This window comes from Triturus cristatus, chromosome 1_1, assembly GCF_964204655.1.
Source record: "Triturus cristatus chromosome 1_1, aTriCri1.1, whole genome shotgun sequence".
NCBI classification, from domain to species: Eukaryota; Metazoa; Chordata; class Amphibia; order Caudata; family Salamandridae; genus Triturus; species Triturus cristatus.
Genome location: NC_140579.1, coordinates 1011209912 through 1011282000, shown reverse-complemented (window position 1 = coordinate 1011282000; position 72089 = coordinate 1011209912).

Here is a 72089-nt window from a genome sequence, read left to right as displayed (position 1 = left end):
TCAGAGACACCAGAAAAGGATGTCTATCTACCACTGTCCACACATATTATTCAACGATGAGAAGGACAACAGGTCCCCACTCCTTACCAATGACAATCCACCTGGTACTTGTTGGGTTGCAGACAATACTGCCTTCCATCTGGCTAATCCAAAACAATCTGCCCCACTCCAATCTACATCACTCTAGTCTGCCCCACTCCAATCCAAACCAATCCACGTCACCCGAATCCAATCCACCTCATCCCAATCCAATCCAATCAATCCCACTCTAATCCAATCCACCCCACCCGAATCCAGCCAAATTCAATCTAGCCCACTCAAATCCACCCCACCCACTCAAATCCACCCAACCCTACCCCAATCCAATTCACTTCAATCCAATCCACCAAATCTCAATCCAGTTCACCTCACCCCAATCCAATCCACCCCACTGCAATCCAATCTACTCCACTCCAATCCACCTGCACCCCACTCTAGTTTACCCCACTCCACTCCAATCCACCACACTTCAATCCACCCCACTCCAATCGAATCCATCTTAACCAGTCCACCCCATTTCGATCCACCCCATCCTACCCCATTCGAATTCACCCTACCACAGTTCAGGCCACCCCACTCAATCCAATCCATCCAAATCACCCCACTCCAATCCACCCCACCCCACCCCACTTCAATCCAATTCACCCACTCATATCCAACCCACTCCCTCCAGTCCAGTCCGATCCAATCCACCACCCTCCACTCTATTTCACCCCACTACAAACCATCCTACTGTAATCCAATCCAATCCACCCCACCACAAACCAATCTAATCTAATCCACCCCACTTCAGTCCACCCTAATCCAACCCACCTCACCCTATTTCAGTCCACCCCATTCTATTCCAAACCAATCCACCCCACTACCTCAATCTACTTGAACTCACTCCAACCTATTTCACTCCACTCCACTCTACGCCTCTATGACACTGCACTCTATGACACTCTCTGTCTCTGAACAACTGAACTCTTCTCCCCTCTACTCAACTCTACTACACTCTCCTCCCCCACTCCACTCTACGACAACAAATCCAGTCTACAACACTCTACTCCCCCCAGTCCAATCTAAGAAGCTCCACACCACTAACTTTAAGCCATGCTGAAAAGCAGCCACATTGGTGTACAACATGGCAAAAACACATTGCCAAAGCCAATAGCTCTTCTATAGGCGAGACCTTTTGGCTTTGCCAATGCTTGTTTTAGTTCCAGATGAGAGGGAGGGCATGTGAGGGGCTAGCACTGACAACAGCAGGGATGGGGGAAAAAGCGCTATGACGGTGCCAGCACTGGAAGAAAATACAGCAGAGTGACCTGCAAGGTGTGGACTTGTCTGGAAACCCTTGATAATGACATGTTAACCCTTGTTGGTTTGCCTTCACAGTTCAAGGCAATTTATGTAGGTTTCCCTCATAAATCCAATCAAAAAACAAAAGGGCATGACAAATTATTCTCCCGTATAGGTATTTTCATCAAACAACTGTCTGTTTAGGTACTGCCATTAAACATCTATCTTTGTCTGAAAGATAACACCCAAGTACTCCAATCTCATGCCTATATTTCGTTGCATGCCATTTCCCTCTTTCTACTGGGTGTCTTCAGGGACCTCATGCTCCTACTTACTTGGCCGTCATGCCATTCTCTGGCAGCACTGACATCTCCAAAACCTTGGTGCTGCCAGCCACCGCCTCATAGCTGGCAGTGGCCACCATCTTGCCGGTGATGCGATGGACCTGGTAGAAGGCATGAGGCCGCAGGTTCCTATCTTCAGCCGTGCCGATAAACATCTGCAGCATCAGTGGCTTCTCATTGTAACCCAGCACCTGCAATAAACACAGCAGGACATTGTTAAAATGGTCACCATTAGGGATCCTGGTTGGTAAGAGCAGATGCCATCTGAAAGATGCCCGAGGTGTGCCCCACACCAGTAAAAATCCTGGAAGCATATCTACACTGTCCAAATGATCTCAAAGCTAAGGCACCACACACATACAATGAACCTGGAGAGCCAGCCCCACGTCATACTGATCACTGAAAAACGACCTAGACGATTACAATGGCAATGTCAGAGTGATCCCAGGACAAAGCCACACAAAATCATCGAGATACTTCCAAAGACAAGGCGCTACTTAATCAATACAATCTCAGAAAAAAGTCCACAGACCACCAGGATGACCCATACAACAGTCTTGCAACATAAGGATGACCCTGAAGACCAGGCCTCACACACTCATAACAATCAGAGTTACCACCACACAAATCAAGATATTGCCTGATGAAAGGGTCGACAACAATTTTTTCTGTGCTTCGCCCAATTTATGGACTTTTGGAATGCCACTCTTTCATTTCTTTTCTTGCGGGGACACTACAGGGGGTCCATTTTGAAACCCATTTTGGTGACTCTCGCCAGATCCCATCGCAGACAATACGGCGCGTAGAAAGAGTGAAAGGACTTCTCCCCTCAAGACCCTCCAAGGAAAGGGAAAAAGGACCAACCCAATTCAGTGTACATAGAGAGAGACATAGGACTGCACCCTCAAGTAAGAGTGATAGGACTACAAATACAGCGGCCATCTTGTACTGGCTTTAATGTCCATAGGATTGGTCTATTCACGAGCAGACACTGGATCAATCTTTGGAAAATTAATAAAATTCACTACAGCACCCTATCTAATTACCTCCGGTTCAACTAATAGGTGCGTCCGCTCACCTCACGCTTCCCCTCGTTCCCACTTCCTCTCACTCTTCTCCTTTTCCCATCTCCTCTCTCCCTAACAGGGTACTTATCCTCTCGCAACCCTAACCGCACAGGACCGGGTCCGTCACTAGACTCTTCATACGACCCCTCATTATCCCCATCTTACGCTGCACATCACCCCTCCACTATTAGTGCACTCCCCCTACCTGTCTACCCCTCCTTTAAGCGCCAATAGCACGATGGAGCGTGCAGGTCAACATACTTATAATATCAAATACCCCCTTAACCTCTCGAAAAAAGCAGCCAAACGTTTCAAACACTCGCTGCTAAAAACATACCCTGAAACCCCAATATCAGACCCCTACTACTCTACAAATAAAGGCACTTTATCCAACGACATTATTTTTTACACAAAGAGAAGAGCCCAATGGAGGAAAGCCTTTTACGCCCTGCTCTCTGTTTCCTCATCCAGGAAAACAGCACACGGTCTCAAGATCGCTATCAGCCCCTCCCCGCTTTACAATGCATCAGCCACAATCACCATTTATCATAATGGGACCATCCTTATGCAATCATCCGACCGAAACCTAACCCTACTCGACAACATCTTTCCTCTCATCAAAGATAAAGTACTTAATCCCTCTCCCCACCACAGACACCCCTATTTCCTTAACTCCCCCCATGCCCATGCCGATTACGCCCCCCATGTCCATGCCGATAACACCCCCAGGGCATTTTCCTATGAACCTATCCTTCCATACCCCCACCTCAACGCCAGGAGACAGCCCTCTGACACATACCTCTCCCCCTCCCCGGACAGCCTTACAGCTAGATCACACTATGAAAACTCAGATCAATGCAACCCTCCCATCTACAACCCAATCCCATCCACGCCACTATTCTCGACGCACACCCATCCGACACATACCTCTCCCCCTCCCCCTTCGGCTATTCCCCCCTCCCCTTCCCCAGAGAGCCTTACTTGTAGACCCCGCCACGCAGCCTCAGATCTCTGCCATCCTCCAATCTACACCACAAACCCATCCACCCCTACCCTCCCCCTAGACCAAACAATTAACACGCCTCCTACACCAGACCCTAGACTCTATGTAATCCTTCTCTCACTACAATTTATCAAGGATGACCTCCAAAAGCTACGGAACTTGATTGGGCAGCAACACATGATTAGACGACATGCCGATGATAAGACCTGGAACCATCACAGCAACAGCCCCACACTCCAACATCAGAGGCATCTACGATACCCTAAGCATCCACCCCTAAGATGGAGAACAGTACCTAACTGCAATTCCAATACCCGACCGTGCTGCAGGATAAATACTCTAACTGCTAATGATACACACTCCCTACTCCTTTCTTACGATCCCTCCAAACCCAGCCAATCCACAGCTGACCCGTGCAATCCAATTAAACCCTCCCAAATTTAAACCATCCATCACACGACACATAGAGGCCCTACTCACAACAACAGAGGGATAACCCTGGAGAATCTGCTGCAAGTTCCATTAACACTGGATCCTCCTTCCACCACAAAGCCACGTCTCGACTAAACTGCAGATCAGTAACTAAACAAAATGGTCGCACACTGCTCCACCCACTAGCGTGTTACCCCGAAACTGCAGATCAGCCTCAAAACACGCAGGTGACATAGCTGACCTAATACTCACTCATGATCCTGACCTCCTATTTCTAACTGAAACATGGCTAAATGAGTTTTCCACGCCGATCCTAGACATTCTGGTTCCCCCGATCATGACATCACCAGACTAGATAGACCCGATAGACCAGGAGGCGGTATTGCCTGCATTCACCGGAACACTCTTTCAGTGAACAGCTCACCCTCACCGGATCTATCCTCTTATGAATGCCTCTGCTTAGAGGTCACAAGTAATAACAAACGAATTTGCTCATTGCACATATTCTACCACCCGCCAGGCGATAACAATACCTTCATCGAGCAATTTATGGATATCGTGACCACTCACACTGGTCAACATAATACCCAAATATACCTTGGCGATTTCAATCTGCATTGGAACGGCCCTAACGACCCGGCAGTAAATAGCCTCAAAACATTCCTTTCCGCCCTTGACCTCACCCAAATCTGCAATAGCTCCACACATTTCAAGGGTTCAACCCTTGACTTGGTTATTGCCAAACCAGAAGCTATACAGCTTAGCACAATCCTCCCATGTGATTGGTCCGATCACCATGCCATCACCTTCTTCATCAAGGAATCAGTCAAACTACGCTCAGTACAACCTGCGAGACCTAAAATATGGAAGAGGATTCTGAAAAAACCACATACAGACATTTCCACATGCGCCAGCGTCAACATCCTGCTCCCCCCGGAAGGCCTAACGGATGTTCAAGCTTTGACACAACACTACCTGAACTCCATGTCCTCGATCTTAGACACAACCGCACCTCTACAACTGAAGAGGATCTCCAGAAAAGATTCCAAACCCTGGTATGACGGCAGACTCAATGAGGACAGACGAACCCTGAGATTAGCTGAAAGGCGCTGGAGGTCTTCGCCTTCCACGGCTCATCTCAATCTGCTCCGCACCACCAGAAACCAAAGATCAGACACTCAAAAGCAAACTTTTTCAAAAATCAGCTGTCATTCTCAAATAGATCATGTACGCCAATATGATCAATAGAGTGTAGTATGAATGTGTGATGAATGAATGCTAGAAAGAATGTTGTGTTATTGTTGGTCTCTGTAGCACTAGATCTTTTATATTTATTACAATGATCATCAAGTCCCAATAAATTATTTTTGTATTTTTCTAGCCTTCAGTGTCACTATTGTTTATTTCTGATAGGTTTTGAGATTTGTAGCATTTTTGAAGTTGCCCTAGATTAATTACATATTTCTTTGAGCCAGCCATGACCAGACCCAGGCTGAGGGCTGACCTCAGCTGGATGGATTGATAACCTTTCTTCCACAAGCTAAGGCCTCCTCTCCACGAAGAGAAGATGGGTGGGGCTACAGGCTCATCCATAAGCAGCTGTCAGTGGGTGCCAGGCACCAGGCTGCACCAAGGAGGGAAGGCAGCGTGGGGGAAGGGGCTTCAGAGACATGTGGCCAGAGACCCTGGGCAACGCCATTTTGAACAAGCCCAAAGGCTGGACAAGAAGGAGGGAGCAGGGGCAGGGAAGTGATGTGTCGCTGTTTGATAGGACCAACTGAGACTTCCTGCCAGCCCCCTACTCAACTTTTAAAAAGTGCTTGGACAGGAAGAGAAGCTCTCTCTGGGGTGTGGTCTGCTGAGGCGGAAGGTGCTGGAGCCTGGCAATTGGCAGTTGGAAGGAGGTACCCCCTGACTTCCCCCCAGGGCCCTAACAGTGCCAGAAGAAGAGCCCACGACCGGTGCGCAGAAGCAGGGGCCTCTGAGCAGGGAGAAGAGAGGCCCAGGAGGACAGCCAGGTGAAAGGCTGGCGCAGGGAGCCAGTGAAGACCGCTCCCTGCAGAAAGCACCCTCTTGGAGACCCGGAGGGCGAAGGAGAGTGCTCCCAGTGGCTGGGAGACGCCACCAGGAGCAAGAAGACGCGAAAATGGGACAGATCGGACCCCCAGAAGCTGAGATATGGCCCCCGGAAGGTAGGCGACCTTTGACCCCTAAGAAGACCGACGACGAAGCGCGTGTGGCTCCGCCGCTGGTCTCAGAGATGCCCCCGGGGTGGGTCAGGTCCCGGGGGCTGCCCCCAAGGAGAAGTCAAGCCAGGGGGGTGCCGTCGCGCTCTCCCCGTGAAGGTGACCAAAAGGGGGCCCGGGACCCCATCCCCGGTCCCCGAAGCAAAGTCGGGGAGCGCCATCATGCTCCCCATGAAGATATCTCCCCATGGGGGGGCCAGGAGCCCACCCTGGCCCCCGCCGACGAAGAGCTGCCGGGAAGCGCCGTCGCGCTCCCCGTTACGAGGAGGAGGGGCCCGGGACCCCATCCCCGGGCCCCGAAGAGGCGGAATGGAGGGGAGCACGTTGCGCCCCCCTCGAAGGAGTCCAGGGGCCCGGGACCCCATCCCCGGGCCCCGAAGTATCGGAGGAGGCTGGGGGAGTGCAGCCGCACTCCCCTGAAGGTCCGGTGAGGCCGGGGAGATCTCTGCGTCTGCCGAGTGGGCAGACTAGCCTGAAGGCGCCAGCTCCCGCGGCCGCACCCGGAGGTGCGGGCCGAGCGGGGAGCTGGCAGGAGCAGCCGGGGGTGGACTCCACAGGCTGCCCTGGAAGGGAAAAGCGGAGGATGCAGCAAGGGGCCCGGGTGGGACCAAGCCCCCGAAAATGCACGAGCGGCCGGGGGTGGGCTCCCTGAGCCATAGCACTCACCTGGGGGTCTGGGTGGGACCGGACCCTCCAACGATAGGAAGAAGCAGTCGGAGGCCCACATCGCGGCTCTCCCCGGAGCAGCGGGAGAGCTGCTCATCAATTATACGGCAAAACCCATAATGCCTTGCAGGCCAGGACCGGCCTGCAAGGGTAACACAGTGATTTCACGGCTTGTGGTGGCCCCAGGAGAGCGGGGTCACCACCATACATGTGCAAAGGTGCTGGGGGAGCTGCTGGAGAAGCACAGTCTCCCCCCCAGTAGAAGAGGAGTACCTCCCTAAGTCACATGGGGGCTTGAAAGGAACAACCCCTCAAAATCTAACACCTTCTGGGCTGGAACTTTTATTTTACAGCTATGGGTGTATTGAGGAGTACATCCAGGAGTTAAGGGCTGAGTAGGGGAGGTCTGGAGAACGGTATCCCCTGGAGATGAAGAGGAGTAATTGCACCAGAAATGCTTTTACTAATGTTATTTTTTATAGAGGGACTGAAGGTCACATGTGTAATGTGAAGTACTGGTGTAAGGTGATGTCATAAGCAAAGTGGGTTAGGTTGGCAGACATTCCTGCTAGGTTGTCTGGCTGTGTATGCATAATCCTGTGATTTCATCTGTGATGCCTTTAGGGGCTGTAATTGCAAAGCATTCTAATGATACCCAAATGTGCTGAGTACTGTCCTTCTAAAGTGTGCGTAAACATGTATTCTTGCTGCTGCGCTTAGGTGAAGACCCCAGACTGCTAGCCCTTAAGATATATAGGTGCATACTTTATGGTCAATAAGAGATGTTCAGTCAGGGTCATGTGTCACTAAGGCAGGTGTACAACTTTTTTAATGTTTGTTGAGGAAAAGTGGGGGGTCGCCACTGGGATTGAGCCAGTGCGCAGGTCCCTCGCTCCAGGTTATGTTCAACTAACTACATTGGGGGCAAGATGATGTGCATACATGGGAGTGGTGGTACTAGACCCCACCCCCTCTGCGGCAGGGGTGGAGATGTTACGCAATGTCACAAAGTAATTCCAACAGCTTATGTATATTTGTAATTTGGTGCATAGTATTGAGTAGTGTGTGTGTCTAATAAATGTACTCTTACTTTTATAAAGCAAAGTACAGACTGGACAATCAAATATTGAGTGTTATTTCTGCGCACCTGCAAATGGCGATTACTAGCCCACACCACCTCCCTTGAGTAAGCCTCAGACTGCTCTGCAACGCTACCCTCTGAGAGTCAAGCGGTATAATGGGGTGTTTGGTTCCCAGTGAAGGACAAATGTAGTCATGTTATTTGTGCAGGCCTCACAGATGCTGCCTCGTTTTCCAACAGTCTGGCTTGCCCTTCATACCTGCAGCAGCACACGGTGCATGTGTCCTAAACTACCAGCATAAGAGTAGCTGCTCACTGGTGTGTCAATGACATAACTAAGTCAATTAGACAATGCACACATCCACAACACGCTCTGGGTCTGCAGTATGTATCTCATTAGATGGCCAACAAACAACTGAGGCTGTTGGGAGCCACACACCAAAATGGAAGGGGCAGCAGGAGATCATTTGTGGGGCCTCTCCCTTCTTTTTTGTACTTTTTGCTTTATCTGCTTTGCTTCTCAAGTCTGCCTTTTATAGATCCTCACTCATTGTTGGTTCACTCCTTTTTTCTCACAATTGTTCGTTTCAGTATGATAAACTGTTGCAATTCGGAGGAGTGGCAGCCTGCATCTTTCAGCTGTCACTTCTGCTCCGGGTCCCCTACTGTGCTTTGGTGGAACTCTCATCCAAGGCCCCGAAAAAAACATTCTTGGGTCACTTACTCTGGCTCCCGACAGATTTATAATGTTCATTCTTCTAAAAACACCAGCTTTTGTTCGAATTTGAAATTTCAAAGCTGAGGGGAGGGGATGGGACAGGTGAGGTTGGAGTGGTGGACGGCAGAGCTACTGTGAGTAATGGTAAAACTCTGATGGTGGGGAAAATTAGTATTGATTTAGGAAATTCTCAAGAGTGGTCAAAGAGGTGGTTACTTAAAGCCAATGCAGCAAGGTGAGAAACATGCAGTGAAGGCAATGGGATAAACAGGGGACGTCAGGGGGGAGGTAAACCCTCCCCTGCATGGCATGCCATGTTTTAGGACCACGTGTGTCATGCTCTGTAGGCATCTGCTGGAATGTTGTGTTCAGTTTGGAGGCCACATGTACTGTAGCCTGTTATGATGGTCACATGGGGGACATTTGTTTTTGTTATTATTTGTTACATTCTTTCAACGTAGCCCTCACCCTGAAGACTGGTTGGCTGTTGTACTGCAATACAGAAATACAATATAATTTAATACTACACCAGAAAAGAATAATATAGCACTACAGTAAGTCCCAGAGGAAGAAAAAATATAACAATGGGAAGACCTTGATCTGCAGCAGAAAATAACAACAAAAAATGTATACAAATATGTATGTCCTTACTACAGTCAGCAAGGCAATAGGACACGCACCTGGCAAATTTAACTGGGCAAGGAACTTATGAACCTAGGGAAGGAACCAAAAAGGCTTGAGGAGAAAATGGTGTCTATCGAAATGAAAGCATAATAAGTCTGCACAAACCCTTGCTGCACTTATATCTGGAACTTGGAGGCAAGACAGGACAAGCGTCTTGAATGTGGAGCAGCAGAGCTTGTACTGAACTCTGTGTTGAAGTGGAAGCCAGAGCAAGTTATAAAGCCGAGAATTTATGCGACGACGGGTCTGTGAATCAGCCACCCAACGTGTTGAGGTAGTAATAAGCGGAGCCACATTAGATAGACGCAGACCTCAAAGATGTTTAGTTCCACCGTGAGTTTTGGAAAAAAAGAAAAGCATGCATGGCAAGAAGTTTGGAACCAACCTAGAAATATGTACTTTGAAGTCAATAAATAGTAAGCAATGAGCGGTCTCTAAGCCGACTGATAAAAAACGAAGAGACAAGACATGCGCTGTCTAGGCGAGACATAAAAAATAACACTACGCAGCCTCTCTGTAGCCCTTTGGACAACAGAATGGACAGGCTTGGTTGGGCCTTTAGTCTTTTCACCTAATGTCATATTCTATCTTATGTGCCTGAATGGAAGCACCAAGAGTCTGCACTTTATAAATACTGGAGCAGCGCGCTGGACCAGTGAAGATATGGGACAACAATGCACCGAACAAGTGTAACAAATGGGGAAACAAAAAAACGGGCAATAAGAAACTGAGAGCCTAAGAATGATACAACAAAACATAAAAGAGAGATCAGAAAATGAAAGTAAATGGAAAGATGAAGGTAAAAAAAAGGCAGAAGGAAAGGAAGGGAAGGGGAAAAGAATGATTGTGTGTCCAGAAATAAACAGCAAAATGTACAGGAAAAAACGAAAGCAAGGAGTTGAAAAGAGCAATTAATAAGGCGAAATATAGAAAGGAAGCAGGACTATCAGAAAAGGGGATGAGGCAGTAGAGGTGAAGAGAAAACGATGACGCTTATTTATAGACTTGGAGGAATATACATAATGAAAAAAATAATCGACTAAACTAATTAAAGAAGAGAAGGGGTTGAAAAATAGAAAATCATTTTATGAGTGTTGAGCAGTAAACAAGGAAAAATGGAATTGAGAACAGATGAAACGGAAAAGGCGATTTCCATGGCATGGTTGGTCCTGTAAGATGTAAAGAACTGAATTTAAGACAGAACAACGAAAAGCGAGGCAGAAAGGCAAAAAAAACATTCAGGAGCGGGAGGTGGATGGCTGTTGCTGGATTTTCCTGGCAGAAGGTTCAGCACATGGGGAAAGCGGATAGGGCCTGCGTGAGATGTTAAAACCGCACCGACCCCAGAAAAATATGGAACAAGCATTTACAATGCAATGGTCTCGGCATTGTTAAAGTTAGAGCTATTGGCATTGCTCATGACATTATTTTTGTTTATGTTTTTGTTTTTAAAACATTTAAAGAAACGGCATTGTTATTTACAATGTCAATAGCTTAATCACTCTCAAATGCGAGACCTATTGCATTTGCACCCACACACAGAGCCACACACCCAAAGCCACCCACACACACAGAGCCACCCACATAGAGGAACCCACAGACAAATAGAGCCACCCATAGAGCCACCCACAGAGCCACCTACACACACACAGTTACCCACGCACAGACAGACCCACCACGCATAGAGCCACCTACAAAAAAAGCCACCCATACACACAGAGCCACACGCACAGAGCCACCCACACACAAACAGACCCTCCCCCACACACACACAGAGCCACCCCCACACACACACAGAGCCACCCACACACACACACACAGAGCCACCCCCACACACACACAGAGCCACCCCCACACACACAGAGCCACCCCCCCACACACACAGAGCCACCCGCACACACACAGAGCCACCCCCCACACACACACAGACACACAGTAACCGCAAAATTTGACACATATTTACTTTTTGCAGGATTAACTGACAAACCCCTCAACAGGCTCTATGAAGATTAAGGGAAACCTTCCCCCATCAAGGAGCCCAGGGAACTGGGTTTGAGTCTCGGTAATCACACTGAACAGCGTTCTGATACCTGATTGGATTTGGGTCAAGTTCGCGTTATATAAAATAAAACTCTGCAATATAGGTAATCCAGACAATACTTTTGAAATCTATACATGCATCTTGCTTTTCTTAGGGTGATAGTTTTATCAGTCATAATATGTTTATTTTTTTTATGGCAACGCTCTAGTACCGTGCAGCTCGTTAAACTATTACAAAATAAGTCAAAAAGTGCCCAATCTAATAAATGGATTTCTATTGATGATAAATGATTAGATGAATAAACTGGGTATAACCTCGGCTAACTCAAAGAGAAAATCAAATTACTTCCAAGTCTATAAATCCGAGTTCCCAGTTATAGCTAACATTTCCGCTGTATTTGCTGGGCCATATATAAACGTATGCAACATCACTCCAAAATCTGCTAATTCAGTATGACAATACCTTACTCCTGCATTCTCAGTCTTTATGTTGTGTCCTGCAGCCTCGAAAAACGGAGCAGTTCGCTGTGATCTCGCAAGTGAAAGCAGTTCCTGGCGTTTAATACAGACCTTAAGAAACCTAGAAATGCCTGTTATGCACATTTCTTATGAGCTGGGAACATAGCTACACCTTATATTTACGAAGCTACAAAAGCTAACATGTGGCCGAAAATACTGGAAAAATATACTATTGTTTGTAAATAAAGCGCACATAACCCAGCCGCAAAGTACGATCTTCTCTATTTAGCCCTAATTACCCATGACGAGGCGTTGTTCCTCAACAGGAATTCCGGCAGGGCTGTGGTAGGTTCAGTGGCTAAACCCTGCCACACAGTTGACCCTGCTCCGGACCTCCGTATTCAGAAGTGAACCTGCCGTACAAATTATTCTGCCAAAGCCCACGGCACGTTTAGAAACGCCGGTTTGTGTGTCACCAACTCTGCATCGATGACTCTGACGCAGAGGGCTCCAGTGATACGGGGAGGAGGGGGGTCGACAGGCTCTGGCCAAAATAACAATTTTTGCTGAGAACTGTGTGTTTTCAGCCCAAAAACGCGTGGCACTAAGCCACTCTGTAAATGGCTATCGCTAACATCTTTTATCATTTATATCCGGGGTAGCGAAAGGTGTCAAAAGGGAAGGCACTTCAAATCCCTCCCCCCATTCCTAATAATCACACTGTAGATACTTGTACATGTTAATAAGGCCTGCCAGTCCAGAACAGTATATTTGGCAAGCATGCATTTGAATGCGTTTTTTAAAATGATGATAGAACTTAACTACAATATTTAAATAAGTCTAGACCTATTTGGGGCGCGGTGATTTATTTTTCTCACGGATGGGGAGGGGTGCGCATCAAAATGTCTGAAGTGCACTGATCTGACGTTTCAGAGACTCTGTCACAGCTGATGCGAAAGAATCTGCCCTAATGCTAAGAGTTTGAGCTGAATTAATTCACACAGAGAGGAGAGAAAAAAACAAGATCATAGGGGGTAAAATAATCAAATTTGCTGTTGCAACCTTAGCTTCCTCAGTGGGGTACTCAAGTTTTGCATCTGCGAGGAGCAACTCCTCCCAGGTCCAAGATGCATAGGATTGTGGTTTAGGATTAAGTGCGTAGCTTCAGGGAGGTGTTTGGGCTGTTACACCGCCTAATAAATGTGTTATTTAGTAGATAGTTGAGCACAGGAGCTTTCAGTCGTGCATGGTAAGATATCTGTCGGCTTTCACTTGGGGGTTTTAAATACTTTACTCAGACTAAAACACACATACACTTTTGTTTTGAAGGTCTTAAAACATGGGTATTTTACAAAATACTGTGTTTGAAGTACCCCTCACAATCCGCACTCCTTTCCCTTTCCATTGCCCCTCAATTAAGTCACCCCTCAAGCGCTGCCCCACCCCCTCCAGTTTTACTGACCGAGCCACGCCCCTGCTTAGAATAGTGGTTTTGCCCTTGACTACTGATAATAGATGCAACACCTGGAACTGCTGCTATGTGAAGTAGTTGTCAAAAGTACAAGCTCTTTTAGGTTAGTTTCTAGCACGGCCCCGCCCCAGTCAAGTCACAAAAACACTGGGCCGCGTCAGTAGTAATCCAAAGGTTATCTGCCAATCGGGCCCTGGCGTTGTCACTGCCGCGAGGGCAGCCCGCACACGGCAAACTACCCTCCCAAACCAGTGCAGTTCAAACACAAAGTGCACCAGAGGAAAACCTCCGCTGGATGAACCGCTGAAATAAATTGAGTTCCTCACAAAGCGCCAAGATATACAAGTAAACTGATACTCGCTGCGCTATGTGAATACCCAGTAACGTAGCGCTATGAAACCTTGCAACTGTCACCAGTGCATAGCAGCTCTTTAAATGTCCTTTGGATATACAGTGTGCAGTTTTGGAATGTGTATGCTTCGCCTGTCAATGACAAAAGCAAATACATGCACGAGCCTTTCTCGCTGCGCGGGGGACGCCGGCACTAAATGCCATGTCACGCACCCATCGCTGCAGCCTGGGTCAGGAGCTGCAGCGGATGACATTTCTATCGAAATTCCTCTACAATGCCAGCCGTGCTTCCTGACCTGCAACCATCCCAGACTCGCACCGCATCCTGGAATTTAGGCCAAGCTCGGCGCCACCGAGAGCACAACATGCTGGTCGCCCCTGCCTCCCCCCAGCCGAACTGAGCAGGAAACGGCCACTACTGCAGGGGTCGCAGCCACAAACAAGGCACCATGATAAAATGCAAGCCCCTTTAATAGGCCCTGCAGGGGACGCTCTCCTCCTGCAAGCTCCTGTAGAGGGGGAGCTTAGAGAGTAGGGGAAGGGTGAGGCATTCATTGTTAATGTGCTGTTAAGTGAATTTTACAGTGAAGGATGTGTGTGGTGTGAATAAAAGCGGACTTTTTCACTCAGCCAGGCGTGGCGTCAAATGACTTCTACTCCCAAGCTGTGTTTGCGAGGTGTCCGTCTGCCAGGAGCAGACATGAGGAGACAGACGGGCGTCGCATGCGGGAAATTACTACTCAGCATTGTTGCCGGACCCCTTGCTAGCATCTGCCACCAACAACCACGCAGCGCCTAATCTGTTAAAGAATAGGTGGCCATGAGTAACCTTGAAATGGTCGCAATTACGGTTGTGTAACAGAGCCTTCACCGCTCTCACACACCCGTCGTAGGGGCCATCGGACGACTACAGACGGCCCTCACACCCGCCCTGCGCAGTCGGCAAGGCCTGGTGCCAGGGTCAGCGTGCTAGCGGCGTCGCTAAACCCACTACTGGGGAAAAACCTCCAAATATTCATCCACTTTCGACACAATTGCACTGGTCAGTGGTATAAAAGACAATAAAGCGCCGGTGCAAGCCGTCAGGGTCTTTCTTACCGCGGTCTGCTCACATTTTGATGGCCTCCGTCCCTCGTGCCCTTGAGGTCCGGCCTGCTGAATCCTGGGAGGGCAGGCGTCTCTCACTCGCCCTCTGCAGAATGGGTCTTAAATCTCGGCTGGCATCTCCTTTCTCTGCCCTTTCTGTGGGCTCCGGAGCATCTGTTTGTGCACAGACGCTTAGCTGGCAGCTGCCTACCCGCGAATGCAATTTCCTGCTTAAAAGGGTACCAAAACCTGCCGTGTGCAGCTTGAAGAAAAAAAAACAAACGTAATTATGGTGGCTATGAAGATTACTACTCGGAGGTCGCAAAGGTCTGCCGTTCTCTACAAGACTTTTCCTGTAAACATTTGGACTTCAGCAGCCCTTTAAAAGCAAGCACACCACCGCCTTTCTCCGAGGCGAAGCTGAAATGCCTCGGAGAAACGCAGCGGCGGTTTCGGATTCGGGGGCGTGTTTTTCTTTTTCTCTCCTCTTGCCATTGGCTGGAGGAGATAATGAGAAAAGTAGCAAAAAACACGCCCCCGAATCCGAAAAGGATGGGGCCTGTTCGGAGTGACGAAGCTCTTCTACAATGGCTGGCAAGCATTCAAGAGGCCAGCAAATGGAGAAGAGGGGAGAAGAGGGGAGGGTGCAAGCCCCTCTTCTCCAAAACATTAATTCTCCGACTTCCGGTTCTGCCTTCGGCAGACCGGATGGTCCTCGACCTAAAAAGGCGAAATAATATCCCAAAGAGCGGAGGGGCTGTGTCAGAGACGTCATGCACGCCCGCGCCCGGGCCGCGCTCCAGAGGCGGAAGGAGCCAAGGTTCGAGGCTCCGGGGATCCTGCGCACTGTGCCTGCGCTCAGGGCCGACATCTTGTGATTCCTCAGCGAGCGGGCGAGCCTGCGCACACTGCACCGATTACCGGGCTTCAGGAGCCAGGCCTGGGGTTGCCCCCTCTCCTATAGACAAATACCCGCTTTTTGTTCGTCTTTTAGAATTTTGCAAAGCCCCAGACGTGATACTTAAATAGAAAGCCTTATAAAAGTCCTCTGCATTCAATTGTAACATGACGTTTCTATTTTTGTTTTACTTTACTTTCAGTCAGAGATCATTAATTAGGGAAGCGCTAGAGCACTTTTAAATGGTTTATTTTTGTCTGTGGTTTGAGGTATATACCAATAAGGATAAAAAATACCGGCTTTAGATTATTTTCCTAATTTTTGTACAGGCAGGGACATTAAAATATCAGTCATATGCAATGTGGGTAGGAAACCGGCCCATAGACAAACCTGGCCATGCCAATGAACCTTATGATCACGTGTAGAAATTACTTTATTGATGTAATTTAAATCATAAAAGAGCAGCATAACCGCTAAAACGCGTAAAATTCATAAGCAAGATACAGATTAATTGATAAATTCTCGTTAAAATATGTGATAAAACTTTTTTTTTAAAGCAGAATACAATTGGTTCCTTCAGTCTTAGAATAGTGAGTCAAGCTATAAGATAAGTTGTTCTTATGTAGGCTGCGGATTGATTAACTACACTTTATCACTTTGCACGCTTTGCCGGTTCAAGTTCTCTGTCTCTTTTCTAGTTCGTTTGCAGCTAGACTCCAAAAACGTTATTGCTTTACATGCCAATTGTACTGTCGAGCCTCCTAAACATTTTATTACGGCGGATCTACAAGTCCTTATTTGTTCTCTTTTCATTATTTGCCGCAAAAGTTCTTTCCGTATGGATAATAATGCTGGACAAATGCAAAGTAGGTGGAGCAATGATTAGTCTCCTTGTCCACAAAGGTGGCAATCCATTGAGGGCCAGGTCCATTTCCATTTTGGGATTAGGTCTTTAGTTAAGTAAACTCCCAGTCTCAGTAAGGTCAGTTGCTGCTTCATGCGATTTGCAAAATGTTCCGACAGGTATGGTTGAGGCTTTAACATTTTTTATGTTGGCAACACAATCCATGCATTGGTTTTCGTGGTCAATGAGGCTTTATCCTTTTCTTGAGATATCCGATTGATCGTTTTATTGACTATTCGTTTGAACTCTGGGTAGGATGGTATTGTGTGCCAAGCTTCCTCTTACTTTAAGGCTTCAATCGATTGCTTTAAAGATAGATAAACCGAGTTACACAATCTGGATTGCCTTTCAACCTCCAGCCAGAAGTAATGTGCCAGAGACTCTTCCTCTGCTGCCCGCATTCTCCAGTAATATTTTACCAGCGATTCTTGTCTTGACGGGATCTAGTTTTTTAACCCAAATTCTAATCTGATCCGGGCTTGAGAAATGTGGCGCGGAATTTTAAATAGATTTTTGAAGAGACTGGTTTGGGCGATGGTCAGAATTGTTGCGTCCTTTGTGTTTAGGAGTTCTGAACCGTATGTGATTGAAGGTATGAATTTTGATGCCGCGACCTTTAGGAAATGGGGCGTTGAACAGTCACTGAGTTTTCTTTGCAGGGTTTTAAATGCAAATAATAACTGTTTGCCTTTTATTTTCCGCTGTTCTAGGTATTGCTTGTAATTAAGGTGGCAGTCCAAAATTATTCCCAGATATTTATATGTACCCTCCTGGTCCAGGCAGTTGCTATTGATCGTCCAAGTGAATTTTTGTATCTTTTTGTGTGGACTCGAAAAACACATAGCCTTTGTTTTTTTTAAGGTTCTGTCTAATTGGTTTGAAGCTGTGTATTCTGCTAGTTGGTTTATCAAACGTTGGAGGCCGCGGGGCATTTGGGATAACAGCACAATGTCGTCGGCATATTGCAGACTTACTATTCTCACATTCCCCAGTTTTGCTGGGTCCCCTAATGTCGAACGTAAGTTATTATCTAAGTCGGCTGTATATATATTAAATAGACAGGGGGCTAGGACGCACCCCTGTTTTAAACCATTGGTTGTAGTGATTTTGTATGTTGAAGTTCGACCGTCTCCCATTTTTATTTGAACCCATGTTTTTGAGTAAAGGTTGATTATTGCGTTCAATAAGTTTGTGGGGACTCCCCAGGATTCCATTTTTGCCCACAGGGCTCGTCTGGGGACCTTGTCGAAGGCTGCCTTGAGGTCCACAAAACATGCATACAGAACTTTAGAGTTGGCAATGGCTTGGTTGGCCAAAAGCGTGACGGCAGATGTATTGTTGAGGTGCCCATTCCAGCTCGGAAGCCTGTTTGTGTATTGGGGATCAGTTTGATGCTGTCGACCCAATCCTCTAGGTTTTTCAGCAAGTTTGCGGCACAGAGTTTGGCCTCAACATCAATGAGGGCTATTAGCCTATAATTTGAGGGATTTGAACGAGCCCCTGATTTAAATATTGGGTGTAATATGCTTCCTCGCCAAGAGTCTGGGATAGTGTGAGATTCAAGAATGTTAGCGAACAGTAATGATAGATGATTAGACCAAAATGCTCGATCTTTTTTAAATAGGGCATTGGGCAGGCCGTTTGGGCCCGGCGCCCCGTCAGACCTCTGTTTTTTTATGGTGTTAAATACTTGTTTTTGTGTGATCTGTAGATTGAGGATTGATTCATCTAACCCTAGTGTTTCAGATGAACCTCGCTGAAGTTTACCTTCAGGTTGTTTGACTTGGAGGTTGCTGTGATCAATCAAATTTAATTTGCAAGTGGTGAAATCTGGGGTCTGGAAAGTTGGTTTCGGTGTCTCCGCCGTCCAATGTTCTCTAATTGGGGTGTCTCTTGAGATTCTGGAGCTGAACCATCTCGCCTTCAATGTGTCGTTTTTGACGGTGGCCCCGGGGGCTTTCTGGGTGTTAAATGTAGACGCTATATGAGCTCTCCATGCATGCTTGGTTATGTCGGACTTGTAATGCTGATTTTTTCCGTTTGATAGGACGTTGATTTGGGCCCAAAACTCTTTTGAGTTTTGGTGTCGGCTGACATGAAGCATTTTTGTCCAAAATTGCTCATTATATGTGCGTTTCGCTGCATGGATCTCTTTTTTTAGGACGCTTCTCATTTGTTTTTTATTATGGTCAGGGCCTGCCGAGAGGGTTGTTGGCCATGAGTTTGCATTTGTCTGAGAGCTTTATTTAGTTGTCTTTTTTTTATCTTTAGGGCGTGAGTGTACCATACTGACCCGCTGATCCTGGCAGATTTTTGGTTTCTAGGACTGTGTGAAAACTTTCTATTCAAGCTGTTAAGGGACTCCCAGGCCTCCATCCCTAACGGATTTGCGTCTGTAGCGGCTAATAAAGCCGCGCAGTGCTCCATAATTGCTTCTACGCTGTTGCTGTTCCATGTCAATCGGTTTAAATTGTACAGTTGGGTGAGTTGTATGAGGGCAGTGGTTGGCTGGGGCTTTTAATATGAAAGATTGAGGATAGTGGTCGCTGTCTACTCTTTCTATTATTTAAAAGTTTGTAACGAAGGGAAATAAGTCTGGGTCTGCTAGAGTGAAGTCGATGGTTGCTCCTGATTTGCTGCCACTCTTGTAAAAGCTGCCGGGCTATCTTGTGGACCTCGACCATTTAAAATATACAATGATTGCTTATCCAGTAGTGCGGCGCATTTCTTACCCGAAGTGTCACGTCTAGTTGTGTTGTCATTCCTGACCTTTATATTGGTGGGTAGGTTTTTTCTTGGGCTTGCAACAAATTCATGTTGAAATCCCAGGACAATATTATATTGGCATGTGGGTAGATTAGCTTTAGGGTTTTAATGGCGGCTTCCAATTGTTGGATATCTCTCCCCTTATGCTTATAAGCTGGGTGCATGTAGATGTTCAAAATTAGCAGGGTGCAGGTGATGGAGACTGTAAGTTTAATACATTGCATACAGCTGGAGTCTAAGTCAATGTTTTCTTCTTCCCATAAAATATCTGTTGAGAAATAAATTGATAGGCCGCCTTTGGCTCTTCGTGTGCTGACTCCTTTTTAGCTGGGATAAAATGTTCTTTGTAACCTATAATTGGGGTGTGTATTGTCTGCCAAGTTTCTTGCAATAGCAGTATGTCGTACTGTAGGATGAAGTCAGCAAAATCAATTTCCTCTATTTTAGAGGCTAGGCCGTTCACGTTCCAGGAACAGATTTTACAGTCCTGCAATGTGTTTGTATTTTTATGGATTTTTTTTCATGCTGCTCCTTGTTGTGTGTTTAGGGATCTCCAATAATGGTTGTCCTCTTTATTAGCTGTTTCTGAGTGTGAAATTGTAATCGTGAATTGTCTTATAGATTGAGCATGATCCTTCGTTTGGTCCGGATTCTCAGGGCCTTTCGCACCTTTTAATACGTCCTCTGTGCTGTAGGGGTGTTGTAGGGGGCTAGGATAACAAGGAGGTTCCACCTTTTTTAGTTCTATACCCCATGATGCAAATACCTCCTTGTGTCTCAGGATCTGTTCAATGACAGAGTAATGTATCCAAGTAGCTGTTGTTATTTCAGGCCCCTATTTGGTTGGGGTTAGGTTTAAATTCAATTCTTTCCAAGTCCTGGATGTAATATGTCTCAGGGCAGGAAGAGATTTGAGTAACCTTATTATTGCGCTTTGATTCAGTATGTCGTGGGCTCCCCTCGATTTATAATGTGGGACCAATTCTATCTGGCCTTGAGCGGTGAGCAATTGTGTTTTTGTGTGGTCGTTCGGGGTCCCTTTTGATCACATAACGTATTATCAGTGCCACTGGAATTCTGCAATTCTGCGGCTGCAGAAATTCTCACATAATTATGGATTTGCCACATAATCCTTCATCTGTGGCATAATCTGCAGATTTTAACAGAAAAAACTGTTTCTATCTCAAATGGATCAAAAGTTACAAAAATATGGCGACTCAGGTTCCTGTGCATCAGAAGGCTTTTTGCAAAATTTCACAGGTCATCTTTCAGTTGCTAATTACTGTATTTGGGTGTTAAATTGCAACCAATTACGGTGAAGTTTTTTCTCAGACACTGTTACCCGGTGTGAAAATGATAAAATAATGAAATAATACTATTACAAATTGTGCCACATTATGCCACATAACATGCCTTTTCTTGCTGCATAATTTAGTTATTCTTGCAGGATAGTTTGGTCCTCTTCTGCCGCATAATTCCAGTGGCCCTGCACATAACGAGCTTAAGATTTAGCTATCTTCTCCAATGCTGTGGTTTTATCATTTGAAAGCGAGGGGGAGAGGGCTGACCCTATGTGACGTGGTACTGCGACTCAGAGAAAGGGTTTTGAATAACGTAGGGAGAGCTGCAATCCAGGACGTGGGTACGTGGGCTCAGCTGTATGTAGGTGCCAGGACTTGGCCTGCAGTGCGCCCCGATGGTCTGTGCCGGATTCCTTTACCTTCAGCAAAAGGTGATCTGAGAGTAAGACTTGGTCCATCACGTAAGCCTTACCAGAACTAGCAGCAAATAATGACATCCTAAAGTTACTGCGGATCTGTCCTGTTTCCAGCCGAAATCTCCAGGGGAATTGCAGGGAAGAATGAGGAATTACAGCAGTTTTTTCTGGCCTTCTGGACAGGCTGGCAGGCCAGTTTTATAAGCCAGTGTGTGGACTTTTTTGTTCAATGGACTGTGACAGAACTGAAAAAAAACACACTTCCCCTTTTAAGCTGACCCTTCTGGAAATGCCAGACTGCCCGAAAGCCAGTCCAACACCAATTGCCGGGGAATCAGACCCTGATTTGTCAATTCCCTCGGTACCTCCTGTTTTATCTGGGTATTCTGGAGGTTCAACGCATAGCTCCCTTGAATTCCAAACCCATGGAGTTAGTTAGAGCCCCAGCATTGTTGACTCTGGGGTGCGGATTTACAGCCACACCGGGTCACTGGGAATGAGGCCCTGTGTCCAGACTGAGGTGCGCAGCAGAGCGAATTTTACACGAAGCACTTGCAGCAAAGACTTCAATGGTTGAGAAATGGGCGTCCATGTTGGTCCACAAGGCTGAAGCCAGGCCTGATTTTCACGACATCCATATAAGATAAATTTACATATCATGAAAATAACAGTAATGATTTACAGAGTGATTATACCAAAATTCGGTAATGTTTCTGGCCCTAATGGATCAGCGTTTGACAGATGTCGTTTAGGGGCATTGCACGGTTTGTGTGCAAATATAGCTGAGGGTACTGGATGTCGGGACTAGGGGTGTTTTAACTTGGAAAGTTTTTCTTATGTGAACGTTCTCCTATTCTTATGAATACTTATTAGTACTATTTTAACTGAGTTTTCTGTATATATTTTTACGCACGTGGGGTTTTACAATGAAATCAGAACTTTTGCATAATTTCAAGTTTAAAAAACAAAACAAATCAAGCTTCAAAGTTGCAAAAAAACAGCTGTCAGATTAAACTGGCACATTTCATTTTGATTTTCAACTAGAACTCGTGAAAGAATACTGTCGTGGAAAAACATTCGGGGGGGGGGGAGGTAGGATTAGCTGGAAACTCTGAACTACAGATAAAACCAATATGTACACAATATTGTTTGTGCAGAAAAGCACAATCCTAGACACGGGGTTGAAATGCATTGCCACTGATAGGGCCGGATTCTTGTCTAACCAATTATCTACAAGAACCCTCTCAGGTCGCCAGGATCTTTTTACTTGCCAAATAGCGTAGAGGGAGTAAACACAATTATCGGAATATATCTACCGCAATTTGAAATCATTAAAGGGTAGAGGACTCAGAATCTAGAGTTTCCGAGATTTTATTATGAGCAAAAACATCTGGACATAAAGGCACCTCAATACAAGGCACAAAAGATAAATGGGCACTAATACAAAAGCCAACCTACGAAGGATTCGCATTCGACTAAAAATAAAAAGAATTACAGATTCTAAAAGCATCAAATAAAGAATCGTTATACTGATATCAATTTTTGGAATCATTAGTCAAAACATTTCTGTTCCTACTCTATTCTGAAGTGGCATCCCTACTTAGCATTCCCTCCCAAGCAAGAGAATCATGGAAAAGGTGTCAGGAGTGAAACTTCCTAAGAAGTCTTCACTTAGTGAGAGCTCGATCTATGATGCTCCTTCTCGCTTCCCGCCTAAACCTCATCTGCTCAACCCACGGGAGACTGTCCCTAATACAAAACCCCAAAATCGTAGAACACGCCCTTCGGCACACCTCTTCAGCCAGGTCTTCCTCCGGTAAATTTCCATCCAGAGCTGTTCATCTTCCATCGTCCGTTAGCTTGACCTTGGGTCCAGGCACCTTCCATACTAAGATTTACATTTGCACATTCCAATGCACTCCCCTGTGGACTTCTCACCGTATCTCAACTCCTAAAACAAAGACTTATTCTCACTAACGAGCTAAATGTCCTTGCACCTGCAACAGAAACATGGGAACGAAAAAGAAAAGCTCTTCACATCTTGAAGTTTTACATTTCACTGCAACTCAAGCCTTAACCAAGAAATCCCTGTCGGCCTATAAAATATAGCTAAAATAAGAAATGAACAGGCCTTCTCTTCTACATATGCAGTTAGGCCTTGCAAATCTAAACACACTACAAAATCACATTCTTAGCATTAATTCAACACGATCATCTTGTAAATAAGCAACCTACTTTTTAATTCTAACGTGGCACACATTTAATCCATTACATTGATTTGTGAAAACTACTCATCTACATTATACTAAATAAATTCATTGTAACTTGCAATGTTAAACTTCGCAAAACGTTATTACACGTCTAACACTTCTATGTTAAACGATTATAGCAAATTCATTTCTACGGCGCTTCTAAACATAGATCGATTATATGCGGGTGCCGACTAACGGTGAATATAATGCACCCCTACAAATCTCAGAATCACATGGCGCTCTATCACCTCTATGCAGGTTTGCTATCCCCTCTGCTACCAGTAGATGGTAGTCCGTTAGCATTACTCAATCTACTCAGAAAGGGTAAGATGTAGAAAGGCTTGCTCGGGACTTCATTCACAGACCTCGTTTTAGCAAAGGCCCTCGTAGAGGTCTATATAATCAACGCCAGACTCCCTCTGAGGGGGGCAAGCATAACGGTATACAGCCAACGTCAGTAAAAACATAATCAGCAGGCACTGCCCTCATTCTCACCATCGTCATGCCACATGTGCCCTTATTTACATTTTTGCTCATAGACTGTGCCCTTATTTACATTTTTGCTCATAGACTGTTAGCTGGGGAAAGTCAAAACTGCGCATTCTTCCTTGTTACATCAGGAATACTTTTATATATGGGAAGTGATTTTTTTACATCAGTGACGCGGCTCAAAATGAAAACGTTTACTCTCAACAGCAACAAGCATTGGCAACGCCAATAGGTTTCACCTATGATACAGACGTCGATTGGCTTTGAAGGAGTGGATTGGAGTGGTACAGAGTGGAGTGGAATGGAGTTGCATTGAGTGAAGCGTAGTGGAGTGGACTGAGTGGGATGGCATGGAGTGAACTGGAGCGTTACTGGGTGGATTCGCATTGAGTGGAGTCAAGTGAAGTGACATTGAGTGGCATTGAGTTAAAGTGGAGTATTGCCTGAGTTGCTCTAAAGCGCTTCAAAGCCTTGTGTTACATAAACACAATTATAATACAATATGTTACCAATTAACTCGACCTCAGATCTATGTAAACATCTCATCCCTTTGATCTAATACAGGAGCTTTTTAGTATGTACAACGCTTCTGCGAGAACTGTTTGCTTACAAATAAATGCTTTTTAAACTGGGAGGAGCAAGAGAGTGGGGGAGCAACACATAGTGTAATGGTTGGGGATCGAGGAGATGGAGCCAGCTGCCAGCAGTGTTATGGAGCTAGACTTCGGGATGTGCGGGTGGGAGGTGAAGAAGCAACACAGAGGGATGGGAGAGGATGAAGTAATAGTACCTCAATCACAGCACAAGCAGCGGATGGACACTAATTAAGATGAATACATCTGTGCTTGGTTCTTCCTCTATAGAAAGAAAAGGAAGTGACACTTGGCATCCGCTGGGCCAATTAGGGGGAAGCAAATAAGAGTTACAATGGTGCCCAGGAAATGGTAAGGAATGGCCAGGCTCCAAGCCCTTTGTAGTAAATGAAACTCCTCACAGTGACAGCGCATACGCTGTTGGCAGGCGAGATATGAAAAGCTGGTGATAATAGCTTGGTAAAAAAATAGTCCTCCTTTTTAGGTCATGCCTGAAACAGCATAGGTACTGGCTATTGTGAGACATTTTGTTAACTAAAAGGGCTTGGAGCCCGCCCACTGCCCCCATTGTTTGGCTTCTGTGTCACTCTTATTTGCTGGCATCTGACTGGCCAGTGTGTGCCGGTTTCACTTTCTCTTCATTCATTTCCCCTTTCGGGGCAGCATGGGCTAAGTACTGATTGTTGTTGTTGCTCATGGTGGGACTGAGGTACCTTTATTTCTTTCATCTTTCTCCACCGTAATTATTGCTTGTTCAACCAGTTCCTCCACCTGTGTCTTTGCTTGTTAGGTCGAGCATTCGAGACCTCTTGTATATACTTTAGTATATACTTATATATTAGTATATACTTATATATGAGTATGTAGTTTGTGGGCTCTGGAGATCAGCCCTAGGACTTGCCTGCTTCCGCATAGGAACTTTTTTTTCTGTTCAACTGCCTCTATTTAACTGTCTTAATAAAAAAAGGTACAGTAGAGGTCAGTAAAATACTAGAATTGCCTTCTGGAGTGGGACTTTCTTTTTTAAATGTTTTCTGGAAACTGCTTCTATTTAATTTCTTGATAGAAAATGACCAGCAGAGGTCAGTAAAATACCAGAATCACTTTAGCATGCTCTAGATTCCAGTCCATAGAAATCTTCCACGAGCACCCGTAGACAATAATATTTTTTTCAAATCTTGTATTTTCAGTGATATGACCACCGAAGGCCCTGATTTTATGTTAAAAACAGAGCTTTGGAATATACCATTTCCCGCTGAAAGGCAATATTTCTCTCCATGTATTCTCATACCTGTTGTGTCACGCAGTTTGGTACTTACTTTCCACCATGTTAAAGAACAGTAGATGTTTCAGGACCCAGGCTAATGTGCTGCATAGCTAAATACATATAAGGTCCCAAAGGCGAGAGCAATTGCATTGTAAATGCTTGTTTTTAAGCATCCATTCATCTCTGTCGTTCTCTGTGCTGCAGGCACTGTAATCTAATCTGCTAATGATTAGTCCCTGTTCAAATGCCTTAAAACACAAATATCTCTCCATCCACAGCACATTCTAGAGAGGAATTAGTGAACTGTATAAAAGCAAGGACAATGGGAAGGACTTAGACTCTCAAAGTGGGGCTGGCCAGATCATAGGAACAGTAAGTAGGGGTGCTGCTGCAGCCCCAGAATAACCATGCAGGAGTTCAGAAGGTAAATCGGCAACAAAGATGCATTTACATTTTGTTTTTATCTTGTCACATTTGCTGTTGCTCAAAGACAGAGGTCAAATGTCAGCCTGTGTCTTCTGACAGATTGCGGTTTATTCTTTTAACATGGACAGTGGTGCTTACTTTTCTTTCTCAGACTACAAAGATCGAGGATTTTGTAAACTGAATGATGTGACAATCTTACTGGTGTACAGAGTGAGAAAGGAAAGGATGTATGATGTCTATTTTTTCCTAACACACGTCAAAATTTCAACACCAGTAGATGAACTCTACAAATATTTCAAACTTTATCAGCAGTTAGGAAAGCACAGATAAAGCACAGTTGTTTTATAATTCTGAAGTGTGATGGAAGCAACCATTTTAATATGATCAATACAAATCAAGACGCTTTACTTGGTGATGTGCAAATGAAACATATTATCCATCACCCTACACATATTATATTCTGGGTACATAGTTTAAGCAGTAAAACTGAATGTCTGAGCAAATGTGCTGTCTGTAAATGACAGGGCACTAACACACCATGTGTTAGTGATATATTGGCAACATTGTGCTACGCATTGCATGTACCACACCCCTACCACTCTCCGGCTTAATGGGCGTGGCTCATTTGCTACCCTTGTTCTTTGCGTGACGCTTGGATTTTTCACAATCCTTATGTTTTCAGGGATGTAACATTGATGACAGCACCCTCACTCTGAAAATTGTTCCATCCCCACTGGGTCATACTGTGCATTGACTTCTATAATGGATAGCGAGGCCTCAAATAGATCAATTGTTTTTGTATAGAAATGCAGTAATGGCAGTGAAGTTAAATTGGAGGAAAAGCTTTCAAAAAACAGGCTCAAAATGGCCCGTGTTTTCCCTTCAATATGAATAAGGCGGTGAGTTAATCTGCCAGAAGGTCACTAGTGAGTAGCCTGCCAGGGCCGATTCAGACATCCCTCCTTCCCAGGTTAATAAACCCACAGCCTTATAACGGTAACATATTGTTAGGACTTACTTCACATATTTTATCCCGTTGTGAATTAGGTGCATGTAAGAGACATGGAATATTTATGAAACATTCCATGTGGACACCACAAATAGAGTCGCTAAATTGTGACTTAATATAAAAGCTGAGCAGAAGGGTTTAAATTGGCATAATCCCACCACCAACCTTTGAATTCATGTAAAAATTAACCCCGACAGCAAGCACTATGTAAAACAGAAGTTAGAAAAGTGAAAAGATTGGGCAGCCAGGAGGCGATTGCTCCTTGCAAACAGAACACCATGCTTCCAGTTCTGGGCTTTCATAGATCACATCATAATTCGTGAGGAATAATTTCGGCTAGGCCTGCTGTCTTTGAAATTAGGGTACCAGGTGCGAACCACGGCCTTGGCCCAATATCCTGCGATTTTGGCAAAGCACAACCACCCCATGCCTAAAACAAAAACTGTAATGTAATCTGGTACTCATGTGAAGCTCGATAGTTCCAAGTTCGCACTATATAAAACAAGCATTGGCAAAGCTAATGGATCTCACCTATGAAAAATCTACCGGCTCTGTCAATGTTTTTTAGGCATGTTGCACAGCAGTTCGGCTCCTGTGCATTATGGCTCCAAGTAAAAGAAAAACGCTATTACTGAGTCAATGCTGGCTGTGTCACAGCGCTCCTTTTTCATTTCACCACGCTGCCGTACAACATGGCAAAAAACGAATTGACAAAGCCAACAGACCTTGCATGGGCAATACCTATTGGCTTTGCAAACGCTTGTTAACATCAGATACTTGGCTGCCATAAGTAGCCCATATTCCTGAAGTTTCAGTAACAGATGTTATTTTCCAGGTTGGAAATCACAGGTTGTACAAGATTTCCAGTCAGTCCACACCTAAGTGAATCATATATCTAAACAAGCATTGGCATAGCCAATAGGTCTCGCCTTTGGGACCTTATAAGTGTTTAACAATGCAACAGTTAATGTTGTTGCACCAAGGATATTGTGCTGCATAACTAAATACTTATAAGGTTCCAAAGGCGAGACCTATTGGCTATGCCAATGTTTGACTTTTTGCAGGGTTTTAGTCATCCTTGAGAGTCTAACCTATACATTCATGTTAAAGTAATTCAAAGTCAATAGCACACTTTCCTTGCACCAAACAAGAATCATTTTTGGAGATGTGCACTAAAACCAATCAGAGGTTTTTTACTTGTTCTAAGTACACCTCCCTGCTATGAAGCACCCATACTGTTCTACTAAAATATATGAGAAGGTTAATTTGTTTTTAAATCTAAAATATTTACAGCAAGATTATGACCACAACGTTTATGCATTCTTTTGTGGCACATGCTTGCAATTTTTTTTAAATCCATCGCAACAGCTTGCCAATGCTAGAACTATTGGCCTTGTCAATGCTTGTTTTAGGTGTACTTGCATTAGTGATATACTCTGCCTATGTGACTATGGCACAACTGTGGTAGGCATGCACAAGACCCTTTGATGTCCAAATGCTTCGAAGACTGCAAATCCACAGTTACAAATACAGGTTGACCTACAAGGGACATCTAACGATTCCATGACCAGCAGCTGTTTCTAAAAGGCAGCAGGTAATGCTGGAGCAGAGTCAATCACGTTCGGCTCTATCATTATATCCAACTCTGCCCCAGTGATTCCTATATTTTAGTCTGCCTCTTAACCAATGCATATTTTTAAGTTTGTCCACGGTTACCTTCCTATTCTTATTAGGCAGTGGGACGAGAGACCAAAAAGTGTTTCAGACATCATGGCATTAAAACATACTTTGCTTCACTTATCATTACTAAACAAGCTATTCCAGAAGAAATATTTAATAACGTCCACTCGGGCCACCATCCCCAGTCTCAAAGATGAAGACAAATGACCTCATTTAGAGCTTGGTGTCCACCTTTTTACAAGCGCATTACATTCTACGGCACTTGCAATCAGGCAGAAGGGATGTCTGACACAATTGTGAGGGCGCATCCTGTGCTTCAAACTCTAAATCTGGCCCTCCCAAGGCCTACACTACTCTGAACTCAATTGAGACCACATGGCTCTTCTAAATCCCTTCTGACCCCACAAATTGAAGCAGGGGTTTGTGTTGTCACGTGACAAGTCACACAATCATTCTGTGTATATAGATAGGTCTGTGTATCTCTCCACCCCTCCCCTACATGTCTAAGTGTCAGTTTGTTTGTCTCTAGCGTTCTGTCTGTAAATCTTTCAATATGATTATATACCCGAACCTCTGCCAGTCTGTATCATTAAGTAGGCCTACCTGTTGGTATTTTCCCAGCCCCTGGATAAGCTTTGGAAACAGACGTGATATTGGTTACTGCAGCTGATGTGACTCGCATCCTACAGGCATTGTACCTGTGAGATTTTCACCTGAGATCTGAAACTCAGCAAACCTCTGGTGTCAATAGAGTTGATGACTTAAACAGCAAATTCTACCCAACTCCCTTAGTGATTTGTTGTGGGACAGAAATACCCTTTGCACGGAATGGATATCTTGGAACCGTAGGCATACATTCTCTCGAGGTGGGTGAATTCAAACCATTATGACAATGATAGCAGCATCGGTATCTACTATCTGAAAAGCCTCTGCCTCAGTATTTCAGTCTTGTGGCCCGCTTTAGCTTGCCCGTTTTCTGTGATCAGGGCCAGACTGGGAACTGAAAGCAGCCCTGGCAAATGTTGCCAGACCAGCCCCCGTCCGCCGCGTAGCAGGGTTTGGGAGGGTTCTTTTTTTGGAAAACAACAGACCAAAATGGTGAATTTTACACCACATTTTTCATTACATATTCAATTGTATCAACTTTCAAAGCACAATAAATAGTAGATGATGACCTTAAAGAGCACCAGGTTACCAACTGGGGGAAAAAAAGTAGGGGAACTGTGGGCGGAGAATCATTGGGCGGTGTAGGAAGGTGGATATCTGACTATGGTTACCCCCAACTTTTTGCCTAGTGTCTAGCTGGTTTTTCGACTTTGTTGGCCTGAGATCCTGCCATTCAGGATCTCAGCCTGTCTGCTCTCTCTTTAAACTTTAAAATGGACTCCATGTACCCTAGGTACATACACAATTGGTAAGGATCACCTTATTGGACCCTGCATAGTGTACCCTAGGTACCCAGGGCATAGGTGTACCCTAGGCCTACCAGGGGCTGAAGCATGTATTGTGCCACCCCTGGTCTGGCCTTCCAATTTGACACAACTGGCTGATCACTCAGCTGGGGTAAGTTGGTGTACCCACCTTTTACTTAGGTGTAGTATGCCTATACCTAACCTTAAATGGGACACATGTTAACCTATAAGTCACTCCTATGGCAGGCCTTAACAATCCTGAAGGCAGAGTGCTTGGTTTCATGTGAGATGGTGCTCTGGCATGAGCTGAGCCTGTCTGCAGTAGTCGGAACAACTTCCTTCTACCGTTTCCAGATATCGCCATACCATATACTCTTAAGTGCATTATGAACCTCGCGGTTAAATGATATCTTTGGTTTGGCTTTATCAAAACATGTCGAGTAAGGTGTCATACCAATTGGAATACTAACCCCTCGCCAATTCTGGCGACGGGTTTAGCATTCCACCCTTCTAGAGGGACACGACATGTACAGATCCTGAAACCCGGGTAAAATCAGACATAGCCTCAGCTCCACAAAATGGACGCTGCCACCACCGACACAAATCTGCCCTCCTGCTGCTGGGAGTCCTTCCAGCTTGGGAGACGTGGACAAAGGGTTTCCTGCCAGGGGAGGTGCGAGCACCACCCCAGACAGGATTTTGTGTATTGGTCAGGTAGGGCTTGAATAGAATCAGACATGCCTGAGGCTCACAAGGAGCCTCGGTGCATATGCCAGTTCAAACCGGTCCTGGGGCACACCAGCCCCAGACCTGGGGCGAGCTGGACAAAGGATTGGGGGTGTAACCACCCCCCTTCCTGGTCCCACCCTTAGGGAGGGACCTAGCAGGTAGTCCGGCCCCTAGAATCCGCTTAAAGGTAGGAGCTGTGTCCTAAGACTTCAGACATCCTGGAATCAACTTGAAACTAAGAAGAAGACGGGAACTTCGACGTTCTGCTGCACAGAAGACTGAAGGAAATCTCCCCTATGGTCAGGGAGTGACCATCTTGCTAACGCAAGCACCATCCAGCAAATCGACGTCTGCTTTGCCGCCGCCTCCTGCCAGAGCCCGAGCCCAGAGACCGACAAGAACTGGACCTCCAGACCTCTCACCGCCCGATCCACAGTCCCTGCAAAGAAGGAACCCGTGGAGGCACCGAGACACGTGGAGCCAGCCATCTTGGAAGACACTCGACAAGCTGCAAGCGCGACAACAGAGGCTCCCTCCGAGTTGTGCTTTGGGTCCTAGGAAGCCCAACATCCGAGCAGCATCTGCACCAAAGGTGAGCCCTCCAGCATCTCCACGATCTGCGTGGGGCCCCTCTGCACTTTGCGACTCGACGCGCCTACCCGGTCCCTGGCCCGTTGGCTAGTGGCCATCTTGGCGAACCTCTTTGAAAACTACGATGCTGGTCTGGTTGCTCCAGACTGGCCCCTGCTTCCCTCCAACGGAGCAGCCCCTCTGACCTTGCTGGTCAGAGCTACAAGCTTTCTTCGATACCTGCGACTCCTGCTTTTGCCAAGGATTGTTTGCTTCTTCTGAGTCGCCGACACCGCCGACAGCAAGAGCCTGCGTGGGACAGCTCGTGAACCGACTCCTGGACGTCGTCGACCTTCAGGGACCACGTGGCTGCAGAGACAAGCTACACCTCTTCACCTGTTTGCACCCGACATCGCCTGGTACCTACCTGGTGCCACGCCGGTCACTGGCTAGTGACTGTGAACACTGTCCCCTCTGCTTACAGGTCTTCTACACTTCCGATCCACCCTTGGACCCACCGCATCTCTTCTGGACCGACCGCCTGCAGCATCTTTGTCATCAGGCTCCATTGAACAGATAGACGAAACCCGACGCACTTCGAGACCTATGCACCCGCTTCCTGTGGGTGAGGTAAAGCTGGCACTCCGGTGCCCAAGTGTAGAGTAACATCTCTAATGCCTAGATCTGAAGTCTTGATTTCGTAGTCCAACAGGAAGACCCTTCTAGCAGTAACTTTTGAACTTTTACGCACCTATTGAAAACCTATGGGCGCCCACGTGTAACTTTCCTCACTGCACACGCGACCCGTGGACCTCCTGGTCACTAACTAAAGTTAGCTCCTTGTAGGCCCAGCGATTCTAGAGGCCCTAGGCCTTTTCCCTTTCCTGTTCGTGGTACTTATACCACTATTTTAGTATATGGTTTGAGCGGCCACCAGGGCCTATCCATATAAAGTGCAACTTCTGTATATTGTGATACTTTCTTGTTTAACGATTTGTGCTCCTGTGCTCATAAAGAGTCTAGGGGATACTTTGAGTAATAAATACATATATATTTTGAAGATATATCTGTGTGCTGTCCTTTCATTGGTATAAAGGGGGGTTACATATGGTAAAACAGCTTGCTTAACACGCCTAAACGAGTTTAGCCTCAAAGACTGCTTAGCCTATGCTACCACTAGGGCAGCTGGTCCGAAAAGGTTGACTTACAACCACACCATAAGCGTTGCTTGGCATGATGCAAGGTGGTCACTTTAATTAGTGAACATCATATACCAGGCCAACTTCTCACAGGCGGGAATAACCAAAGCATTGGATCAGTGGGCAGAGCCTGAGGTGTGGCAAGAATGCGCAAACATCCCAATTTTTAGTGTTTGTTTGGCATTTCACTGCCCAGTTTAATCAACCAATGGATACACATGATTATTTAAGGTTATAATGAGTTATTGACATTAAAATACATTCACAAAGTGGGATATGCTTCTAATCACAGAATGTCCCAAATACGATAAAATATGGAAGCCCAAGCCATTTGTCACAGAGCCATGGAGTTTCTGTCATCAGCACTTCTCCCTTTTTCCACTACAGCAGTTCAAACATGAATGGCAAAATATCCTAGTTTGCAAATGTTTTCTATATAATCATGGCTCTGCCATATTTGCCTCATAATGCAAGATCTGCTGCATGATCTAACCATTTAAACTAATAAATTGTTTAAAGCTCAATCGTATCAAAAGTTAATTAAAAATTTGACTTGTGTTGCTGCACAGTGGTTGGCTTATTGCAAAGGTTGACTGGTCACCTTTCTCACTGCTGCATTTGTATGTTCCACTGGTACTAATGAGGCAAAATCTTTCCAGAGACTGTTAGCATGTGTACAAATGTCAAAAATAATAAAATATCAGAAAACATACTGCATTACGCTGCAGCCTTTTTTTAATGCATAATTTAGTCAACACTGCGGCATCATTTTGTCCTCCTTTGCTGCATAATTCATTCCAGTGGCCCCACAGCAGGCAGCACATGTTAAAAGTGCTTGTGAATGAAGCAGAGAGAACGTGAAGTTTGTGACCTTAGTTTGGTGTGTGTGCAAATCCTGCATTGCCAATCCCTGGTGTGTTGTAGGTACAACTGCTGAAACAAGGCCAATGGAGGTACCAATGGGCGAGGCAGACTGGCCTCAAGGGCAGGGCTGTCTGTAGCACTGGTGGTGCCCTGTGCATTAATGTTTGTTAGTGCCCCCCAATGGCCACCTCTGCCATGGATTCCCTCACTACCACCCTTTAACAGTGCCCCTCAAGTCTCCATAACCACACTCTCTATCAGATGCATTTAATTTGATTTACAGCGGCACTCATACCAGTGTAGGGTGTCAGAGCGCTTTACATCACACACATTACACAGAGACAATCAATATGTGTGTAAATCACTGTATAGAAAATGTTACATAAGACTAAAGACTACAGGGTGTAGGAGTCACATGACAATCATACTAGTAGGTAGGCCTGGGCTAAAATTCCGTTCCGCTCGCGGAAATTGCGATAATTTGACATTTTTGCGTTCCGCGTAAAGCGCGAAAATGTCAAAATTTCCGCAATCCGCATTTTACTGGAAATTTTTGGCTTGCTCGAGCTGTAAAATAATACATTCTCGCATGCGCGCGATCGCCTTACCTGAATCCCCGCATTCGCCGACAAGTTTTCCCGATCCGGTCGCGTTCTCCACGAGATGTTGGATTGTTGGTAGCCATATGCGCTGTCTCGCGACAGTTCGCGCCCGCAGTAACGTCATTCGTCGTACGATCACGTCTTTCTTCTCGCGATCATGCACCGCGAGACAAGTGAAAACAAGATGGCCGCGCCCGCGAGCAACCGCATGGGTAAATTGGCGAGGCGCGACCATGCAGAAAATACCGCGAACGGGCGGGAAAAAAACTTCTGCATCTTCGCGATATTTCCGCGTGTATGTAACATATTTGTGATAATTTGCGAAAGTGAATTTCGCAAATTCCGCCCACCCCTACTAGTAGGCCGTATAGTTTAATAGTGATTGGAGAATTTAAAACGAAATACCATGGTTAGGGGTTCTCCTTAATAATCAGAATTGACTTCTGTCCAAAAGAACACTTTTTGCAACATTAGGATAATCAAAGACTGGGGAAAAAACATAACGCTCTAATTTATACCTTGCAGTTTGTATGCAGGTCTTAGATGACAGTTAATAGCTCACTGTTCTATGTTAGTATTTTAACGTATAAACTGCAAGTAACAAAAGGATCTCTCTGACAAAAGAAGTAGCCCACTAACCTATTTACATTATGTGCACTTTGTGATCTGCATGGTACATGTTCTTTGCGGCAGGCACACTAACCGTCTGAGCTACCTTTCCATGAGTCAAAACTTCCACTAGACAAAATTCCGATCTCTCCCTAGGAAGAACATTAATCACCAGAGTCATCATGACATTTTTATTGTTGTCGAAAATTGCTGAAGGCCAGGAAGGAGGCAGCAAGCGCTTTTAAAACCATAATATACTTGCAAACATAATGCCTCCACCCAAAGTCAGCACCCGGTGCGGTCACACCAGTTGCACCGCCTTAGAGCTGGCCCTTCTCAAGGGTCCTGTGACCTCAGTGACAGAGTCACTGTTGTTCTAGGGTGAGATGCTTCGAAGGCCTGCCTGCAAGACTGGAGGTGAACTTCAGAATGGATTGTGGTGGACATGCCTTCAAGGTTAACCCACACTTGCCACACTAGGGACCACCTGCTGGTGCTAAGACACCAGGGCTTCTAAGGTATTCCGAAGCCTTCTAAGGTCTAGCATGGGATTGTGCTCTCTCAGGAGAGTGGTCTGGTGGACTGGTCATGACGGCTGAACCTGGTTCCCCAGTCCCAATTCAGCAGCTCTGACCATGGTGCCACATCCTTTCCCCCACTGAACACCTTACTGCCCCACTGAGAAAAACTCACACTGCCTTCAACTACAACCCAATTGTTCAGAAATCAGTGAGTGCTTTTGCCTGAAAAGTTAAGGACATGACTACAGGGCCCTGAATGGACCCATTTCAATGTCCATTACTTATATCCTTACAAAACGTAAGCAGTATGGTAAAAAGACCACATCCCTGGACGCAGAGCCGCAGTACACATTTTGTTTTCCAATCCACACATTGCAGTACCTCCAGGATTGGTGCACTAGTTGCAAGCCCAGGGAAAACAAAGACAAGAATACAAAAATAGCGCTTCACTGGCAAACTCTGTAAAAGTGGCGCTAATGTGTTTGGGTGTGAATAAAATCAATCTGGCCAGTTTGCTACCACTCTGTCTTAATTTATTTAGCTATTTTTCATATTTTTAATGTTTTATTCCCGATGCTGCACTTTGGAATTAAAATGTCAGAAAAATACATTTCCAGCAAAAGTGTCTTTCTTTTTTGGATCCATTTAACAGGGAAGCAAATCAAAGAAAGGAGCGGAAAGAGAGTGAGAAGCAGCCCAGCCCCTGCCCTGCCTGTCCCGATCACGGCCCTAACCAGCTGTGATCCATCTTGCACTGGTGACGAGCAGGCTGGTTCTGCTCACTCTCGCTGGACCGTCTGCACACGGGTTGAACTCGCCCTCCCTTGCTACCCCCATGACATTTGCCATCAGCTACTGGTGTGCAGCAGCAGCAGGGTGACACCACCACATCAGTGACGCAGCTTTCGTGCCGGGTTCTGCTCTGAACCCCTAATACGGCGCACAGTGGTGATTGCTTCTTGTCACTCATATGACGAGCGAGCATGAACGTCTTCCACCTTGATGGGTTATGAAGCACTTCTTTACTGAAAGGAGAAGGCTTGCGGACTTGCTGCCAGCAATGATCGGAAACTTTAACACCTCTTCAGAGTTGTACACTTTGAGATTGCAATGTCTGTTATGTGCCTTTCGGTGCATGACAAAAGTCAGTTGTGTCCCCAGGGTACTGATGGATTGACTGAAAAATGTACTGCTTGTACTCAGCTGTGTTTTTAGGTCTCGGCTAGCGAAGGCTGCGCTTGCGCAGTCTCGCTCGCGAGATTTAACGTTTTAGAAGTGGGGCTTTAACCCGCCCCTCTTCTTCCCTCTTCTCCATTGGCTGGCCTCTTAAATGCTGGTCAGCCATTGGAGAAGAGTTTTGTCTCTCCAAAGAAGCCCCGTCTTTTTGGGATTCGGGGGCGTGTTTTTTACTTTCTTTCTCTCCTCTGGAATGTAAACATTCCAGCCAATGGCAAGAGGAGAGAAAGAAAAACACGCCCCCGAATCCGAAAACACCGCTGCGTTTCTCCGAGGCATTTCTGCTTGACCTCGGAGAAAGGCGGTGGTGTTAATGGCGTCCTCTCCCCCTGCTCTCGGCTCCCGTATTCGGCTGCTGCTCTGGTCTCCTCCCCCCTGTCCTTTCAGGCTGGCGCCGAAGTGATTAGAACTTTGTGGAGCGCTATCTCCATCCCAGCCAGTATCGATCGGTTGCACTGTCTCCCGCCTCGCCCCGCACACGCGCAGCATAGCTGCTGGCGCGCGCTATCAGGATACCGCGGCATACGTCCGCGAGCGTCGCATCCATGGGCCATTTGTTGTTGCCGGGCTGGCGCCGCTGCTTCCGTTCTCCTCACGTAGGTTGTGGCGCACTTGAGCTTTTTTCCCTCTCTATCCCGCCCCCTCGGATGGTGACGGTGCGCTCCATGGAGTCTGCCGGCGGCCATGAAGCGACCCGCGCCGGAGCTTGAGTGAGTACTGGGGCCTACCAGGGGGAGGGGCCGCGGTCAGATGGCAGAGAGGTCTGCCGTGAAACCTTAGAGGGGAGGGGGCGTGAGGCCGCCTGGGGAGGATACGGGGGCAAGGCTAGTTGTTTTCTTGTCTTTGTTTTCCCGGGGCTTGCAACTAGTGCACCAATCCTGGAGGTACTGCAAAGTGTGGATTGGAAAACAAAATGTGTACTGCGGCTCTGCGTCCATGGATGTGGTCTTTTTACCATACTGCTAACGTTTTGTAAGGATATCCCAAAAGAAGCACTTCGCATTAGACATAAAAAGTGAAAGCCTAAGTGCTGAAAGTTCTTTCAAACTGCCCAGATCTGTTTGTGTACAGTGCATTACAACAGAGCTGCAGGGGCATGGATTGCGAGTGTGTAAGCGTTGCCAAAGCTTTACTGATTCATCGGCTGTTGTAATCTTTTTTTCTCAAGGATATGTGTGATCACTCTACGGGTCTCTTCCTGCAGGCTGCAAAGCTCGCCATTGAACCTGTATGCGAGTTTCCTGTGCTGTAGTAACTGACATCGGTTTTGCGCTGTGCTGCCACTGGTATGGCCTCAGGTGCCATTACGCACCAGCCTTTCCTAATAGAGCAGTGTATGAGGAAGTACATCCGGTTCCCACAAGTCCCATGTCACATAGCTGACAAATCGCTTCTGGCTCTGCCTCCCAAGTCTGTGTGTTTTGGCCCCTTGTAATCTCCGGTCGGTGAGTGCAGACACTGTATTCGATCACAGTTGTCTGTCTTTTGTGTTGCTGACTGGAATTCCATATTGTGGTAGAAAGTAGTCTCGCTTCTATTTAGCGTTCTGTGGAATCTCCCTTCCCAGTGCGACTGCAGGGGCGTAACACAGGCCCCCGCATTCCCCGGGGTGCGGGGTCCAGCTCAAGGGGGGGGGGGCTCTCAGAACAGAACTACGGTCTGAGGCCTCCGGATAAAATGCGGAGTGGGGGCCCCTCTGTGTGCATTGTGGCGGGGGGGCTCAAACTTTCGTTACACCACTGTGCGACTGTCGCTGTTTTATAGCACTTTATATCTTATTTCAGCCTCTTTTGCTAGCAGGCTCAGGGTGTATGTTTCTAGGAGAAGTGTGAGCCAGCCACTGGGGTGTGTAATTGTAATATGTAACTTCACTTAGAATCGCCCTCAGGTTGTTGTACTTGCAAGTGCTCCAAGTTGTGATTTTCTAACCGGAAAGGCTAGTTCCTCGTGCGGTGGAGTACTCTTGTCCCTGTATCGTATTCTTCTACTTGAATTCAAAGGCGTATCATTTTGACAAGATGACTGTATTAAAGGAAATATTTAAAGTCTTCAAAACTGCCGAAAGCCTGTCTTGTAAGGTAAAAGGTCTCTTAACAACTGCTAAGTTATTAGTGTTTCTTAATGTGTCCACTCGCATACAAGAGTGAAGTTGTGAGGTGGAGTAGATGCACGGGAGCAACAGAGGGTGAATACTGTTCTTGCGGTTGGAATCCAGGTTCCCAGAAGTCTGACATTTTAGAGGAGAGAGCAGTAGGCCAATGTCATGAGCAATACCAATAGCTCTACCTTTGACAATGTCGAGACCATTGCATTGTAAATGCTTGTTTTATATCGATGGCGGGTATGAGGTAGTTTTTCAACTACATACAGAGTTTCACACAGGTATTCGAGTTACGGTCATTAAACTTCAAGATAAATCCCTCCTGCCAGGTCCCACAGGGTGCGTTAACAAGCCTATCACGCGCTTCTCACTCTCGACCCCACGAGTGCCAGTTAATACTTCAAAATGTTTAACACAAATACACCAACTGGTCTCCACAATGTTGATTGCTCCAGACTCGAGGGTGGTGTAACACCAAATGACACTGTGAGGGCCACAGCACCACGGGGGCAACTGGACGCCTACGTGATAGGTCAGTGTGCCTTGTGATCTTCATCAGAAGACATCGCCACAAACAGCTGGTGGCTGTGGGAGGAACTGACACCTATGCACATAAAGAACAGAAGATGGCTGCAATACACATGGAAAAACAGAGCCACCTTCTTTGCAACCAAAATGCAAATGAGACTAATTATTATAAATGGAAAACCACTACTGACTGAGGAATAACCAGGGGAAATGATCAACTATGGCTATTCCCAAGGCTCATGGAATCGTAATAATGCCTTTTCTATGTATGTTCTACATTTTTATATTAATGAAAAACATTTCTATTTGCTATCAACGTTTCAAGATCATAATTGTGACACAGTGCTCTTTGTAACCTTCTCGTTATCACTTTTGTCCTTCTTAATAGAACCTTAGAGCCCAACGTAGCGGGCTCTACCGGCCATTAAAGGCCGGCTCCAGCGTTCAGCGAGGGCCTTTAACAAGTCAGTAGGCCTCTAATGGCCAGTAGAGTCCGCTACTGAGGGTTCTAAGGCTATTAGAACATTGCGCCCCTAGAGGGCAGAATATTCTAATTTGTAAAACAAAGGCCTCACAGAGGCCTGAGGGGGTTGAAATCCCCTCTGGATCTGTGAGGCATTTGTTCACAGCAACAGTTCCAAACACACAGTGGAATGTTGATGCTTAGGGCTTCTACCAGCCATTAGAAGCCTGTAGCACTCCATTGTCTGTAATGGAGCACACAACAGTCCAATGTTCTAATAATCCATGAATTACTTTCCTCCTTCTTTCTGATCTTATCTTAAACATTCTCTAAACAAACAAGTTGGTCAAGAGCCTCCGTCAGCCAGTCTCTTCACTTACTCAGCTCTTTATTCAGTCTGTATAGTTTTTCTTCAAGCTCTCCTCCATGAAACTGCTTCCATGATCTGTTCAAGAGGCGGTGCTTCCCCAGCTATGTTGGGGCCTGGCCAATAAAAACTAAAGATTAGAAGCTGGTGTGTACACCACGTCTTAATCTATGGTGAGCAACAGAAGAGTGGTGTGAAAACCCAACCCTTTCTTTTAAACTGAAGTGCAGCCGTATTTGCTATTGCATTGGTAATTACTGTCCAGTGCTTACTTTGTAAAATATTAAGTACAGGTGCTCCAATTTTTTCCTGGAGGCCACACCCACTTCTCTGGCTCCGCCCACTTCTTCCAGAGGCTACACCCATTTCCTTTATTGTTTCCACCCACATCCACAAGCCTCAACACATCATAGCCACTCCTCACTTCTTGAGTTCCGCAAGAAGCTGAAGACTGGCTCTTCACATAGCACCTCGGGGGCCTTACGCCTACACAGCTGCCCAAGTGCCTTGATACCCTCTCGGGTGATTAGTATTTCTACAAATCAATATAACTTAACATAATGTAACATATGGGAAGCCTATGACAAAAACTTAAAAGTGAACTCAAATTGGAGAATGTGAAGAAAATGCAGCTTCAGAAAAGGTCATTAGAGGACTTGAGGCAAGTTTGGAAATGAAAGAGAATGTGCTTGTACTGTGCTGTTTAAAAGAAAGGAAGGGGTGAAGGAAGGAATACATTAAAGAAGGCAGCAACAAATGCAGGCAGGAAGGTGAGTACTGGAGTCAGGATATATATGAGCAATGGATGAAAGAAGGAGGGAATAAGAAAATACTGTGAAAGGAAGAAATTAAGGAATAGAGGGAGAAAGGAAGTGAATGATGTGTGATGAATAGAAAGAAGAAAGGAAAGGAGCAAGATAAGCATAAGAAATGGTTGATAAGAAAGGAAGAAATTAAAGAAGAGGTGAAGGAAGGAGCAGGAAAACAAATTAAGGAAAGAATGGAGGAAGAAGGATTAAATGCACCCAGGGAGGAAGAATGGGGAATGAATGAGGGTGTAAGGAAGAAAGAATGGAATGAGGGTGTAAGCAAGCAAGAATGGAATGTGGGTGTAAGGAAGCAAGAAGCAAGAGTGGAAAGGAGGCATGCTGGAGGTGCTGAGGAAGAGAAAAAGAGAAAAGAAAAAGATGGGACGAAGGAAAGAAAGGTGGTCAGGGGAATGAATACGAGTATGAAAGGTACTGGTTCAAGGAGGGACAGAGAGAATAATGACAGTGTAATATTGCATAGAAATTGAAAAACAAAAGATTGAAATACATTTGTGTCCTTAACATACCATGTATGTTTGCAAAGCACATATTCGTCAAAGGGGGCATTGACACTGAATTAAAAATGTTGTTAACCAGTTCAATGGCACATATTTTATCGTCCTCAGAAATATGAAAGACTGAGTTGCTGCATCAAGATTTAAATTTATGACACTGAGAACAAACACAGATTCCTGGAGTGGATATGAAGACATGCACAAGAAGGAAAAACATAAAAGTGAGAGTGAGGAAGGGGGAGAGGTCTGAAGGCAAAGATAGATATGGTAGACAAAGAAAGTGAAGAGAAGTGAGGAAAGCAGAGATAGGGAGTGCAAGACTGGAGTGGAACATTATGGGAATGAAAAAAGGAAAGAGTAAAAAGGGTAGAAGAGCAGACAGCGGTGTGTGTGTGTGTGTGAAAAGAAAGTGGAAGAGAAAGATGAGAATGTGAAAAATGAAAAGCAGTCAATGAGGGGAGGTGGCGATTAAGGGGAAACATGGCCGTAGTGCAGAAAGTGAAAGAAGAATGGAGAGAAGGGAAGGAGTAAGGTGTGAAGGGGAGGAAGAAAAGCAGATACTGAGCAGGAGCAAGAAAAGAGTACACCACTGCTTTATTAAATATAAAGCAATCAATTATGTAAAGGTAAGTGGTGACAAGGCTGTATCGTTCTAGGCCTGTCTCATCATTTCACAGCTGTGCTGTCCAAGACGCACAACAGCGATTTAGGACATCATATCTCTGAGTGGCAAGCTTGAGGGCCTGCCATTTGTGCATGCACTGTGAAAGCACGTGCCATTGTTAGTTCTTAGGCCTAGTTCTTTTACAGGGTATATGAACATGGTGCTCCATCCCACCTCCTCGAGCTTGGTGCATGCGCCGCCAAAAGAGATTTTTGCATCGGGTGCAAGGAGCGCTAAAGCCGGCGCTGCCAACACGTTCACTAACAAACTTGTTAATTTAACCACTCACATTGACTTGAGTATAGAAAAATACATCACAGATTAACTAACTCCATGTGAAGATAGAAACAGTGTCATATCTTTTAAATTACGCTTCATTTGACAATTTGTCCACTTCAGGCATGTTTGCACAGGTCTGTCTGTATAGTGTATCCTAAACATTCTACATTTTAACAAGTGTGCACCGAATCCTTTGAACAACATGAATGACTCTTTAGTCCTTAAGAGGCAACAGGAGTGGAAGAATGAAAAAGTCATGTATGAATGACTCTTTCAATTTAGCTCCTAAATGATCATTCTTTTTTCAAAACAGTTAACCCTTTCCATCCTATAATAAGACAATTACATACAGTGTAGTGCGCCAGGGGTGGCATTTTACCATAAGTGGATTTAATTAAGGAGGCAGACAATGGTTTCCGCAGTATACTATTGCTCATTTTGCATTTGGACACTTTAATCAACAGGCATGTATGTTTGCATCAATCAGTTTCACCTGTTGTGTTCTTTCATCTAGTAATTGAATTTAGGGGAAATTAAATGAAAGGACACACTTGCAGAGACAATGGGCACACAATGTTTACATGCCAAGATATCACATATGCCAGTGTTAGCCCAATAGCGATCTAAACAGCTATGCTAATGTGCTCTTTTATAGCGTAGCTATCTCCTGTCCCAGCAAAAGGACAAAAGTATCCAACATTCTCCCGGCATTGCAGACCCATAGTTGCATCCTTAATGTATTAAAAAATAAGAAAAGATGAAAAGTGAGCCCATTGCTATATGCTTATGTGCCAAACATAGCCTAAATCAACAAAACTGGAACGTGATTACGCTCCTATGCCAGACGCACAGCGTAATTCGTTAATGTTGACAAACATACCATAGGCTTGTTAATGTTTAACAGTTTCATTCCATTTGATCCAGTGTTTTTGTTTCATTTATTGCTCACTCCATTCCCATGTAAGGTTATATATGTTTTCCATTTCTTCTCGTGCAACAGCTATGCCTATCCAGGCCTTTCTCTAGGGCACGCAGAAATACATAGTTCATCCTTGGCAGTATTATCATGTTCTACCCAATGGATTTGGGCTCCAATAGCCCTTCTTCAGGGGTAAAAAAAATTAAAAAAATTACCATTCATTTTTTGTTCAGACCAATATGCGTCGAAATTAGTTTTAAACTCATTACGCTATGTGTAAACTCCTACCATATTTTAGACAACACCCTTTCATTGATCTACATTGTCCCCCTCAAGATCATGTTTAAACTCATGCAAAGTGTGCCCATAAAAACATATTTAGAAACTCTCCCAAAGCGTACCCTCCTTCTATCTTCTACATCGTGTTCACATGCACACTGACTGAGTGCTTTGCCCGTGAGATCACACCCATTGTGTTCACAATCAACTGATTCAAAACTGACTTTAGAGTAATAAGACATAGTCACAACCAAAATGAACTGAGATTTCTTGTGTATCTGCATTCTCCATCGCACAGTGTATTAACTCCATCCGCTTTCCACATCTTCTGTGTGAGTGCTCAATTCGCATCTACCACGTGATCCTCCCCTTTGCAGCTCATGCAGCATGACCACACACTACTATTACCCTACCGATTAACCATATGCTTCTACGTGCCCATTCTGGTCCATGTGCTCTCAAGAAAAATACAAATCCCATAAATCACTACATCCTACCCCTCTGTGAACCCACACCTACTAATTAACCCCTGGCTTCTAAAAACACATTCAACACGTGTATTCAAAACTACCAATCCCATTAAATCACATGGCCTACCCTCCAAACAACTTGCTAATAGTTATGATTTCCACATTTTTGGTTATACAACATAACATATTTTTTCAATTTAGATGTTCTACATAGCATTGATCACGTGTTGATGTAAAAACATTTTTATACATGCAATGATGTTAAGCAATGATAGTCTGTTAGTCCATAACTCCAAATGTGAATTACCACTTGTGGACTTGATGTTACCAAATCACCTTACATGTGACATCATGTTGTTTATTCTGCTTAAACTTTCGTGGGTGCAAATGATCGATGAGGCAGTTATAATTACACTAGCCAAACATTTCAGTTTTGTTGATTTTATGCAAGTGTGTTACAGGGGCAGAGCACGCAAGCACAGGCAAATGTCAAATTAGTTTCAAGCAAAGTAGAATAAATTAATTAGAATGGTGTGCATTCGATCAGCTTTGTTTGGATAAACATAGCCTAAAGGCATAGAAATAAGCTTTCAACGTTTTTAAGCCACCAAAAGGAACATTTTAGGCGCCGACCAACACAAACTGACTTAGACTAATGAGGGCAGAGCAGCAAGTGCACACCGTAGTTAGCGGTGCACCATGAGTACCTCAAATGCAGAATTAGAGACAGATCCAAGTCAGTCACTGGCGTAACGAAAGTTGTGGGGGCCCCCTTCAATGTACATGAAGGGGCCCCCCCTCCGTATTTAATATGGAGCTCTCAGGCCTGAGTACGGTGCTGAGGGGGCCCCCTGCAGCTCTGGGGCCCCCCCACACCGCGGGGGCTGCGGGGGCCTGTGTTACACCCCTGAAGCCAGTGCTTATAAAAATGCATGCTACGCACTCTTTTTCAATTTCAGAAAGGCAGGCAAGAAAAATAAATCTACAAAGGATTTCCTTTTCATAGAATGCTGCTAAATGCTAGCAAACCAAAACTATGAGACTAGAAAAAAGCAGCCTCTGGCAACCTTCCTACAGATTTTACAAGGCAATAAATCTGAAGCCAGGCCCTCAGTCAGCACGGGAGACAGGAGATAATAGGACGTGCCTCAATGCCGGATATTTATTTTTGAAACAGCTTGTAGTAATGAAGCCAATCCACGTAGTGTTGAGTTGGTAGTTTATTAGCTACATACAGAGCAGAGAGACAGGACCCACTCTGCCAACAGCTCCAGTCTGAATGTCATCACACATTCCCTGGTAACCATGTGAACATTCTAGAATACTAATACATCAAAGTGCAGGTAGGCTGCAGCATTAACAAATGACACATGTTACAATACAACATATCTTCTCTTCCTCTAAAAAAACAAAAAAAAATAAAATAAAATAAACACAAATTCATACAAAGTTCATGACCTAAATCTAGCGGGCTTAAGAACTTTCCTTGAGCTCTTCCTCAATTGAATTTGATCACACACAGGAACAGAGCTACTTGACGGACAAGGAAGCACATCAGAATCCCGAACTTTAACCACTCTATTGAGATTCCACCAATGTCCCCCGTCAACCATCACGGCATTACCAAGAATTTTGATGACTTTAATAGGACGACTAAATTTGCTGTCACCCTTCTTAGCATGAATACCGCTTTTGATTTTAACAGAATCACCTACTTCTAAAGAAATCACTTTAACACCCTTGCGGGAATCAAACCAAACTTTTTGTTTGGATTGTGAAGCAGACAGATTCTCACTCACCATAGATAGTAAATGAGCGACATCTGATTCAGACCTAACCCATTTATTCATCCAGGCAGGTCTGAAACTGGAGTTGGGTTTACGTCCTCTTAACACCTCAAAGGGTGATATTTTTGTAGCAGAATGGGGCGTGGTTCTGTAAAACCAAACCATGGCATTAAGTGCTTTGCAAACATCATGTCCACCAGCTCTAGCCCATTTAACACATTCTCCTACTACTCGATTCATCCTCTCCACCAAACCGTTGCTCTGTGGGTGATAAAGTGAACTCTTATGATGTTTTATCCCACAGTCTTTTAGAAAAGACTCAAATTCAGTACTGATAAATTGCTTCCCGTTGTCTGAAATTAATATTTCTGGAAACCCCTCTCTCAACCACACATCCTTGAGAAAATCTATGATCGCCAATGAGTTGGCATCTTTCACCAATTTAATCTCTGGCCATTTAGAAGTGTAATCCATAAGGACAAGAATAAAACGAGAACCTCCCGGGAGGACCTCGTAAGGACCCATCACATCAATTCCCAATTTGGACCACGGGCTTTTTGGGCATTCAATGGGCATTAACGGAGGAACAGCCACTTTCAAACTCTTGTCAGCAGAGCTACAAACACAACAGTTGGCCACCATAACATCAATTTCGGAATCCATCCCTGGCCACCAATACACATCCCGGATGCGCCGCTTAGTAAGCGTTGAACCCAGATGGCCCTCATGAGCTCTTTCAATGACAGTTTTGCGAAAACAAGTAGGAGGAACAAATTTGTCATTCCTAAGTAATAAACCATCTTCAATGGAAAGTTCATCCTCAACCTTCCAGAAAGGTTGCAGGGCAGGAGAAAGTGCTTTTTCTCTTGGCCACCCATTCTTGACAAAATGAGTTACTTCACATAATACATTATCTGACCCCATTGCTTGTTTCCAAGAATCCTCTGAACCAAGATTTAAAACAGGTAAATCCAGTACAGCAACCAAACAATCATCACAATCCTCATTAACAAATTCCTCCAGACTCACATCGTCCATCTCACTGTGCTTGATGGGAAAACGGGATAGAAAATCCGCCCTCCCATTTTTCCCACCAGGAATATGTTGTACGGAAAACTGATACTGAAGAAGTTTAGTGACCATGCGCATAATTCTGGGAGAACAGCACTTGCTCAAACTTCCACCCAAGATATTTACCAATGGCTTGTGATCTGTCAAGAGCATAAACCTTTTCCCCCAAATATACGGCCTAAACTTTTCAATGGCCCATGTACAGGCAAGTAACTCCTTTTCAATAACCGAATACTGAAGTTCAGGAGTCCTCAGAACCCTTGACGCAAAACAAATAGTGTGTTCAAGATTATTTACCATTTGAGTCAATGTCGCACCCAAACCCACCTGACTTGCATCAACAGTGACACAGCATGGCAAACTCGGGTCAAACGGTTTGAGTACAGGACCTTCACTCAAAGTAGTTTTCACAAACTTAATAGCCACAGAACAATCATGACACCAATCAAATTTGACCCCTTTTTTTAAGAGATTGCTTATAGGCCGGACAATAGTGGCAAAATTTGGAATAAATTGAGAGTAATACTCACATAGACCCAATAGTGACTTAACCCCTGCTTTATCTATTGGATCCGGCGCCTCCACAATAGCTTGGAGTAAACCCGGCCGTGGACTGACTCCTTCATGGGAAATAACATGTCCCAAATATTCTACTTTAGAACACAAGAATTTACACTTGGATTCTTTAACAATCACACCGCGTTTTTTGAAGAGGGTCAACACTTTATCTAAAGCAAGATCGTGAGATGAAATATCTTTACCAAAAATCAGAACATCATCCTGAAATACGAGGACACCATCAAGATCTCTAAGCATGTTCCCCATTATCCTCTGAAAGACAGAGGCTGCAGACGCTAGTCCAAAAGGCATGCGACAGTAACGAAACGTACCTAAAGGCGAAACAAACGCAGTTAGATGTCGTGATTCAGGATCCAGTTCTACCTGATGGTATGCACTGGCTAAATCTAATTTAGAAAAATACCGTGCACCTTTTGTTGAAGCAAACAAATCACTGATTTTGGGTAAGGGGTGGGAATCTACCCAAATCTCTTTATTTAGGGACCTCAAGTCGACACAGACACGAAGATCCCCTCCCCTTTTCCTCGCGACAACTAATGGAGAAAGCCATAACGAAGAGTCTGTAGGCTCGATAATTCCTTTGGCACACAAGTCTTTTAATTCCTTTTCCAAATCGTCCCTAACACTAAAAGGAACACCTCTTAGTTTGTGTTTGATGGGGAGAGCACCTTCTTTTACAATAATCTTGTGTCTAAAGCCTTTAATCTTCCCCAGTTTACTACTGAAAACCTCAGGATACTTTTCTTTCCATTGAGAACTAGAGTCTTCACAATCCACAACTAACACTTGTTCTTTTTCACCTGGTCTCAATATTATTCGAAAAAGGCCTTGGTGAAACCACCCTAGAATATTGAGACCTTTTACGGCAACATAAACTTTCCCTTGAATCCTCCTCCCTCTGAACTGCAATTCGTCTTCAAAATATCCCAAAAGATCTATTTTACGTCCTTCGTAGGAGACAGGAGAACGATCAGGAGGACATAAGGGTTGAGAACCCTGCCATGTTTCTTCAAACAATTTTTGAGTAATCATAGTGATCTTTGCCCCAGAATCAACCAACAACTTTACAGTGCGTTCTCCAATCATGATATCAACAATGGGGTCAATGCAAGAAGAAGGATCGCCAGTGACAACATTTGGGGAGCATTTGGAATTGATAGAGTCTGACTCATTCTCATTCCACACAACAGAGACAACTTCCAAATCTGACTCTGCGTCAGACTCCACACTACAAACAGCAGGTTTACTTGTATTTTTCTTTTTTAAACAAACTTTCGCAAAATGCCCCATCTTTTTGCAGTAATTACACATAACATTGTTTGCAGGACAGCGCGAGCCTTTACTATGAGGAGGGTTCCCACATCTGATACACATATTTTTAAAAGAAGTTTTGGTAGGATTATTAAAATCTGTGTTAGACTTTGGAGATTGCTGAACTAGCTGTGCAGGTTTACCACGAAGTTTTGAATTACTATTAGTGCTAACAGCATTAATGGTATCTTGTGGTTTGTCATCAAGCTCTTTAATAGAAACCATAGAGATCTCTATGCTTTTGGCAATTTTTATGATTTCATCTAGAGATGGATCCCCCAAGGTTAACAGTTTTTGACGAATATTTTTATCTTTGCATTGGCACACAAACTGATCCCTAATTAATTGATCAGTGAAATTTTCAAATTTGCACTCAGCTGCCAATCTGCGTAAAACTGATATGTAACCATCAACATCCTCCCCTTCCATTTGTTTTCTTTTGAAAAACTTATGCCGCAATACCATAAGGCTAGGCTGCTTATCAAATCTTGTTTTTAATTTAATAACCGCCTCTTGATACTCGTCAATACCATTTAATTCATCTTCAGAGAGAGATGGTAAGTGTTTATGAATTGACCTTCCTTCAAATCCTAAGGAGTGTAGGAGAAGACATTTTCTCCTCTCTGCACTAAAACGTAACGCACCAATGGCTCCTAGATAAGTTTGGAAAGCATCATGCCAGATTTCCCATCTAACAGGAGGATCGCCTGGTGATTCAAGAAATGACGGTGGAGGGTTAACAGATTGCATGGTGCACAATTCGACTAAAGATGGAACAGTTGGGAAAGAAATGGTGTCTGATTATAGCAACTCAATAGTAAAAAAAAACTCAAAAGGGGTATCAGAAGTTGCATTCATACATTAGTAACCCAGAAGAATAGAACAATTTTACTAAATATTGTCACCAATAAAACAACACACATGTAGTGGTAAAAAGTATGGTGTGCGTGTCACCGAATGTCAGTAACACGCAAATGTTCCACCCTTATCGTTCTCCTGTGCAACGTTCTGAAATGGTGTGCGAATCACCGAATTTTAGTGAACGCGACAAAAAAAAAAATCACTCGGTGTGCGTGTCATCGTACATCGTGTCATCCGATGTTGTGAACCAGGAAGGTGTGCGTATCACCGCAAAGCTGAGACACGCGTTGCCAAGGAGACAACAAATTTGTAAACAAAGAAAGTGTGCGTGTCACCGCAAAGCCAAGACACGCGTTGTCAAGGAGATGACAAACAAAGCTTTCCTCCAATCACGGAGTTCGTCAAAGATGACGTTAGACGTACAGCACGTTGAGCAGGAAGAATGCTGATGCTGGCATGGGTCTTCGAAACTGGAACACGGTGAGCGCGATGCTGCAAAGCGCGAGGGCACAGAATGGCGTTTTTTGAAAGAAGCCAAAGGTGAGCGCGAGCAAGTATTAACAACAGCTGATATTGCGTAAACTTCTTTTTTTAAGTAAATAAACGCTGAAACTTGCAGGCAGTATAGAAAGTAGGCACAATAAAGCCGCAGACTCCCATCAAAGCGCAGCACCCAGCGTCAATAACTGCAAACTGTAATCCAAGCTCCCCGTAACAGTCAATATTGAAAAAGAGGAAACTCGCTCTGTGTTCCTTTAAAATGTCTTATGTATTCCTTAAGGGAACTGTCTCTCCACGAAAATAACAAGGCAGCGCAGCTTAACAGAAAAAGTACCTTTACCAGAAGACAGAAAGAGTTCTTCTTCAATTGAAACGGATTCTTGATCGAAGAAAATTTCTGAATAAAAGGTTTTCCAATGGCTGCATGGGTTCTTGTATGTAGCTAAGATCGTCGCCAATATTTTGTAGTAATGAAGCCAATCCACGTAGTGTTGAGTTGGTAGTTTATTAGCTACATACAGAGCAGAGAGACAGGACCCACTCTGCCAACAGCTCCAGTCTGAATGTCATCACACATTCCCTGGTAACCATGTGAACATTCTAGAATACTAATACATCAAAGTGCAGGTAGGCTGCAGCATTAACAAATGACACATGTTACAATACAACACAGCTCTTGTTGCTTTAATGAAGCAAGTAAAATCTATGAAAATTATACATGCATTGGTAGGCGCTCGTACATATTCACTTCTGCTGGACGTTGGGATACTGTAAAACGTTCATTGGCAGTCCTGCACACTTCAAGCCTGCCTTGCCCCAGCTCAGCAAAAGCCCGCCCTCAGGCTCAGCCATTCTCCAACGGTCTGAAATAAAGAAATGTTCAGAGAAAGGCAGGCACGACGTACATCACTAACGTGATGACGACACTCCTTCAATATGCCTGAAAGGCAGGCGTGACATACATCACTAACGTGATGCTGACGCTCCATCAATATGCCTGGACTAGGGAGGGACTGCTGAGGACATTCCAGGCAGCCACAGATTGAGGGCAGGAATTTATTTTTAATAATTACCGGGCCAGGAGAAAAATTGTATAGACCCGGCGCGGTAAAATAAGTACCGGTGCTGAGCACCGGAAAGCATCGGCACAAATTAAGCACTGTTACAGTCTTGTCTAGGCAGTCTTCCCAGATGTTTAAGTTGTGTAAAATAATGACTTAAAGCAGTCATGTTATCAGCAAATAATAGATAAGATTAATAAATGACTCGTCTCACCAAGATTATAATGCTCAGCCATGGCCTTTTCCCTTACAAACATTGTGTTCAGGTGTGACATTTTAGTTGGATCAGCTGGAGTGACTACAACTGTCAGAATGCATTGGGACTGCAGCACTGTACATTGGTGCCAGTGTAATTCAGTACACTGGTAAGCCATACGGTCGGAGCAGGCGTAAAATATGCAGAAAATGCTTAGCTTGGGATGTGAATTGATATTGTGACAACACACATTCTGTATTAAGTTGAGTGTCGCATTTCAGTGGTGGGTTGAAATAATATTTGGAGATTAGGACTAGACATCCCTCTTGTAACTTAATTTTGTTTTTCAAAAGGTATTTGAATCTTTAAAGAACAAAGGGCCTGATTTAGAGTTTGGCGCATACCTGTAACTCTGTCTGGGTGACAGAGGGCAATAACTAATCCAAAAATCCAGTCGCTCCTGTCGATGACTGGAGAGGACTTGGAGAAACAGCAATTTATTTATTTTTATTTAAAAAGTGTTATATAGCGCTTTACATACACACAGTAGGGACAGAAGAAAAATTGCATTACATAGTAGGCAGGCGGTAAGGAAGTAAACAGAGATATAAGTACATTTAAAAATTAGGTAAACAGTGCATGAAAGTGAGAGAAAAAAGAAAACGAAGGTGGCCAACATAATCCGGTCACCATCTATCCTTGAATGTCAGGTGAGGGAGGAGTCAACTCAGACATTGAAGTCTAGGTTCGTTGACGTTGGTCGGGAAAGTATTTGTTGAGGAGATGGAGTTTCAGACCCCTTTTGAAACAGGAGAAGGAGGGGTTGCATCTGAGGTCTCTAGGGAGAGCGTTCTACATCCTGGGAGCGTTGCCAGAAAAGGATCGGCACTGCGTGATTTTCTTTATCAATTTCGGAGGGATAAGAAGGAGTGAGTTTGAGCTTCTCAGAGTTCTGGATTTTTCTGCTTTTACCAGTTTGTTGTTTAGGTAGTTGGGGGACGGAGAGTGAAGGGTTTTGTGTGTGATGCAGGCCAGCTTGTAAATACATCTCCCTTTCATGGGAAGCCAGTTGAGGTAGTTGAGGGTAGGTGTGATGTGTTCAAATCTTTTTACCCCAGATATGAGTCGAGCTGCCATGTTCAGCACTGCCCTTAGCGGGGCTAGGTGAGCTTTTGGAGTCCCTGTTAGGATGGCGTTCCCGTAGTCAAGTTTAGAGAGAACTAGGGATTGAACTATTGTCATGAGATCATCTTGGGGAAGGAAAGGTTTCAATTTCTTGAGGTGTTTTAGTGAGAAAAGCGCACCTTTTGCAGGGTTTTTGATGTGGGCCTCCATTGATAAGTTCTTGTCAAGAGTAATGCCTAGAGACTTAATTGAGTTGGATAGGACGAGGGGGTAGTTTAAGGCATCCAGATTCTTGAGCCAATCTTGCATTAGTCGGTGGTTACTTTTTGGAGAGAATAGTATTTATTCCGTTTTATCCGGGTTGAGCTTTAAGTGGTTAGCGTTGAACCAAGTTTGGATCTCGGTTAGAGTGACATTTAGGTGTCGGATGTCGCTGGGTGAATTGATTTTGTAATAGATTTGGGTGTCATCTGCGTATAGGTGGTAATTCACTCCCGCTTTTTTCAGGATGATTGTGAGGGGCTCCATGAAGCGATTGAAGAGGAAGGAGAGAGGATAGAGCTTTGTGGGACTACAAGTGTGACTTTAGTTGGCTTCGAGAGATAGGAGTTGATTTTGATTTGTTGTGAGCGGTGCTGAAGGAAGGAAGTGAGCCATTTTAGTACTGTGCCGTTAATGCTAGAGCGCCTCCTTAAGGTCTCCAGAAGAGCTGGATGGTTTACTGTGTCGAATGCAGCTGATAGGTCTATAAGGATGAGGAGACAAGCTTCACCTTCGTCTAAGGCACTGTGGATATCGTCAGAGATGTTGAGTATAGCTGTTTCGGTGCTACAGCCTTTCCGAAATCCTGGTTGAAAGGTGTCGAGGAGGTTGAACTCCTCAATGTGTTTGTTGAGTTGGTGGAGAACGCATTTCTCCAATGCTATCGCTAGGAACGGGAGGTTGGAGATCGGTCTGAGGTTGTTGAGATCGTTAGGATCGGCGCCTGGTTTCTTGAGTATGGGTGTGAAAACCCCAGAAGCACGTTCCGCCTACAAAACAGCCACCACAGCACACAACCAACTCATCAAATCAACTAAGAAAAACTTAATCCAAGATAGAATCCTCTCCAACGCCCACAACTCCAAGGAACTCTTTGCCATCATACAGGAATTCGCCAAGCTCAACTGCGAAACAACCGACGTCCCTCCCTCCCAAGACATCTGCAACAAACTCAGCTCCTTCTGCCTCAAGATCAAAATGCTCTACAACAACTTTGACGACCAAGATCATGACACCGCCTCAACTCCCAGCCCCAACGGCGCCACCCAAGAGACCCTCCTTAACTGGAACCCTCTCACCACAGAAGACACTTTAAAGACAATGAAGAGCATCCACTCTGGAGCACCTTCTGACCCCTGCCCGCCTCGCAACTTCCACAGGGCTGCCACCGCCATCGCACTCGAGCTACACCGAACTATCAACTGCTCCCTCGAGACTGCCCCATTCCCTGACAACTGGAAGTGTGCTGAAGTCATCCCCCTCCTAAAGAAGCCCTCCGCAGACCCAACGGACCTTAAGAACGTCAGGACCATCTCACTGCCTCCTTTAGCTGCCAAAGTCATAGAAAAAGCAATCAACACCCAGCTAGTACACTTCATGGAAACCTACAGCATCCTAGACACCTATCAATACGGATTCCGCAGCAACCACAGCACCGTGCCCACCCTCCTCTCTGCTACCGATGACATCTGTGCCATCCTCGACCAAGGCCACACACAGCCCTCATCCTCCTGGACCTATCATCAGCCTTCGACACGGTCTCCCACCGCACTCTAGCCACCAGACTCCACAACGCCGGTATCCAAGGAAAAGCCTTAGAATGGATACAATCTTTCTTTTCAGGCAGAACACAGAGAATAAGATTTGCGCCCTTCCTCTCAGAACCGACAGATTTCAGATGCCGAGTAGCCCAAGGATCCTCCCTCAGCCCCACACTCTTCAACATTTTACATGGCTCCCCCGCAACCATCGTCAGAAACCACAGACTCAACATCGTCTCCTATGCCGATGACACCCAGCTCATCCTCTCACTCACCAAGGAACCCGACATCACCAGGCGTAACTTCCAAGAAGGGATGAAAGCCATCGCGACCTGATGAGCAACAGCTGCCTGAAGCTCAACTCGGAGAAACAAAAGTCCTCATCCTCTGCTCCACCCCCTCCACATGGGACACCTGGTGGCATCCCACCCTCGGACACCCTTTCACCCCAACAGACCATGCACGCAACCTCGGCATCATACTTGACTCTGCACTCACCATGAATTGTCAGATCAACGCCGTATCCTCCGCATGCTTCAACACCCTCCGCATACTTCGCATGCCGTTCAAGTGGATCCCCTGACTCCAGGAAAACCATCAGCCACGCACTCATCACCAGCAGTCTGGACTACGGCAAAGCCCTCTACGCAGGAATCAACAAAAAAATCCTACGCAAACTCCAGACTGTTCGGTCGCTGCAGCCAGACTTATCCTCGATATCCCACGACACAACCACATCACCCAACACCTCTGCGAGCTCCACTGGCTCCCTGTCGAAAGAAGAATAACTTTCAACCTACTCACACACACCTACAAAGCAGTCCACAACACCGGACACCAATACCTTCCACGCCCCCAAGAGAAACCTCTGCTCAGCAGACCTCTCCCTAGCCATCGTCCCTCGATTCTACAGGACCAGAGCATGTGGAAGATGTAGTGCTTTTCAGCAGCACAAACCAGCGGAGCAGGCTGGCTCGAGGTTGGAGGTGGCCGGCTTTGCTCACGCGGTTGAGTCGGTCACCTTAAGTAGCTTTTTTCCAAAATTGCTCCATACTTCTGGAACATCTGCCTGAAGTTCCGCTTGGGGGTCCAAAGTGTCCAAAACACAATACAAGGGTCTTAAATTCTTAAGATGGTCCTTGAAAGTTTGCGACTTCAGTTCCCACAATTCACTAGGACAAAACCCTTACAAATCCACTTGACGCACTTCAGGCTGGGGATTCTTGGTGGTGATGTCCAGGTGAGCTCTGTTGACCTGTTATATGAAGGGAATCCACTCTTTATTCTTCCTGAAGATAGGTACATCTAAAGGACTGTAGTCCCAGATAAGGTAACAGGTGCAGTCAGTCAGACTGAGGGCCTGACAGTACAAATCAAGCTGTGGAAACGTGTAATATTTTACTTAGCATAAGCAATAGCCATTTTGACGGTGGTGTCCATTTCGTTTCCTGCACTATGACCTTGCCAGATATTGATATGTTCTGTGGGCTTATTCTGCCCCCTGATATGTGGAGAACAATACGTAAAATAGATGACAATGTGGCATATGGTGATACCTGGGAACATTTAGAAGAAAAAGATGCGGAAAGAGAGCCAGCGCAGAAACATCAGAAGGAGATATTAGATCTTCCTAAAGCTATTGTGACAAAGTTGAAGGCCCTCATACCCCCTAAGAAAATAGATTGGACTACGTTAGCGTCCTGTAAACAGAAAAATAATGACTTTGTTTCTGACTTCTTGTCAAGATTTGAGGAGACATTCCATGATTTTAGTGGCTAGCCATTGGCCGATGATACGGGTAAGCGTTTGTTTGTTGACAAATTTGTCGCTAATATGTCACCGGAGATAGCTAGTCGCTTAAAGGCTAGCGAGAGTTCTTGGACCACATCTTCCCCAGTTTCCCTTTTGACCATGGCCCAATATTATGAGCGACAGGAAGCGAAAGGCAGGGAGGATAAGAAGGTTAAAGACTTAAAGACAAAAGTTGTGTTGGCCCAAGTATATGGTCCACCATTTAACGGAGGTGGAAGAGGCGGACGTGCAATGTATACACCTGGAGTGCCCCCTCTTCCTCGAGCAAATTTGTCCCTTGATCAGTGTGCTTATTGTAAAGAGTCTGGGCATTGGTGTTCTGACTGCTCTCTTTTGCAAGGTCAGCAGTACCAGCAGGGAAGGGGCAGTATGAGAGGACGCCCAGGGAATTCAGGAAACAGGGGAGGTACAGGAGCTCGTCCTAGGTTTGAGGCAGTTGAACAAGGACCAATTTACGCTAATACTTTTGATAGATGAAATCAATACCAGATGTCTGATTATTCTGCTGATGAATTTGCAGATTTTGATTACGCATAGGGATGCCTAGGATGGGGTAAGGGACCGGTTGAGGTGCCAGTATATCAAATGGGTCCTTATGTTGATGCAAATGTCTTGGGATCTACTGATCGGTTTCTGGTTGATACAGGGGCTACCCGTAGTGCTCTGTCTAAAAGATTGGTTCCTAAGGCTCCCCTGTCCGGCGCAATGATAACATCGATAGGGTTTGCTATCAGATCGATACCACATACACGATCTGGCCTTACGCCACATGAGTTCGTTTTTGGTAGGCCCATGAATATTTGGGGGATCCCTAAGCCTCGCCCTATACATGATGTTCCTCACATGTTAATGAGTGATTATTTGTCCCAGTTAACTGAAAGCTTGTCTTCTATTTATCAGCAGGTGCGGGAAGCTCTTCCAGACAGGTCACAAGGTGAGGGCCACGATCTGTGGCCTGGGGATTTCATGCTAACAAAATCGTTTCAACGGACTAGTTCCTTGGCACCTCTGGTGGCCAGAGCAGGTCCTCCTGGCTACCAGAACTGCAGTACGAGTGACCAACGGAAGAACTGGGTACATGCTACCCATTGCTAAAGGGTTCCGCATGCCCTCGTGAGCCCAGCTGTGCTGACAGATCACCACGACATCCTAGTCACCGAGAAAGGACGAGCTGTGTCACCCGAAGGGCCTGAGGAAGTCTTCCCGGACCACACCATCCCTGGTGCATCTAGATATCTGCTTTGATCCAGGAAGAAAGACATTTTATCGCAAAGAGAGACTGTGTGAGCCACTGTCCTGGGTGGTTAAAGACTGACTACAAAGGGGGGTAGCCTTTTAGTGACTACTCATCTCAACGTTAGTGAAGAAACCAACCCCTACCCAGGACCTTAGGGCATCATCTATTTTGCTGTTTGTCAACAAGATGAACATGTCTGAGGAGAAGAAATCAAGTGCTTCAAAGATCTGTAGCGGCTGCACAATGTTTATTACTGGACTGACTTTGACTGCTGTCATCATTGCTGTAATAATGTGGGTTGTGGAGGAAGTAGCTCCGGCTCAAAATGTACTGTCTGCTACTACTCCTGTCTCCACAGAACATTATTACTTCACTCTTCCCTATCGTGAAAAGAAACTCTGAATGTTATATCGCAATCACACTTTCATACAAATGTTGCGTCATACTCATAATTCTATGAACACTACCAATTGCTGGGTATGTGGAATGATGCCAGCCCATCAGAAGAAGGGAGGAACGCCTTTCATTCCCTTGCCATTCTCGCATAATGGCTTCTGTAGAGCCTGGTTTGCACTGTTGCGGGCCTCTGAAACCATCGGATCCAGCTGTTGTATCTTCATAGCGGACAATTCCCCATCTGTTTATGATGCCATTTCCAAAATGCATAAAATAGCCACTGAGATACATCAAGACTCAGGAACATGGATTTGGACTGGATGATTCTGGAGCATATTTTCTGTATGGGGTCTGAAAGTATTGTCGGCCTTGTTCATAATTATTGCAATTCTCTTCTCTTGTTGTTTATGTATTCATTGTGGGCCAATGATCTGTTCCCTCTGTATTTCCACTTGTACTACTTGTGTATCGTCTAAAACGAATGTCCAAAATGTAAATGCCCATTCAGCAATGGAACGAGAAATCTGTGATATAATGTTAATTGACATCCATGATGTTTATCGTACCCCTTTAAAAGCATAAGAAAATGTCTTATCTTATGCTAAAAGGGTCGTCTGTGGAAACGTGTAATATTTTACTTAGCATAAGCAACAGCCATTTTGGCTGTGGTGTTCTTTTCATTTCCTTTGTAATTCTTTCGTACTCTGCTGTTTGCCTTTTTCACTCTGCTTGTGTCATGTATTTTAGTTGACCTCCTGACATGGCTAAGCAATGTATGTGCTGGGGGTTTGTAGCTGCCAGTGCACATGGTCTTACATGTTATCTGTTGACTGTTTACTGCTGCCATAAGCATTCCTGCTCCCCCTCCCTATTTGCTGACCAAGTGGTTACCCGTCTGCCCTTGTTTGCTGATAGCTATTTTTAAACTTGTTCTTTCCATTTCTGTCCACATGCTTACAATGCAGAAAACCAGTATATAAGGACGATGGTCTGTGAGTTCAGTGTACTACCTCCTCCAACACTTGAAAGTGTTGTGTGGACATGGTCCCACTCATGAGTGATTAATAAACTTGCTATTTTATTTCAATTCCAGTGCCGATCTCTTTTTCTTAATCTTTAGAACCTGTGGACAAGAGGGTGACCCTGCACCAGTGTACCCCTAAAAAGGTACATTTCCACAAAGCTTCCAGCCTGGCAAGCCTTCATCTTCTCTTAGTTTCATGTAGCAGATCTGAGAGGCTCTGCTCTTCTCACATATCTATTCAATGATTACTGGTGTCAAGCAGGAGAGCACTCCTGGTGAATGAGGTGCAGAACAACAACCCACAGAATGACCACTTCCTTCAAAGTGTGGCATAATCTTTTCCCAGAAAGCACTATTACTCCAAAATTCAGTATGGCTATAATCCCAGCAGAGGAGCAAGAACTAGTTAAACCAACCCTCAGTATGACTCATTTCCATAGCTTTCATCCCCTAGCACCTGCAAATTCTTGCCTTAAGTCTGCCATCTGGCTATGTCAGAGGGGCTGGGGTAGATGGGCCTGGCCTTCTCTGCCTGTCCTATTCCCCTTTGAAGACCCGTGCTTTAAGACCCCTCTCCCACCCCCACCCCCACCCCTACCCCCCCTGCTCTGGCATTCCTATGTAGCAGAGCTCTCCAATAAATAGCCTCTTCCTGGGTGAGCCACTTATCATTTCATCAAAACAGCCTGGCTAATCCTGTTAACTCTGACCAATCAGCAAAGAGGGCAGGAAGGCGGAATTTTATGTATGCTGTAGGATAAATTCAACAATAGCATATTGTCGGATTTATCAATACCATTCTCCTAAGTCCTTGAATGATAGTTTCTTTGATTACAAGCATTAGAAATGTGTTAATGAACTATTGCCATGTTATCCTATGGGGCTAGGTATCTACAATGGGGAAACTAAAATGTGCAATTTCTCCATCACCAGGGCATACACAAAACATATTTTATAAGGCCCCTGCTTATAGTTACAGCACCTCCACGCCTGGGACACCTAGGGGACACTTTAGGGGTCCTGAATATGTAAACATGGTATAGATTCTCACACCAAAAGTGCTCCTAGCAACAACGTCGATTTTGGCAAGGACTTTACTACAATGTGAAAGGTGAAATGTGCAATTTCTCTATCCCCAGGGCATATAAAACCTCTTTTATGAGGGTCGTCCTAATATTTACATGATCTCTCACCTATGGGACACCTAGGAAAGATCCCAGGGGTACCTAATATACCAATATATTGTGGTTAATCACTTTGTAAGTGCCCATACCACCAAAGTCAAGTTTGGGCACAATTTACATTTAAAAGCAGAGCTGCAACACAGGGCTGCTTTTAAAATGACCTCAGGCTATCAGCAGTGCATGCCAAGCCCTATTATATACTAGGGACTTATAGGTAGTTTTAATCCCCCTGCCCTATTGTATACTAGGGACTATAGGGTAGGTCATGCCAATCAGGTGTATCCTATCACATAGTATACCCTAATGCTTGTGTGTGTTTCAACGTAACAGTGGACGTTTTGAACATAGCACTGGCACAAAGCCTGCCCAGAATGAGCCCAGGGCACTCTCTGAGTCAGAAAACCAGCATCGAGGGGTCTCAAATGGGGCAAAAAGTGGGAGACACTGCAAACAGGTCGTGATTTCCAACCGTTCTTAAACACAGAAGGGTGACATGTGAGAACCCCTGTATACAACTTTGATCTTGATCAGTGCTCTGGATTGGCCAGTTGTTTTGCTATCACCTTTGCAAGCAGTACCGTTGAACAAAGCAATCATAAAATTGCAGTGGAATAGCCTAATTTACCACCCTGAAGTGACTGTTGAAGATTGAGTAGTAATTTCTATATCTCCTATTCTCGGGCAACCACATGTGGAAATGCTATTTACCACATCATTAGCTAGCCCACTGGTGTTACCTCGCTTAAGGGTGCCACCCAACTGTCCCCACTCACACTTAGAGGAAAAGCCCCAGTTCTACCATGCGGGTCCCTTGCTTCAGCCAGAGTGGTGTAGCAGCACTAGTTTAAGACCCAGAATCCCTCAGTTGGAAGTAGGAACTCAATATCTGGAAGGCAGTCCATTCTTCCTTCCATTGGATATGCAGGAATGCTCTGACTTTCACCGTGGCACAAAAGTAGATTAACATTTCAACATAGCCACTTCAAAATACTGTCAGAGTAAAAAGTGACATCTCAATCAGAGTTACAAACTTGTAAGTCTCACTTGCTATGAGTAAGTATTGAGACTTTTGACCAATTTGAAATTTCATGCCTTGCTGACAAGAGGCACTGTGGAAAACCTATCTGGACAAGCCTCATAAATAATTCCTCAAAAAATGCAAGACGTTGCTAATGGTAGCTGTGGGTCTATGAAGAATTGTTTGCGAAAGGGGTTGTTGCAAGAGAAAACTAGTAGAAATAGTTATTTTGTACAGTTGCTTGAAGCCTCTCAGCCAGGCCTGCAGTGTGATTTGACAGACGATGTCGAGGGAAAACGAAATAAATAACACATTTTCCCTTGTCATCGTCCGTCGAAATACCCCACCCCACCCAACCCCACCGCCTCACCTCGGTTACCTGCACAGGCCACGGCTGAGCAGGGGTGGGGGGGATTTGAGAACGGGGGATGAACGAACGAGACAAACAAAAACAAAAAAACTTACCTGCCACATCGGGCCCCTCTCTTCTGCAGGCACAGACTCCCAGAGTGCACTGTGGCCAATCCTGACGCTGCTTTCATGCTGCAGAAAGCAGCGTCAGGATTGGCCTAAACACAGATGATTTGTGTCCCAGTTAGACTGGCAGCCTGTGCTTGCTCTCTCCAAACCGACGACGCAGCTCAGGTAGGAGGGAGCTTCAGTGCGCATGACGAGTTGGCCGGCTTGAGACACAAAGCACCAACTCCTCTACCAGCCTGTCATCATCCTAGCCCACCCCCTAGCCTCGGCTCCGAGTGAAAGAAAATAAAACTATAATAAACAAGGGTTTATTATCGTTTTATTTTTCATATTTTTGGCTGCTGGCAGGTGCGGCGACGCTCGTCCACCATAGTAGACGAAACGCCGCTGATTCTTCTACTTACCGCCATGAACTCAGGAGCAAACCTGAAATTAATTCCTCTGCCTTCTGTAATTAACTCTTCGTGAAGGAGTGGCAACTCCGGGTGGGATGCTGCCCCTTACAATTATAATTGGACCTTGTCACTGCACCTGGCTTTTTCAACTGGGGGAACACAGACCTGATTTTACCAGCTGAAAATTCTGACTAGTTCAATTGTCTTGAGAATTAGCTGCAGTGAGGCCTATGCTTGTCCCCTGGTCACTGGACAACTTGCTTCTCAGGCCACATCCTTCCCTTCCTTTGACCACTCTCCTTTCTCCTTCTCCCACCTCTTCACACCACACCCCAACAGATATTTACCACCTACTCAAAGCAGGTAGTAAATGTGTACATTAAACCCCACAGAACTGGAAATACCATGCGGAGTTCCGCCTGGTAAATGAAAGGTAAACTCCATGCAATGGCGAATATAGTGCCAGAGAAGGGTGAAGATAATGGGGAGAGTGGAAAGAGTGGTGACAAAAGACAAAGATAGGAGAGTCCGGAGAGGTTTTTGGGGGAGGGAACGGACAGGGAGGGAGGACGGAGAGAAGGGTTAGCAGAGTGACTTGTAGAGAGAGCTGACGTTTTAAAGAATGGAAAGACGGGCAGAGTGGAAAGACTAGGAGTGGGAGCAGATAATCTTAGGGAAGTGGAGAGACTTTGAGAGAGTGGTCAGACTGAAGGCAATAGTTTAGATTCTAGGGTTTGAGCGAGCAAACTGAGGTGGGAGTGGCAGAGTCAGAGCAGATGTGACAGACTGGTCAGGAGACCAGAGAGATGGAGTGGAGAGACAAGGGCTGAGAACAGACTGTGAGGGGGACCAGGCAGACTATGAAGGAAAACAGACAGCCCAGGTGTAGGTAGTCTGCCTTTTCTATGTTGTCATCATGTATTTTTTGCCTTTTCCTGGACCCTATATTTTTGTGTTATAACCTCTGTGCACTTTAACCCTGCTGACCAATGGTAAAGTACCACTACCCCTTTAAACATGGTCGAATTGGCCTATTCCAAGTTGGTACAGTTAACTTACCTACAAGTCCATGTCAGTTAAATGTTACTAGTGGCCTGCAGCCCCTATTGTGCCCTCCACTACGGTGACAGTGGAAACATGGTTTCAGGCCTAACAGCGTAGCCTGACTGTGGCAGTTAAACACTGCATGTCAACCTGCCAAAATTAAAACCTTTAGAAAGGCCCAAAGTTCCCTTTTAAATATTAATAAGTCACCACTTGTTTCCCTAAAGGCAGGGTACTGTTAAAATGTAAAATCTGAATTCTCTTGTTTTTTAATTAAGCTGTGCTTCATACATTTTCACCCCTGTCCTGTTTTCAGCCTGGCTCTATCCATGACACCGCATCTATATACACATTGGTAAAGAATCTAGGTTGGGGCATTGTAGGCTGTGTTAACATGCAGAGTCAGCGCAAAAGAACAGAGTGGCAATCTGCTCGAGTTTTATTCGGCAATGGTTAATCCTCAAGTAAAGTCTACTCAGATAGCATATCTTGTTGTTCAGCCTTAGGACGTAGCAATTGCAAAACACACCGAGGCTGTTGATTCTTGCCGTTACCTCATTTGTGTGTTTTTCCCAAAACTCTATTTACCTCTGGGCGTCCCTTGTTTGTGATCTCTTGCTATTAAAACCCATGTAACCATCGTTCAGTGTGCTCTCTCCTTGGGTATCTTGATTGCACTTATCGGATGGAGACCCATTCATGAATGCTTAATAAATTACCTATGATTTGACTTCGCTCCAGTGTAGATTCCTCCTTACTTGTTAAGAACCACTGACGAAGTAGTGATCCTGCACCAGCAGAATATTAATTTATCTGTTCCACAAATTGGCGCCTAATGTGGGCCCCATCAAGGGCTTGCAGTCGGACCAGGGTAGGAGATCAGGTCGGTAAGACAAACTTCGCTGAGGGGCGCTCCAACTGAAGAGACTAGTGTTGCTCATGGTCCAAGGTGATTTTTCAGCTCTCTGACCTTCCTGGTGGCTGCTTGCCTTGACTGGGGCCTTCGGACAGTCATTTTTGGATCAGGGAGGATCGACAGGCGGGAGATAAAGACTGCACACAAGGTAAATCTGAATTGAAATGGTTCACTTGGTTAGGATTTGTTTTGATATTGTCTGCTTGGCATTTGTTTTATATCCGTTCGGAATTTGTTTTTGAGACTTGCGTTTGAAACTTGCCTTGGAACTTGCTATTTGTTTTGACTAATATTTTTTTTTTACAGGTAAACGTGAGAATATTTTTTCCCTTTCTCTCTGTTTATAACTTTTTGAAATATAAACATGCCTGTGATTAGTAGTTTTTGGAAATTTTGTTGTTGCTGCTGAGATAAGCAGAGAATTTTGGAAGCAAGTCAGCTGGCGCCACCAGAAGGTAAGCCGAATTTTGAGAAGTACATTAAATATGGTATTTGTCCCATCATGTATAATGCATTGTGGAACAAATATGCAAAAGGGGATCCCCAGTTACAATGGCCGTTAGAGGGAACAATGGACCCTCAAACACTCGAGTATTTGGAGAATCGATTGTTTTTAAAGAAAGTTAGGCCAGCCATGTTTGATAGTTTGCGTATGTGGAGGAAAGAAGTGAAGGAGCGGCAGCTCAAGGCAGAGAAGGTACAAAGGAAACAGGAAAGGAAGACAGAGTATCAGAAGTATAAGGAATTGAAGGATAAGGAAGTTCAGGAGAAAAAGGAATGTTTAGATAGAGAGCATAAATTATTAGTATCGTAGGAATACATAGTTAGACCAACGGTAGCAGTTCAGGTCCACCAAGAGGATGTGGACTCAGATCTTGATGGATTATTGATTGAACGACCCCCACCCCCATATGCACCATTGACCCCCCTCCCCTTGGACCACCGAATGTTGTTCTCCCTGTATCCCCGGTTCCACCTCCTTTACCCACTGTTGTCCATCTCCCTATTTTCCAACCAGTACCGGTACATTCCTTACCCCCTCCAACCCAGGCCACTGCACCTCCACCCCAAGCCTCTGCGCCTCCACCTCAGGCCACTGCACCTGAAATGACTGATGATCCTGTACTTCCTGTATCTGTCTCCACCCCTCGAATTCTTCGTTCTGCTGTACCTCTGTTACGCCAGGACGCGATAAGGTTGATGGTATTAAATTGGTTGAGTGATCTAGAAATGGAGGTAGGAGAAATGATAGATCAGATACAGGATTTTTCTGAGGGCGAGCTTCTTTGTCTCATAAATAAGCTTTCTCATCAACTTATGGTTCAATGGGAGAGGACTACAGGACAGAATGGTCCAGATGATGTTAGAGCTATTAATCGACAGTGTCAGATAGGGACCTTCCCTGTGAGTAGAGTTAATACTGCCATAACAATGATAATTGGATACCGTAATGAACTCTCTTTCACTCCCTGAATAAGCCCTATGAGGAAAGCTGCACCACAATTTATTCCCGCAAGAGGGAATGCAGATAATGATGACCCTAATAGTCCTGATGCAAGAGCTCATTTTTTGTATAATTGGATATATACGCCCTGGAAAAGGACGGATGTACTCACTTTAAAAGCCTCTTTACTAGACATACGGAAAACTCCTAGAGGATTTTATGATGAAGTACAGGCAGCTATTGATTCTTGTGCTATGACGCTAGCTGACATAGATATGTTTTTCGGCATGATCTTACCGCCGGATATGTGGCGATTCACCCGGAAATAGGATCATATTGTTGAGTTAGGAGGACATTGGACACCAATAATAGCAGCTGAAGCTGATAGGAAGCCTGGTAAAAAAAAACAATTAGAACATTTTGTTAGGTGGCAACTTATTACTTTACTGTGAGGAAACTTTGAGAGTTGAGAGAAAGTAACAAGATAGTAGTCCCTCAATATCCTGTTGTTTTGCAGGTAAAGTTAATACACCTGTGGGATTTTCTGGCATCCACATTCAAAGCCCTTTTTCACAACAACTGAATGTTAGTACAAGGGTCTCCAACATTTTCTGTAACAAAAGTCACTAGTGATGAAAAAGTGACCACCCCATCCAAAGAGTGTCAGTAGTGATCACATTGGTGCATTAGCCAGGGTTTTCAGCAGTAGTGAGAAAAAAGGCTTTGACAATTTGAACTGAAATATTACATGGGTACTAGATACAAACAATAGCTGCAATACTCCCTTGTGCCAAGATATAATAATGAGTAATACATATCTCCAACTGAAATAATAGCTGTAAGTACATTTTCAAAATGTAAACTATTTTTCTGTAGACATCAGTTTATGAGTTGTGAAAATACAAAAGAAATGTTGTCTTGAATGCATGAGTTTTATTTTTAAAATACAGGTTGGACTGCACACAGGAGAGCTACTCACAGGTACCTGGTGATCTACTGGTAGCTCACGAGCCACTCATTGAAGACATAGCAATGCAGCAGAATGTTGCAAACAGACTACAGTGAAATTATTGCATCACTTAGCCTCCTTGGGACAAAGTATCTCTTTTTCAATTACAGTATTGTCAACAGAAGGTTACCTATTTAGGTCTCCTCCTGTCAAAGGGGGTACGACGCTACACCAACATAGGATATAATTGGTGCAGAACTTGCAGAAACCACTGACTCAATTTAATATCTGTGCGTTTATTACCAAATTTTCCACAAATTGCAAAACCCCTGATTGCTTTAAAATTAAAGCACGTATGCATGCCGCTTCCTTGGACTAATCAGTGTGAAGCTGTCTTTTTGCAATTGGAAAATGCTTTATGTAATACTTCTGCTTTAGGTAAAACCTGATTGTTACACATTTGTGCATGCAAAAGATGGTTGCAGCTTGGCACGGTCCCATGTAGGAAGGAATAGGTCATGTGCATATTTCTCCTCCACATTGGACCCCACTGCAATAAAGAAAAATGAAATGTATATTTCAGGTCACAATTTGACAGTTATGGTACCACATTTAGTGGATATCTAAAAAAGAAAATAATTCAGACCCAGCACCTGACCAGTGTGATATTAACAGGGTATGAGTTGACACTTTTTGCTTCAAACATCACTCTGAAATGCGGTAACATTTTGAATCCAGCCACTGTACTGCCCCTTTCTGAGTCCCAACAAGATGAGAAGCATGATTGCATATTTATTATTGAAAAGGAGACTAAGGGATGGGTAGACCTGACAGATACCCCTATATCTGACCCACTAGGGGAACTGTTCGTGGATGGTTCATGTTACAAACTACCTGATAGCTCTAGTACAGCGGCCTATACAGTTACTCCCTTGAAATCTGTGGTTGAATTGTGTAAAATACAACAAATGTCAGAGCAATCTATGGAGTTTACAGCTTTGACTAGAGCCTGTGAATTAAGTAAAGATTTGACTGTAAATATCAATATATATACCTTTGGAGTTGCCCACTCATTCGGACGACTCTGGAAACAAAGGGGCTTTTTAACTTTGCATGGTGATAAGATACAGTATGGGGAATGAATAGTAAAGCTGCTGGATACCTTGATGTTACCAAAAAGAGTTGCTATTGTTAACTGTTTTGTCCACAAGAAAAATTATAGATGAGGTAATACAGGGAAATACTTTTGCCAATGAAACAGCTGAACGAACAGCCTATTTAAAGTATAGTTTAATTTATATTGCAGGGACAGCTAGATGGACACCAGAAGTGACTATGTTTAATCAGACTCTAGATTGCATTAGGGAAGTACAGGAAGAAGCTACGGAGGAAGAGAGGGAGCAGTGTAAAAGATATGGGTGTTAGGATGCGACAGGATGTTGGATAGATCTGTCAGGAAAGCAAAGATGAATGCTTCCAAATTGTTATGTGAATGCTGTTGTTACCATGGCCCACAGTTCAGCCCACATCAGTGCTAAAGGAATAGTGGCCACGTCAGATCATGTTTGATTCAATAATCTGATTCCCAGGGTGGCAGAATTCTATGTTAAGAGGTGCATGATGTGCCATACTTATAGCACAGGAAAAGGTACCCTGTTTCAACAGGATATTTTGCACCCCCAGATCTGCCCTTCGAGGTCTTGCAACCAGTTGAGGTGGTTATGGGGAGGCCAGCAAATGTATAGGGTGTACCAAGATCAAGGACAATCTGACATTGAATTTACCTTTCTTGTTGATTACTGTGTTGACTAAAGATTTGCAGTTGATCCATTCACAGGTGAAGGCCAGTCTCTCTCCCAGTCTCAAAGGTCCCGGTCACAAGTTGAGGCCTAGAGACGGTGTCTTTACCCAACATTTTCAGAGGAAGTCCGGCCTTGAGCCATGCTAGAAGGGTCCAGTGCAAGTTCTTTTCACCACTCAGACTGCTGTTAAGTGCACAGGGCACAGACACTGGATCCATGCCAGTGATGTGGAGAAAGCAAGCGCCACTCCCTTTGCCATATGATCAGTGGATAACAAGAGGAATACCAGATTTTGAATATGATCCGATCTCTCAGCAAGTGCCTTTTGGGGATGGTGATCTTTTTAAAACATGGTGAAGTGGTATCATTGGAACAATAACTTGCTGCCATTATGCCTGACCCAGATGGACAGATTCTGAACATCCGGACATTGTTCAGCCCTGATACAAAATGCGGCCAAGGGCCGAAAAGAACCATAGACTTTGATTGAAGAAACTATCTCTGGAGAGGTAGCAACCCATGCCGGTGGTCAAGACCGCCAACGTCCGGACCGGTACATAAGCTTGCCAGTGAGGCTCTGAAGCAAAAGACACTTGGGACTTAATGCTCTCTGATAGTGTAGTGAGGGAAATTTGGGTGAATTGAGATTACATTGCTCTGTTTCTGGCTGATCGTTATGCTACTCTTTCTTACCCTGGCAATCAAACAATAAATACTACAGTATGAGGAAGGAAGGTTAAGAAACCTACAGGTTGAATATAAAAGATCAGTATAGTGAATAGTGTTAGGTGTTCTTCTGAAATAGGTATTTGTATATAGATTAGGTTGAAATGGGTAGAGTTGTCGATCTGCCATTAAGGCTCTTTGGGAAGGTGTTTTTATTTGAAGGAATAGAAGTGCTTGCACCGAATGCCCCCGCTAAAAGCTGACAGTTTTGGATTAAAAGGAGAAAAATAGGGATATTTGTATGTTTTCTATTGTTAGTATTGGGATTTTTGGGTCTATTTTGGAGGCTTGAAACATATTACCCTATTTGTAGCCTAGTGCCCCCTACTCCTACCGCATCTGAACATTATCACTTCACCTTGTCCTCTTTTAAGAATTCACACTGCCAAATATATAAGCACAATACATTTGTTCAATAGTTACATTAAACGCCCTTAATGTTAATTAAGCCACACAAAAGCTTAACCAAATAGCTGCAGAAATACATCAGGAAAAAGGAACATGGACTTGATCAGATGGTTTTGGGGTATGTTTTCTACTTTGGGCTGGAAAATATTGATGGGAATAGTAATTATAGGAGCCATCTTTCTAACTTGCTGCTGCTGCATTCGATGTGCCACTATGATATGCACCACTTCCCTCAAAGCAACCTAAGCCTCAGTTGGTAATCTTAGCGCTTGGACGCCTCAGGGCAGCTACGTGCGCTCTATAAAACTCAATTCATTCATTCATTCATTCATAAATGTTTGCAGAAGTATTAAACCCACCCCATCAATGTTCATGAATTAAATAGAGAAATGATTAGTGTGCGCGATTAATACATGTACCCCTTTAGACTGGATTCAGCATTGCTGAACAAGGAGGACTGTTAAAATGTAAAATCTGAATTCTCTCGTTTTTTAATTAAGCTGTGCTTCATTCATTTTCACCCCTGTCCTGTTTTCAGCCTGGCTCTATCCTTGACACTGCATCTGTATAAACATTGGTAAAGAATCTAGGTTGAGGCATTGTAGGCTGTGTAAACATGCAGAGTCAGCGCAAAAGAACAGACTGGCAATCTGCTTGAGGGTTTTCGGGCAATGGTTAATCCTCAAGTAAATTCTACTCAGATAGCATATCTTATTGTTCAGCCTTAGGACATAGCAATTGCACAAGACACCGAGGCTGTTGATTTTTGCAGTTACCTAATTTGTGTGTTTTTCCCAGAGCTCTATTTAGCTCTGGACGTCCCTTGTTTGTGATCTCTTGCTATAAAAATCCATGTAACCATCGTTCAGTGTGCTCTCTCCTCTTGATCTTGATGGTTCTTGTCGGATGGAGACCCATTCATGAATGCTTAATAAATGACCTATGATTTGACTTCGCTCCAGTGTCGATTCCTCCTTACTTGTTAAGATCCAGTGGCGAAGTGGTGACCTTGCACCAGCAGATTATTAATTAATCTGTTCCAGAGGTACGTGGTGATTAAAAGTAGGACAAAGAGAAATCTAATCTTATTATGTCTTTACAGTGACACGCTATTTTACCCTGTGGCAGGTCCAGGTATCCTACATAGAAAACCGGAGTACTGATTAAAATCCTAATACTGTATCTTGGTAATGGGACTAGCTAGGAAAATAATGAAACACAAATTTTAGTCAGTATTACAAATCAAATTCAATGGTGGAATTAGACCTTTATAAGTATTAAGGAAAAGTAACTAGTAGAAAGTTACCTTTTCTATGTGTGAAGTTCCTTCAGACTAAATTTTCATATGATCCCACACTTTAGCCACCCAGTATTTAGCATTTGAATATGTGGGAAAAAAGTGTGAGGTGCTTCCCAGGAGCAAATAATGGGCTGACTTTAATGGGCAGAGATGACTCCTCTAAATCCAACAGAATATGCAGGGTAGGGCTGTGATCATCCTTGTTCGCATTAGTGTCAAATCTTTTTTGAATGTCAAATTCAGCTTTACAAGTCTTCTGAGTTTACACATAACACTGGGGGCACACTTAAAAGGAATGGAAACGGAATGCAAAAACAATAGTTGTTCATCCACTGTCGGGGTGGTGGAAAATCCTATTTTTGTACTACCAGGTGTCTGTCTCTGGGTTTATTGTGGGTACAGTACCTGCCCCAAACTTGATTTTAGTGTTAGATGTAGCAGGACACTAGGGTTACCATAGTACACAAGCCAGTAACACCCCTAGCCCTCAAAGCCCATGTTTAGTGTGTGTGTAGACTATCACCATCTTGAAAATGTCCAAAGTGGGTGTGTTGGCCCTTATTTACCCCATTGATTAGGGTGTGCCAAGGATTAATTCCCACCCACAGATTGTGCTAGGCATAAATGTAACCACTTCACCCACTCACATATATGTGGCACCCACTTCGGAACACTCCTGGACCTGAGGAAACAGAAGAGGACTGGACCTGCTGCTGTGAGCTGACAAGAGCCTCACCACCCTAAGTGGCTTGGGTATGCTCTGATGTGGGACCCATGCTCGATCGTGTCACTGGAACCAAGCTGTACCCGGCTGATGAGCCCATAACTAGGGCAAAATCTGCCCAGGGTTGTTTGTGTTCCAGTGCAGGGAGGACCTGGCTTATCAGTTTGGGTTGGACTGTTCCCATGAGGAGCAGGGTCAAGAATGATTTGCATATGGCTGGGTCCAAACTGACTTGGCATGGTGAGCAAAAAATGATGGGTTGGGATGTTAGCGATTGCCAGTGGCTAAACAAATTGCAAGCATTCCTCCCATCACTTTTTGTGTCTTTCATGTACCACCCTAAGTGGCATGGTATGCCCAGATGTGAGTCCAATTCACACTGTGTTACTGAAATCAAGCTGCTCGGCTGATGAGCCATTAACTAAAGCAAAATGTGTCCTGGTTTGCTTGTGTTCTGGTTCAGGGAGGACCTTTCTTGGTAGTTCGGCTGGACTGTTCCCATGAGGAGCAGGGCTAAGACTGATTTGCATATGGCTGGGCCCAAACTGAGGTGGCATGGTGAGCAGAAGAACAATGAATTGGGATGCTACCTTGAGTGATTTCCAATGGTTAGACAAATTACAAGCATTCCTCCCAACACCTTTTGTGTGTTTCAAGCATCAAATTCTGTGTGTGACAGTCTACTGTGACAATTTACTGTCACTGGCACGTTATGCTCCTTGGCACTATTCTTACTTAAGACTTTAAAAATTCATATGTCCTGTTCCCCTTATTGGAGTTTTGTCATTTTGCAATTCTTTTATTACGTTTTACTCGTTTTCAAATTCA